Source organism: Lithobates pipiens, unplaced genomic scaffold, assembly GCF_037356315.1.
Source record: "Lithobates pipiens isolate NorthernLeopardFrog02 unplaced genomic scaffold, aLitPip1_a1.2 Scaffold_23, whole genome shotgun sequence".
NCBI lineage: Eukaryota > Metazoa > Chordata > Amphibia > Anura > Ranidae > Lithobates > Lithobates pipiens.
In genome coordinates, this window is record NW_027507785.1 from 208117656 (window position 1) to 208189744 (window position 72089).

The window sequence follows — 72089 nt, forward strand, 5'->3', positions numbered from 1 at the left end:
CACGTACAAAGGACTACACACATTTTTCGGCACCACACCACACCTACGCCAGAATAGACCACATTTTTACGAGAGCTCAGACGATCCCTTTGATTGTTAACGCAAGGATTTTGGACTCGTCCTTATCGGATCACTCCATGGTGGCTTTAGTGACTAGGAGACCTATGGGGTCCGGAAGTCGCCCATGTTGGCGCCTGCAGGAATCCATATTAAGCAACCCTGCACATTGCGCAGATTTAGAGGCATCCATATGGGAATACTTTGAGCTGAATGATACAGGAGAAGTATCACCGGTTACTCTATGGGCTGCACATAAATCTGTAATGAGAGGGAAACTAATACAGTTGTCATCTAACCTCAAAGCACAACATCAGGCCGACACTCTTAAACTCACGGAGGAGTTCCGTTCCCGTGCTAAAACACATAAGCAGCACCCCACGGCAGATTCACTTGCCAAACTAGATACAGCCAGGGCCCAACTGAACATGCCTTTGACTACAGCGGCAGCGCAACATCTTACTTGGACAGGGGCCAAATTCTATGCCCAGAGAGACAGAGTAGGTTCACGACTAGTGGTAAAACTGACTCCCAAGCCACGCTCGCAGTCATTCCCTAAAATTAGGGTTCATTCTCGGGATCTTTCTCAGAACCCTACTAAAGTAATGGAAACTTTTCTGCGGTTTTACTCAGACTTATATAAACAAGGGCCCATTCCCCCAAAAACGTTCGCGAGACACTCCTGAACGCTCTCCCATTGCCCACTCTAGCCAAGGAACACAGTGATCTTTTGGAGGACCCATTCACCCAAGCAGAAGTCCTTGCCACTATTAAATCTCTTTCTTTGGGATCTGCACCGGGCCCAGATGGATTCTCCAATGGGTACTATAAAAAGTTTGGTCCTTGTCTTACCCCCTATCTGGTGAAACTGTTCAATTCTCTCAGGAATGGAGCCACCATGCACACGGATATGAACTCGGCATATATTTCAGTTATTCCGAAACCCGGAAAAGATGCCAGTGAGGTAGGCAACTACCGCCCCATATCTCTTATCAACAACGACATTAAGATAATGACGAAAATATTGGAGAACAGACTTTCGAGCTTTATCTCACGGTATATACACAAAGACCAGGTGGGTTTTATCCCTGGGAGACAAGGACCAGACCAGATTAGGCGAGCGGTTGACATTATTTCACTTCTCAAGGCACAATGGGACGGGGGTCCCCCGCAAAAGGGGTTCCTGTTATCAATTGACCTGCATAAGGCCTTTGATTCCATTGATTGGACATATCTAACTGATATCCTGGGGAGATGGGGATGCGGGCAGAATTTTCTTAATCTCATCTCATCACTCTATTCTAATCCTACGGCTCAGGTGCGTCTGTTGGGCAGATATTCTAACTCCTTCCGCATTGGTAGGGGGAACAGGCAGGGATGCCCCCTATCACCGCTCCTTTTTGCCATAGCCATAGAGACTTTAGCCATTGCCTTACGTTCCGATCCTGACATTAAGGGGGTCATGTGCGGGTCATGCGAACACAAATGCGCTCTCTATGCGGACGACCTCCTCCTTTTTGTCACCTCACCCTTAACCTCCATGCCCAAAATTAACCGGACTCTTTTGGACTTTAGTAGGATCTCGGGACTTCGGTTAATATGGATAAATCTTTAGCTCTGAATGTTATGATCCCCACGGACACGCTCTCACAACTTTCGAATAATTTTACCTTCTCGTGGACGCACTCTCAGCTTCCATACCTAGGAATCAAACTCACTTCGGACATGCACACACTATTCCAAGTCAACTACCCCAACATGGTGAACAAATGCAGAATGGATATGGTTCGCTGGTCCGGTTGCAGCATTTCCTGGCTGGGTAGGATTAATGCGGTGAAAATGACACTCCTACCGCGGTTGTTATATTTATTTTGTTCACTCCCAATCCTGGTCCCCAAAACATTCCTGAACAAAATGCAATCGGACATTTTAAGATTTGTTTGGGGGAAAAACGGTTACAGATGCTCCTCAGACACACTTTATCGTTTGAAATCTCAAGGGGGGTTGGGCCTACCCAACCTATGGGGTTATTATCGAGCGGCACAAATGGCTCAAATCTCAATGGCTTTCTCTGGTTTTGTGAAGCCGGATTGGTTATTGATGGAAAGGCAGTCTATTCCCCACCACACAATAGATTTCCTGATGGGTTGCGACCCCAAACGTAGACCGGCGATTATGGCTCTCACCCTTTCACACTCAATGGCGCTAAGCTCCACCCTTTTTAAATGATCAGAAAAAGCCCGATCGGATTTTGTTGTCGGAAAATTTTATATCCAGCTCTCAAACTTTGTTGGTCGGACATTCCGACGGAAAAAGTCAGATGGAGCCCACACACGGTCGGATTATCTGAAAACACGGTCCGATCGGACATTTTCCGTCGGAATTTCCTACCGTGTGTACAAGGGCTTATGCATGATCCCAGGGAGAGTTTCAGATCAACTAATGTGGGAAGAGGACATAAATTATGTCAATGTTCTGTTAAGCTCAATGTAAGAATACATGATAAGTGGAAAAACAACTCTTCGTTTTGTTTCTGTGTGGACAAATACAAAAGAGCGAAGGTTAAACCTAGGTGGCTAAACTTTAGCATAAAAAGACATATAAAAGACAAAAATGGCCTTTAAATATAAGGCCAAAGGGTTTTCATTGGCATTACAACATTACAAAAAATACAATAAGAAATGTAAAAGCACAATCAGGGTAGCTAAAATAAACCATGAGAGACATAGCAGGGGAGAGCAAAAAAAAAAAAAAAATCACCCAAACATTCTTAAATACACTATATTACCAAAAGTATTTGGACGTCTGCCTTTACATGCACATGAACTTTAATGACATCCCAGTCTTAGTCTGTAGAGTTCAATATTGAGTTGACCCACCCTTTGCAGCTGTAACAGCTTCAACTGTTCTGGGAAGGCTGTCCACAAGGTTTAGGAGTGTTTGAGCTGTCTTCCAGAAGCGCATTTGTGAGGTTAGGCACTAATGTGGTTGAAAAGGCCTGGCTCGTAGTTTCCGCTCTAATATATCCCAAAGGTGTTTTATTGGGTTGAGGTTCTTCCAAACTCACTCATCCATGTCTTTGTGGACCTTGCTTTGTGCAGTCATGTTGGAACAGGAAGGAGCTATCCCCAAACTGTTCCCACAAAGTTGGGAGCATGAAATTGTTCAAAATGTCTTGGTTTGGGGTGTCTGGGGTGGAAGAACTTGACTGGCCTGCACAGAGTCTTGAACTTAACCCGATAGGACACCTTTGAGATGAATTAGAGCGGAGGCTGTGAGCAAGGCCTTTATGTCAGGACCTGACATCACAAATGGAAAAATGGTCAAACATTCTCATAGACACACTTGTCCAAGAAGAGTTAAAGCTGTCCTAGCTGCAAAGGGTGAGCCAACTTAATACTAAACCCTACTGAGTAAGACCGGGTTGCCATTAAAGTTCATGTGCTTGTAAAGGTAGGTGTCCCAATACTTTTGGTAATATAGTGTATATTAATAGTAAGAAAGTAGGGGAAGTTGATTACAAAGGACAAAGAGAAGCCAACTGTACTAAATGCATTTTTCTCCTCAGTTTTTACAAAGAAAAAGGGGTGGGGGGGTATAATAATCATGGCTATCTTGTTAGGAACACAACATGGAATGTACTATTGTGGCTAACAGAAGCTATTAGTATGGGAAGTTCTAGCGCTGTCTGTGCTCAGTATATAGAATCATAAAAAATAGTCTACAATATCTATCATAAAATCAACAATGTCTGCTATAACAAATGACAAAAAATAGCAATAAAAATTTATATAGTGCTGTGATTCTTCAATATTGCGATGATTCCTTTAAAGTGCCCTTCATGTGCAGAAAAAGTTATTTAAAAAGTGCAATTTGTGCAGAAATAAATGGCAAAGGTGATGAACGTGCTGTGCTTTCCTTCCTCCTGTACCCTTACCAGCTATTAATGTAAAGATTGCCTGTACTGGTGAAATACATCTTTCATAGATGTGTCTTTATCCTCTTCCACGCATCTCCAATAGTTAGATGGACTCCTAGGAGAGCATACGTGGCATGATATTGTTCAAAAAGGTTTTATTGTAAAATTATCAATATCCACTCCCAAGTTAGGCTTAGTATAAACGGGTCGTTTCTCAACCTCTCCTGAACGCTGGAGCATCACAGGTAGTAATCCATGTTTAAAAACGTGTTTTGCAGTGTTTACAAGTTGCGTTTAGTCGCATTTGCGTTCAGAAGCGCTTACTAAAGATAACCTCATGAGACCCTCCCAAATGATTAGAAAGCATTTAGATCCCATGATGAGCGTGTGTGAGGGAATGCTCCTGATGTTGCTTTTGCTGAGGCTTCAAAGATGTATAAAATTGTGTGAGAGGACCAGAGTTCTGTGCTACTGGACACATCCATTGATGGCTCAACGCATTTCCACAGGATACTTTTCTAATATGTATGTTTAGCTGCATGCCCAGAGACCCAGAGAATTTTTTTAATTTTACACGCATGTCAATTGCCAGCTTTGAAATTCTTTTGGAAAAGGTTAGCCCCCATCTAGTTTGCATGGACACCAAAATGGGGAAAAGCGAGCCACCAGAGGAACGTCTGTTGGTGACTCTCAACTTCAGCGTCAAGTAATGCAAGTCGTGTATTGTACAGCATAATTGGCTGATGAGGGGAATATCACATGGTATATCAAGCTTGCAGGCAGTGATAATTGAGTTTTTGGTGTGATTTTAGCATTTTCCAGGCTCAAAAGTAATAAATAAAATGTTTCCCTTTTAAAAATGCTTCTAGATGAAAACATACCTAAAAACGGGTAGCGCTTGAAATCTCTCTAAACACAGCTTCTGAACGCATTTTTTTGGGGTTCCAAAAAAAGCCCCTGAACTCAACTGCCTAGAAACGACTATAAACAAGCCTGTGTACATGTACTGATAAGCTAACAGAGGAGAGTTCAGGAGCAGTTGAAAAAATGCCCAACTACTCCTAATGCTGCGTACACATGTAGCAGACTATCCAGCGGACTTAGTCTGGCGGACTTTCCGCCGGACTGTCCGCCGGACTTTCCGAACGAGCTACTTGCCCACACACGGCACTTTTTCAGCGGACTAATATGGCGTACTAAGTCCACCGGACTATCCGCCATACTTTTGAAATGAATGGACTCGCCCACACACGTGGGTGAAAGTCCGCTCATTTTGAGCGCGTCCCCAGGTAGCCGGGGCCAGTGAAGGAGGCATCGCTAGCCCCGTCACCTGGTATGGACTTAAAGGGGAACCCCTACGCCAAAAAATCGGCGTGGGGGTCCCCCCCAGGTCCATATCAGACCCTTATCCGAGCACGCTACCCGGCTGGCCAGGAAAGGAGGTAGGGACGAGCGAGCACCCCCCCTCCTGAGCCGTACCAGGCCACGTGCCCTCAACATGGGGGGTGCCTTGGGAAAGGGGGGCCGCGCGCCCCCCCCCACCCCAAAGCACCTTGTCCCCATGCTCTTTCACTAGCGGAGGAGCACGGCTTTCTTCTTCCCCGCCGCCCTCTTCTTCTGACTTCGGGGGTCTTGTACCCCTCTTTGGGGGTCTTATCCCCCTCTTCGGTTCTTCTTGCCGGGCCACCACGCCTTCTTCTAGCTCTTTTACAGGCGGCAGCCCGGTCTTCTGTCGCCACTGTCGCCATCTTCTGTTCTTCTCTTCTTCTCTTCAGATGTTGCCTCGTCGCTGTCTCTGCTCACAATGACAGGGACGCGGTGCGCGGCGACTTATATAGGGACATCGCCGGATGATGTCCCCGCCCATCATGATGTCACAGTCCCAGAGGATGCTGGGACTGTGACATCATAATGGGCGGGGACATCATCCGGCGATGTTTCCACCGGATTGTTTGATCGTGTGTACGAGGCCTAAGGCTCCATGCACACTGAAGCTCAAAAAAACTTTTTCTGGACGCCAGATTGCTGGCAGAAAACGATGGTTGAAAAACGTGCTTTTAACAGTGTTTTGTACTAGCGTTTATAAGCGTTTATTAGCTTTAGCGTTTATGGGCGTTTTCAATAAAAATACACAGAGGACACTCCAAAAATCCCACAGTGCATTCCAAACTCCCACAATGCATTGAAAAAAATTGAATAATTAACGCGTATTTATGAACGTTTATGAGCGTTTATCGGCGTTTGTCGTTTTTTGCCGGTGAAAAACGTCACTTTGAATGCAAATTTCTGGCATTCAGAAAAAAGCCCATAAACTCCACTGCTCATTAAAGCTAAAAAACGTCCATGTGTGCATGGACACATAGGCTAACACAGAGTGGAGTTTATGGGCTTTTAACCACTTGCCGACCGCCGCACGACGATGTACGTCCTATTTTTGAAGAGGGATATCTCGGTAACGGCAGCAGCTGCTGCCACAACCGAGATATCCATCTCTTCAGGCGGCGGTCGGCTGTACAATAACGGTGGTCTCCGCGGTGGATTCGCCGCGAGATCACCGCTATCGGCTGCGGGAGAGGTGCCACCCCCCCTCCCGCTGCCCTCCCGCACCTTCCGCCGCTTACCGGAGCCGTCGGTAGCGGCGGAGGCGATCGGGTCCTTTCGTCTGCTGGGCATAGAGACAAGTGAGGCTGAGATGGCCCCCACTCGTCTCTATACCATAGGAGGGCGGAAGCGACGTCAAAACGTCACTTCCGCCCATACCTCTTAAAGGTATATTTTTTTTAGATGTCAGATTTTCTTTTTTTTTTTTTTTAGCCCAAATATGAGATCTGAGGACTTTTTGACCCCAGATCTCATATTTAAGAGGACCTGTCATGCTTTTTTCTATTACAAGGGATGTTTACATTCCTTGTAATAGGAATAAAAGTGATCCATTTTTTTTTTTTTTAACAGTGTAAAAATAAATAAAATCAATTAAAATAAATAAGAAATTTTTTTTTTTTTTAAAAACACCCCGTCACGACGAGCTTGTGCACAGAAGCGAGCGCATAAGTGAGTAGCACCCGCATATGAAAACGTTGGTCAAACCACATATGTGAGGTATTCGCCGCGATCGGTAGAGCGAGAGCAATAATTCTAGCCCTAGACCTCCTCTGTAACACAAAAAATGCAACCTGTAGAATTTTTTAAATGTCACTTATGGAGATTTTTGAGGCTAAAAGTTTGATGCCATTCCACGAGCGGGCGCAATTTTGAAGCGTGACATGTTGGGTATCAATTTACTCGGCGTACCATTATCTTTCACAATATAAAAAAAAATTGGGCTAATTTTACTGTTGTCTTATTTTTTTATTCAAAAAAGTGATTTTTTTCCAAAAAAAAGTGCGCTTGTAAGACCGCTGCGCAAATACGGTGTGAAAAAAAGTATTTCAATGACCGCCATTTTATTCTCTAGGGTGTTAGAAAAAAAACAATATAAAATGTTTGGGGGTTCTAAATAATTTTCTAGCAAACAAAACTGTATTAAACATGTAAACACCAAGTCTGAAAAAGAGGCCTGGTCTTTAAGTGGTTAAAAAAAAACGCCCAAACTCCAATAAACTGCTGTTTATGAGCTCCAGTGTGCATGGAGCCTAAATGTCCGTTTACCAGCAGCAGTGTACATGAGGCTTTAGTCTTTCATGATAAGCATATAAAACGCTGTGCAATCCATGGTTTGCTTTCCAAAATCCAAGAAATTATGTCACTGGAAGTCAGTCTCTGATGATCTGTTCTCTACGCAAAAGATTATTTATTTTTTTATTCTTTTCATTACTTTGCGGTTTCTAACAAGAAATATAAAATGTTATATTTAGGCAATTTCTATTACTATTAACACAGTGGAGGTTTACTAAAGTGGGTGCATGCAGAATCTGGTGCAGCTATACACAGTCACCAATCAGATTTTAACTTCAGCTTGTTCAATTAAGCTATGATAATAAAACCTAGACGCTGATTGGTTACCATGCACAGCTGTACCAGATTCCGAGAGTGCTAGTTTTAGTAAATCTTCCTCAGTGTGTGGTTGGTTTCAGCTTGACTAGAGCCATCTATATGCTAACATGTCTGTGCTGAATATGTTTGTTTTCTTTAGCCCTTGTTCACACTGAGGGCAAGTTTGAAATTGTGCGAGTTCAGTGACTTCAGGGGTGATCTGACAGACATCTGTGAAGGGGTCGTGCTCAGATGTCTTTTGAAATCACCCCCGAAGTCATCAAAATTAGTGCAGAAACTACTTTTGGGAATCTGTGCGGTGCTACAAAGTCGGCGTCGCATTGATTCAGATGGTGCCATTGCCGACAACAGGCTCCAATTTGGCATGCAATGTGACATGACAAATCACATGCCAAATTGGCCCAATGTGAACGTGGGCTAAAAATATATAGGCACTGTTCAATCACATGCTCTAAATATATACAAGTTTATAATGAACTGACATACCGTAGATAGATATAGGTTCCAACTATATTTACTAAATGCTTATATAAATGTTAACACCTAGTAAAAACAAACAACAGAAAACTAAAAGATCTGCCACAACTGTCACTTCACTTTGTGTTAAGAGCGGCAATAATGTATGATGTTTTAATCATTAACTGTTTCATATTGATCCAACTTAAGGCCAACCGTTATCTGTGTTGACAAGGTTAAAACATTAACAGTAGATGAACCTAAATTACATTAATCCAAGGCTTTATAATGATCCATTTAGAAGGTGGTCTGTAAAAAATATTTTCTCCACAGCCTCAGAAAGACTTCATTAGGCAGGGGCTCATTTACGAGTGGCACAGCCGTAGTAAAAGCTCTGAGGGAAATACATCTACAAAGCCAAGGTATCTGAACAAATTCTTTAAATTATACATATAAATCAAGGGGAGTCTGTAACTATTAATAATCCTAAAGATTTCTAGATTGTGGGCTTTGCCTCAAAAATGGGGACCCCTCCCTCTCCCAGGCCCCATAGCAGTCAAATTGGCTGCTTTGTCTATAGTTGTACCAATGAATGTAAACAAATTAAAATTATCATTTTAATATAAGTATAGTATATATACTAATAGAAATGGGACATGTATTATCTATAATTATATGTTAAATGTGCCTAATCAGTAGGGATGAGCCGAACACCCCCCCGGTTCGGTTCGCACCAGAACTTGCGAACGACCCCCGCGTTCGGTACGAACGTTAGAACCCCATTGAAGTCTATGGGACTCGAACGTTCGAATTGGAAAGTGCTAATTTTAACGGCTAATATGCAAGATAGTGTCCTAAAAAGGGTTTGGGGACCTGCCTCCTGCCTCAGGGGACATGGGTCACTGCAAAAAAAAGTTTTAAAAACTGCCGTTTTGGCGGGAGCACTGATTTTAATGACGATTAAAGTGAAAAAAAAAGTGAAATATTCCTTTAAATATGGTGCCTGGGGGGTGTCTGTAGTATGCCTGTGAAGTGCCACGTGTTTCCCGTGTTTAGAACAGTCCCTGCACAAAATGACATTAAACGGAAATAACACCATTTAAAACTGCTTGCGGTTTTAATGTTATATCTGGTTCCTGCAATATGGTTGAAAATCATTGAGAAACATGGCATGGGTAGCCCTCCCTGCCCATTACCAGCCTATTTGGGTCTTGTACGCATATTAAGGGGAACCCCGTACCCATATTAAAAAAAGGAAATGCGTGTGGCCCCCAGGCCCTATATACTCAGAACAGCAGTATACAGGCGGTGCAAACAAGACAGGGACTGTGTAGGTTTGTTGTGTTAAGTTATATCTGTTTGTCATTTTCAACTGGTACATTTTTAAAGTGTAGCTCCAGTCAAAAAAACTATCTTTAAGCTTTTTGGAAAACATAGGGAAGGGTTATCACCCCTGTATAATTTGTTTTGTCGTCCATCTTTTTTCATCTCACTTGCTGCTGTCTCCTTGCGTTTGCAAGTAGGAGATGTTTGTAAGTTGGATGTTTGAAAGTAGGGGCCTGCCCTATATTATAGCGGTATGTACTGGGTACAGAGCACGCAGACAGCACGCACTCCTAACACTACTGACTGCAAGCTCTATTATTAACCACTTGTTAGCCCAATGTTTGCATAAAGTGAAAGATGAAGTTATGCTGAGTAAATAGATATCAAACATGTCACTCTTCAAAATTGCACATGCCCGTGGAATGGCGCCAAACGTCGCTACTTAAAAAATCCCCATAGGCGACGCTTTAATTTTTTTTTTTTTGGTTACATGTTTTGAGTTGCAGGACTAGGATGGAGGTCTAGGACTAGAATTATTGCTCTCGCTCTAACATTCTCGGCGATACCTCACATGTGTGGCACATGCGAGCACATGGGGACATGGGCGCTTTAATTTTTATTTTATTTTTTTATTGTTCATTTTACTTTATTTATGTTAGTTTGACATTTTTTTCCCCAAAAATATATTTTTGATCACTTTTATTCCTCTTACAAGAAATGTAAACATCCCTTGTAATAGGAATATGGGGTGACAGGTCCTCTTTACAGTGAAATCTGGGGGGTCAATATGACCCCACATCTCACCTCTAGGCTGGGAAGCCTGAAATAAAAAATAAAAAAAAGATTCTGGCTTTGATCGTACTGGCGAGTTGGTAGAAGCACCGGAGGGCGGTGAGGGGTGGGGGGCGTCTATGGCTGGGTATTTCAGGGTATCACCGAGTATGGCTGGGTATCTCTGAGTATGGCTGGGTATGGCAATTTATGGCAGGGTATTACAGAGTATTGGCGGGGTATTGGCGGGGTTCTACAGAGTAATAGCAGGGTACTGCAGAGTATTGGGGGTACTACAGAGTAATGGCAGGGTACTGCAGAGTATTGGGGGTACTGCAGAGTAATGGCGGGTACTGCAGAGTAATGGCGGGTACTGCAGAGTATTGGGGGGTACTGCAGAGTAATGGGGGTTACTGCAGAGTAATGGGGGGTACTGCAGAGTAATGGCAGGGTACTGCACTGCAGAGTAATGGCAGGGTACTGCAGAGTATTGGGGGTACTGCGGAGTAATGGCGGGTACTGCAGAGTAATGGCGGGTACTGCAGAGTATTGGGGGGTACTGCAGAGTAATGGGGGTTACTGCAGAGTAATGGGGGGTACTGCAGAGTAATGGGGGGTACTACAGAGTAATGGCAGGGTATTGCACTGCAGAGTAATGGCAGGGTACTGCACTGCAGAGTAATGGCGGGTACTGCAGAGTAATGGCGGGTACTGCAGAGTATTGGGGGTACTGCAGAGTAATGGGGGTTACTGCAGAGTAATGGGGGGTACTGCAGAGTAATGGCAGGGTACTGCACTGCAGAGTAATGGCGGGGTACTGCAGAGTAATGGCAGGGTACTGCAGAGTATGCACTGGTATTGCAGAGTATTGGCAGGGAATTGAGGGGTTAAATTCGGTGAGCAGCGATGTGGGCACTGCAGATGCAGCCCACATTGCTGCTGACACCGATCTCTTTCCCCTCCGCTGTACCGATCGGTACAGAGAGGGGAGGGAGGAACAGGCGTCATAACATGACGCCGGTTTGTTTCCAAGTGATCACTCCGTCATTTGACGGAGCAATCACGTGGTAAACGGCCGCTATGAGCGGCCGATTACCGTGATCCGTGATGCGACCCGGCGGTCACGGATGCTCTCGAGTGCGTACACCTCGGGGCACGCGAGAGCAGAATTCTGGGAGGCCGTTAATTAACGGCCTCTCAGAGTTAAACAACCCCCCTGAAGCCGTTAATCGGCAAAGTGGTTAAAGCTAGATCACTAGCTATATAGGTGAGGTGAATATAGTGGTGTATACTGCAGTCAGGGCACAGACAACAACCACTACACAGCAGCAAGATAGGAAATCAGCCAAAAACGATTGGTGTGTACTGTGTTGAAGGTACACAGAACACCCACTGCTTCAGATGCTAAGTAACACACTACACGAAGCCGCCTCAAAGGCGGCCTTATATAGTGTGGGGCGTGCACTACACAGCCTGAGCTATGATTGGCCACAGGCAGGATGCCTGTGGCCAATCATGGCTCTCCTCGCTGCCGGCGCTGCGATTGGCCAAGCATGCGGGGTCACAGTGCATGCTTGGCCAATCATGGGGCAGCAATGCACTGCGCCACCGCAGTGCATTGTGGTCCGCGCGCGCGTCACTCGAATTTTGACGCGAACGGCCCAAACGTTCGGAATTCGCCGAACGGCCGAACAGCCAATGTTCGAGTCGAACGTACGTTCGACTCGAACTCGAAGCTCATCCCTACTAATCAGTTATTAACCTAATTGTTTTGATTTAAAACTATTGTGTATTTTTTTTCCCCACCGTGTAATGTCATTTGTAATGTTTTGAACATTTTTTTTTTTCTCAATAGATTTTTATTGAAAATTTTTCATGTTAAACATAGTTGTACATAACTTTTCATGACAGGTTGTACATACATTATAGTCAAGTAAACAGACGGAACATTAATGCATGTGATAGCACCATCCTATTTGGACTGTGGATTGGTGAACACTTAGTAATAAGTATACAATATGACATATTAGTTATTTGTATTAGTACTCATTGCGATCAGTGTCCTAACTTGGAACAGATACAACAAATTAAATTTTATTCCTATTCTGAGGCTGAATATAGAGGAGTAGACTGGGAGGGCCTTTTCACCCAGACACCCCTCATGGGGATCACATCTGTGTTCTGGTGGAGAGGACCCCCCCCCCCCCATCAGCAGAAACATAGGTATTAGGAAATTACAACATTAACATTAACCAAAGATCTTTATTATATTTGGGGATTCGGTCCACTCTATCCATTGTTTCCACATGAGGATAGCCTGTGGTGTATTCTTGTGATTTAGCGCCAGAATCGACTCATGTGTAAAGTGCACCTGCATGGTGTGAACTACTTCTTTCAGTGTGGGAGGAAGTGGGTCTTTCCATTTTCTGGTTATGCTGAGTCACGCTGCTAATAAAATATGTGAGATTTTATTTCTCGTCGGGTTGGGGAATCTATCTATGGACAAAGATAGTAAGGCGAGAGATGGTTTCTTTGGGATGAATGTGAGCGTCACTTCTGCTATTAATTTGAACAGAGTTCCAAAATTCTAGGAGTTTGGGGCAGTTCCAAAGTGTGTGCAGCGAGCTACCTTTCATTCCGCATTTCCTCCAACAGGTGTCTGATAGAGAGGGATCAAATTTTGAGATCCTTACTGGGGTCAGATACCAATGGTAGGTTATCTTGTATGGAAGTTCCCACAGAGTGCAACAACTAGTAGCCTTGTATGTGGATTTGCATGCTTTTTCCCAATCTTCACTGGAGAAGGAATGTCCTAGCTCCCTTTCCCATTGGAGTAATGGGGCTAATTTGACAAATTATGTTTTTTGGTTGAATAATTTATAGAATAAGGAGATGCCTTTGCTGTGTTTCGGGGGAAGGGGTAAGGAATATCCACGCTAACTGGGGAATTGTTATTATCCATTTCTTTAGGGAGGTGATACAGTGTTTGGTACGTAGGTATAGAAAAACGTCGGAGCTGGGGAGGTGGTATGTTTCTTGAAGTAAGGGGAATGGTTTTATCTCTTTGTCAGCTATCAGGTCAGATAGGGAGTTAATGCCAAGTGTCTTCCATCCTTTGAGGGATGTTGAGTCCATCAAAAAGTGTAGAGTTTAAATGGGGATGGGTACCTTAGAGTAATTGGGATTAGTAGATAAAATTTGAGTTTGGCCCAGGTTTGGGATGTAGCTATAATTGTAGGAGATAGGTGGTGCAAGGGTTGTGTCCCCAAGGAAAGTGCCAGCAGCCAAGGTAAGAGACCGTTGCCAGGGACTGATGTGAATTCTATGTTCCTCCATAGTGTTGGATTTAGGGTGTTGGAGAACCATTCTTTGGTTTGGGTCAGAATGGATGCCCAGTAATAGTCTTGGAAATCGATATATCCTAACCCCCCCCACCATACAGTGTTTGGTTAATTGAGAATGGGCGCATTTGGGCTTTTTGCCTTGCCACACAAATTTTAAGAGGAGTGATTGGAAAGAGTTGAAGTATTTGGTAGGTATAGGAATGGGGACGGTCCTAATCAAGTACAGTATTTGGGGGAGGTGAAGCATTTTAAATGTCGCCAGGCGTCCTAACCATGAGAATTCAACCGATGCCAGTCTGGTTAGATCTTCCTGGAGTTTAGTGCGGAAAGGAATATAGTTTGCAGCGAGTAGAGATTTTGTCGTGGGAGTGAGCCGTATACCAAGATAGGTTATGCTATTTTTTGCCCAGATGTATGGGTTTTTATGTCGGCCACTGTAAGCTTCACTTACCCCTAGGTCTAGTATATATTAGTTTCATTGACTTTATAGTATGAGATAGCGTTGAACCAGGCTAGCATCTTTTGGATCTCTGGTAATGATCGTTCCAGTTCTGTGATTAGGAGAATCACATCATCTGCAAATAAGCTAATCTTGTGCTTGGTATCCACTATGGGGATGCCTTTAATATTGGTGTTGGATCTGATGCTCTCTGCTAGGGGTTCCATAACTACTGTAGATTAAATATTAGGGGTGAAAGTGGGCACCCTTGTCTAGTACCATTAGAAAATTGGAAGGGGTTTCATAGAGTATCTGCTGCTAGTACCCGGGCGGATGGATTAGAGTAAAGAGCCATTATAGAGTTATGAATTGGACCCGTGAACTCGAACTTATGGAAAACCGCGGAAATGTAGCCCCAGTATACTCTATCAAAGGCCTTTTTGGCATCAAGGGAGAGGAGGTGGGTGTCGCGGTACTACTTACAGCAAACCCTCAGGGCGAGCAGGTGACACGGGATCCCCCGGGGCGTGGAATCTAAGAGTAAGCCGGTGTTCCGCCAGTGACCCTCTCACGAAGGTTTGGACTTAGCTGCGTGCTGACCCCAGGTCACGACCCCCGAGTTCACCCTGCTCGCTAGGGAAGTACCCGAAGACACTGTAGACAAGGACGGATGGATGAAGCAAGGAAAGCCAGGTAGTGAACCAAGGTCAGGGCGGGCTGCAGACAACGTAATCAGAACAAGCCGGGTCGGTACACAGAAGATCAGATCACGAGAAGACAGGTAAACAGGTTACACAGGGGAGCTAGGAACAAACGTTGCTCAAGCAACCAGTAGCAGGTTTGAAAGGGGTTTAAATAGAGAAGCACACGAGGGCTGGACAGGAAGTAGCAGGAAGGAATCATATATTAGGCAACAGGTGAAGGGCGTCGACGCCCATAGCTGGAGAGTGCACAGAGCTGAACACCAGACAGTGGACAACAGATGCCAGCCAACCCACTGCAGTAAAGGTGAGACACAGATCAGCTCCGCAGCTGATCTGTGATAGTACCCCCCCCCCCCCTCTTACGAGGCCTCCCTACATATCTGGGGGCTGGCTTGGAGGGAAATTTCTGATGGAAACTGGTCACCAGACGTGGGGCCCAGACATCAGTGGCAGGGACCCAAGACCTCTCCTCTGGACCATAGCCCTTCCAATCAATGAGATAGAATAACTTCCCCCGGGAGTACTTGGAGTCCAATATTACTTTAATCTCATACTGATCTCATACTGATCCGAGGTATCAGCCACAGGAGCAGGTTGAGAAGAAGGGCAAGAGAAGCGATTGAGGACCAGTGGCCTGAGCAGGGAGACATGGAAGGTGTTGGGTATCCTGAGATGAGAGGGTAGACGGAGCTTGAAAGCCACTGGATTGATCTGGCGGAGAATAGGAAATGGACCAATGAAACGAGGGCAAATTTCATCGAGGGTACCCGGAGTCGGATGTGCTTGGTAGAGAACTCTATCGCCAGGCAGGAACTTAGGAGCTGGACGGTGATGACAATCTGCCGCCATTTTATGCCTGGAAGCAGCTAGATGAAGATTCCCAGAGACTTCTTTCCAGATAGAGTTGAAGGACCTTTGGGCCTCGGCTGCTGCTGGTATCACAGGAGAAATGGGAACAGGAAAGGGAACAGATGGATGCTGCCCATAAACTGTGAAGAAAGGAGATTTCCCAGAACTGGCATTGGCATGATGGTTTAAGGCAAACTCTGCCCAGGGCAAAAGGTCCACCCAGTCATCTTGGTGAGCAGAAATGAAGGCACGGAGAAAACGCTCTACATTTTGATTGATACGTTCCGTTTGCCCATTGGAATGAGGATGAAAGGCAGATGAAAAATCCAATTTAATCCCAAAAGAGCTGGCCAAGGCTCTCCAAAACCGAGCAGTAAATTGAACTCCTCTGTCAGAGACAATATGGGAAGGCATCCCATGAAGACGAAAGATCTCCTTTATGAAAGTTGTGGCAAGACTGGGAGCAGAAGGCAGGCCTGGGAGAGGAATCAAGTGACATATTTTGGAGAACCGATCCACCACTACCCAGATGACTGTAGAACCTGTTGAGGGAGGCAGATCAGAGATAAAGTCCATGGCAATACAACGCCAAGGTACATCGGGCACTGGTAATGGCAAATGCAACCCAGCAGGGGCGGACGTGGAAGATTTGGAAAGTACACAAACCGAACAAGCTTGAACGTATTCCTTGACATCCTTACGAAGAGAAGGCCACCAAAATAATGACGCTGAAGAAGGTCACAAGTATGAGGAATGCCAGGATGTCCAGAGAACTTGGAGTCATGTGCACAAGCAAGGAGTTTGGATCGAAGTGCAGGGGCTACAAACGTTTTACCAGGAGGAGGCTGCGTAGACTGGAGCTGAGTGATGTCTAGAATACGATGCGGAAGAATGATGGGACCAGGATCTAGGTGATTCTCAGAATCATTGACATCAAACGACCTGGACAAGGCATCAGCTCAAAGGTTCTTGGCACCTGGACGGAAAGTAATGTTAAAATTGAAGCGGGCAAAAAAGAGGGCCCAGCGAGCTTGACGTGGGTTCAAGCGTTTCGTGGATTGTAAATACTGCAGATTTTTATGATCAGTATAGATGGTAATACAATGGGGAGAACCCTCTAGAAGACGTCGCCATTCTTGAAGAGCTAGTTTAATGGCAAGTAGCTCACGATCCCCAATGGTATAGTTTTTCTCAGCATCAGAAAACTTCTTGGAAAAGAATCCGCAAGGTTGAGACTTGCCCTGCTGAGCTTGGAGTAGGATGGCCCCGACTCCTACAGAAGAGGCATCTACCTCCAAAGAAAAGGGTTTAGTAATGTCCAGGCGTAGAAGAATAGGGGCAGAGAGGAAGGCTGCCTTGAGTTTGCGGAAAGCTTCAATGGCTTCAGGGGACCAGAGCCGAGCATTTGCACCTTTGCGGGTGAGCGATGTAATAGGAGCCACCAAGGTGGAGTAGTTGCGAATGAATTGGCGGTAGAAATTGGTGAAGCCCAAAAAGCGTTGGGTGGCTTTAAGACCAGAGGGCTGAGGCCACTCGGAGATGGCCCGAAGTTTGGCTGAGTCCATGAAGAGACCTTGTGATGAGATTATATAGCCCAGGAATGGAACATGTGTTTGTTCAAATAGACACTTCTCCAATTTTGCATATAGACAATTGTCCCGTAGATGCTGTAGCACAGTTTTTACATGAAGACGATGGGTAGGTAAGTGACGAGAAAATTAGAATATCATCGAGATATACGATAACACAGACATACAGATGGTCACGAAAGATCTCGTTAACAAAATTTTGGAAGACCGCTGGGGCATTGCATAAGCCGAAGGGCATCACAAGATACTCATAATGCCCATCCCTGGTGTTAAAGGCGGTCATCCATTCGTCTCCTTCTCGGATTCTTATTAAATTGTAGGCCCCTCTAAGATCCAATTTAGTAAAGATATGAGAACCTCGCAGTCTGTCAAACAGTTCGGAAATTAAAGGAAGAGGGTATCGGTTCTTCGCGGTGATGGCGTTAAGACCCCTGTAGTCGTGTTCATCCGATCCCCCATAGGGGAGAGCAGAGATGTGTGCAGGGAACGCTCTGTCATCCGCCGGTTCAGCGGGGATAAACTGAGCGATCCCCGCTGAGCAAGCAGATATTCACGGGGCGGTCATCACGGATCCGTCCTGTGGGAAATGAGAAATTAAAAAAAAAAAAAAAAAAAAGACCCCTGTAGTCGATGCATGGACGGAGTGAACCATCTTTTTTCGCTACAAAGAAGAACCCGGCTCCGGCAGGTGAGTTAGACTTCCTGATGAAACCCCTTTGCAGGTTTTCCCGAATGTATTCAGACATGGCTTGCGTCTCGGGGATAGATAGAGGGTAGACTCGGCCACAGGGAGGAGCGGTCCCAGGTAAAAGCTCAATGGAGCAGTCAAAGTCTCTATGAGGAGGAAGGCGATCGGCTGCCTTTTTGCAGAAAACATCTTGGAAGGATTGATATTGGGCAGGCAACATGGGAGTTGTGGAGGTCTCAGCAAGAGGAATGGAGGGCTCCAAGCCAATACTTGTCCAGAATTCCAGTCCAGATGTGGGAAGTGTTTCTGCAACCATGGGAGGCCCAGGATGATGGGACTGGAAGATTTAGGCAATATTAGGAAAGAGATCTCCTCTCTATGCAAAGCCCCAATGCGTAACTCTATAGGAGAGGTTTTAAAACGGATTGGAGTCATAGGCAAGAAGGAGCCATCTACTGCGGTCACGGAGAGAGGCATAGCTAAGGCAACAAAGGTGATGCCCAACTCGGAAGCTACAGATTTTTCAATTAAATTCCCGGCAGCACCAGAATCCCCGTATTCAGAAAGTTGATAAGCATTCTGAGCCCAGCGGATAGCTACGGGAAGGGTGAAATGAGGGAAACGAGGAAAATTAACGGATCGGTCTAGATCGCCTCCCTCTGAGTGAGCTAGACCCTGGAGTTTCCCGGACGGAGTGGCCAGGAGTTCAAAAGATGTCTTTTATCGCCACAATAAAGGCACAAGCCCAGTCCCATGCGTCGGCCATGCTCCTCGGGAGTGAGGCGGGTTCGCCCAAGCTGCATAGGTTCTTCCAACACGTGAGAGGTCGAAGACGGAGAGGATTGTGCCGATCTTTGGATTACCTGTGCTGGACAGCCAGCAGGGGGATGACTGGATCTGGATTTCTCCAGAGCCCGCTCCTGGAAGCGAATGTCAATTTGAATGCTCAATGCTAATAAGTCATCCAATGTGGTGGGAATGTCACGTCCAGCGAGTTCATCCTTGACAGGGTCAGATAGGCCTTGCCAGAAGGTAGCAGTAAGAGCCTCATTATTCCGTTTGAGTTCAGCGGCCAGCGTACGGAATCGAACTGCGTATTGGCCGACTGTCATTTCTTGCTGACGAAGACGAAGGAGGGCCCCAGCAGACGAAGACGCTCTGCCAGGCTCATCAAAAGTTTTCCGAAATGCATCCAAAAAGAGCTGGAGGTCACAGGTGATAGGAGCGTGTGATTCACAGAGTGGAGAGGCCCAAGCTAAAGCATCATCGGAGAGGAGAGAGATGATGTATGCGACTTTGGTGCGATCAGTAGGAAAATGGTGGCTAGAAAGTTTGAAGTGGATGGAACACTGATTAATGAAGCCCTGACGAGCCTTAGGATCACCAGAGAACCGAGGTGGTGACGGCAGATGCAGGCAGGGATTGCCAGGTGCAGCAGGTAAGACCGGAGCAACTGAAGCGGGAGCAGGAACAGGAGGAGCTGAAGTTGCAGCGAGTTGCAGACGATCCAGACGAGAGGCCAGATCCTGGAGAACCAGCATTATTTGCTCTTGATTGCTGGGAGTTAAGTCTCTGAACTAGATGTTGAACTTGGTCAATGGCCGATTCTCAGAGATGCTCATGGCTTGAGTAAACTGTCACGGTACTACTTACAGTGAACCCTCAGGGCGAGCAGGTGACACGGGATCCCCCAGGGCGTGGAATCTAAGAGTCAGCCGGTGTTCCGCCACGACCCCCGGGTTCACCCTGCTCGCTAGGGAAGTACCCGAAGACACTGTAGACAAGGATAGATGGATGAAGCAAGGAAAGCCAGGTAGTGAGCCAAGGTCAGGGCGGGCTGCAGACAACGTAATCAGAACAAGCCGGGTCGGTACACAGAAGATCAGATCACGAGAAGACAGGTAAACAGGTTACACAGGGGAGCTAGGAACAAATGTTGCTCAAGCAACCAGTAGCAGGTTTGAAAGGGGTTTAAATAGAGAAGCACACGAGGGCTGGACAGGAAGTAGCAGGAAGGAATCATATATTAGGCAACAGGTGAAGGGCGTTGACACCCATAGCTGGAGAGTGCACAGAGCTGAACACCAGACAGTGGACAACAGATGCCAGCCGACCCACTGCAGTAAAGGTGAGACACAGATCAGCTCCGCAGCTGATCTGTGACAGTGGGAAGGGATTTGTTTAGTTTCTACATGATGGATAAGGTTGATCATTCTTCTGGTGGCATCGGACGCCTGGTGACCTTTGGTAAAGCCGAATTGGTCTTGATGGATTAGGGAGGGAAGGATGTTTTCTAATCTATTGGCGAGAAGTTTGGCGTATATATTCACATCTAGGTTGAGCAGCGATATGGGACTGAAATTTTTAGGGGTGGTGGGCTCCTTTCCGGGTTTAGGGAGGGTAACTACCCTAGCACATAGCATTTCAGTGGGAAATTTTGCGGATCTGGCGGCTGCGTTAAAGGTTTGGCACAAGGAGGGGGCCAGAATGTTCTGGAATAGTTTGTAATATTCCCCAGTGAACCCATCTGGGCCAGGGGATTTTGCGGAGGGAAGTTTATTTATTACTTGTAGAATTTCATCTATCGTAAAAGGACTGTTGAGGGAAGAGAGTTGACCTGGATATACCTTGGGAAGCTGGATCTTTTCAAGAAAGGATTAAATATTGTCTGGGGAAGGTTGTATGGTGGAAGGATCTTTCTTAAGGTTATAAAGATCTTCATAGAATGTGCTAAAGGCGTTTGAAATATCGTGGGGTTTGAGAAGTTTTTCATGAGTGGGGGTGATGAATAAAAGGGATTTTAGTTTTGCTCCTGTATCCTTTGATTTTTAGAGACATTGCTTTACCATCTTTGTTTCCTGTAGTGTAACATCTAGCCTTGAGCAATCTGTAAGCTTTTTCGTGTTTTTCTAAAAGGTGGGATCTCAGCTTGTGGCATAATGTGAACATTTTTACTTGTAGGGTGGGGGAAGGTGCTATTTAATTATGGGACTCAGCTTCGGCTATATCATTTGTCACTTTGTCTAGTTTGCGTTCTGGCTTTCTTTGCCCTGGCACCCATTTGTAAGAAGACCCCCCCCAATTACCGCTTTATGAGCATTCCACACCACCACCAGGTCTGATACCGCTTCTTGGTTGATTGTAAAATATTCTTCTAGATGTTTTTTAATATAGGAGGAGAAGCTAGGAGTGCGGAGGAGGTAGTCTAGGTGTGTAATGTGTGCTGCTTTTTACTACTGATTGATTTGTTTCTTTTCCGTGCTTTGCGCGGAAAAGCAAAAAAGGTGATTGTTCCCTCTGTACAGAGCGCATTGTTGATTCTCAAGACAGAGCTCTCGTCTGTGATTGGACACAGCCGATCAGCAGCTCCCAGCCATGAATACTTGTCTGGGATCTGCTGATAGACTCTCTGTGTACAATCACAGGGAAGTAGGTGGGAGGAGCATGCACCTGAAACAGGCTGCGACGTGTGAGTACGCTTCGGTGCCTGTAGCTGCCACCTGCGGAGGGTTAGCAAGTGGTTAATTAGCAATGGCATTGATATTATGCAGCAGGAAGAGGGTAATGCACTATCACTGATGCATTAGTAACCAGTGGCAGTTAATTACCCCCTTTGTGCTGCATTAGTGGACCCAGTGTCAGTGTTAATTACCCCACTGTTGCCACTACTGCATTAGCACCTGCTGCATATTACCAATACCATTGCTAATTAAGAAAACTTCCTCTTAACTGTCATCACCATCCTCATCCTTATCACATTTTTTACTCTTCTTCCATAATTATCATCCTCATCACTTCTCTTTATCATTTTCATCTTCTTTACTCTTCATAATCCTCACCATTATTTTTATCACTTCCCCCATTACTATACATGATCCCTGATATAAGGTAATAAAGGAACCATTTTGTTAAGAGACATCCATTTTGGGTAATGGAAAATTACTGTTAGCGTGACCCCGTGGAAACCTATTGCTTAAGGTCATATGTGTTTTTTAGAATTATCACAAGGTTAGTTGTTTGTACAGAACAGATGGATGCGGTTAAGCTACTTCCCTTTCCAAGAGCAGAAGTAACTTCATGGCGTTAGACCACAGGCCTATCTTGCATCACGCCTAAAGGACATTCTAAACCATATATATATATATTTAGCTTTTGCTGCTAGGCAGAAATATTGCTTGTGCAAAGAACCATGATGACGTAGTAAAATATACCATCTTGCATATTTTGTGTGGCGATCCCTGATTGGCTCAAACCACAGGGCTGTTCTTTAGCTCAAACTGCATAAAACTACTGTGTGTGCTCCAATAAACTCACAATCATTGTTCACGTACAATTGTGTGTATGTGTGGTGATTGTCCACCGGTGACCGGGACCTCCACTCCTCCATCCTAGCCTAGGCTACCAGGGTATATACACGGAAGACGAGCACCTAACAGAGCTGGTACCAGGAGTGGGGTCATCCTTGTGATAGGTAAGTCATTTTGCTCCTTCTTTGGTGTAGATGCTTACTCTGTCCAGATGACTACCATACAAATAGATTAGTTTAAAAAGCTACTGTGCCTTCGCGGCGGACTAGGCTGGTCCCTCGGAAGGTTAAAAGGGCTCGCAAGGAATTTATAGGTTTAGGAAAAAGTCCGACTAGGTGGGTCTGACTATAAACTATTGGTGATAGTTTTATTAACATGGGAAGTAAAAGAATACGCCCATGACAAAGGGATTGGTCGAGCGGACGCCCACTTGAGAACTTTTAAAGTGCACTATAAATAATGAAATGCATCATGATGTGATTACTTGATAATGTACATGTAAAGTTTTAAAACTGAAATCCTAAACCATAAAAATATGTCTGTTTCTCTTTAGGTGCAAGCGTAAGTATATAGAGTATTAACGTTGTATAAGATATTATTATATAGAGTGGATATCTGTTTGAATAAACCCAACTGTTGATAAATGAATACAGAGTATGAAGAACCAGATTGTAGTGAGGTAGCACCCGCCTGTTCACGCTGCACGCTAGGTTTACTTTTTCTTAGCATTGACGAAAGGTGGATTCTTTTGACCACTAGACCTACAGGCTTCTCTTGCAGACTTGGTGTAAGAGGGGTATATCCCGCCACCAGGAAAGGTACCCTTCATCATATATTAAGGGTAAATCTTCACAGTTTTATTAGTCCATCTGACCTGGAAGATCAGGGAACTTACCCCCGCATTAGGGAACAAATTATTGACCAAACAGGCTGTTATCACCTCTGCCCACATACCAGGCATACTTTGCCCAAATTACTAGATGGGGAATTCTGCAGGCACCCAGCCCCAGAGTCCGGGAACTCCCACCCCGTATGAGTATGTTCAACATAACTTGCCGGGTCCCAAGGTGGAACGTTTCTGGGCACAAGTCCGGGAAAGGTGTCACCAATTGGGAATCCATGACCCAGGACCCCAAGGTCCTTGTTCAGAGGAAGACTGGCAAGAAGTCAGTAAAATTTGTCAGGTACATAAGCATTCTTATCCTCCCTGGTCCAGCTGCTGTTTATCCCCCGGACCAAAGTTGTTTCAATTGTGGACAGCAAGGACACTGGAAATCCCAGTGCCCTTATAGGACTGGACAGATTAGAGCAAGAGGCAGAGGCAGGGGATTTAACCCCCAGACCCGCCCACAGTATCCCCGTTATCCGCCATACCAGAACCCTCGTCAACCACTACCCCAATATCCTACACAGCCACAAATAATGCACCCTCAGGCCCCCAATAGACCACCACCCAGAATTCCTATGCAGTGGCCATCCAATCGGCAGCCACCACCCCAATAGGGATGCCTAGAGTATGTCCCTTCCCTCAGCCTAGTGTGTTACAATCCCTCATGGAGAAGTCTTCCCCAAGTTGTATTACATGTAGATGGACAACGTGTCTGCTTTTTGATAGACACTGGCGCCACCTCTAGTTCAGTGAACGATGAGATTTTTAACACACCACAATGCACCGAGGGAAACTCTATTGGTATTAATGGGACACCTGTCACCCATCCCATCACTCCACCACTGACTGTAGCCACTCCAGAAGGACAGAAATTATGTACCCAAACTTTTGCCGTCTTGTCCTCATGCCCTGTGCCCCTTATGGGACGGGACCTCTTGGCACAACTGTGTATTACCATTAAGTTTAATAGAGAAGGTTCCCTTACCGCTAGTTCACCATTATGTGACTTACATGGCCCTAAGCGACATGCACACAGAGGCTTCTTTATGCTACTCCCCGCCTCTCTCGAAACACATGCCATCTGGGCGGAAAACAAAGGTAGCGTAGTTTTCATTAACTGTACGCCTTACTCGCCTCAGATGCGCTCTGACGCAGAAGCACAATATCACAAACAATACCCCCTGCCCCCCGAAAAGACCCAAGGCATTGCCCCCCAGATCAATGACTACATATCTAAAGGTATCCTAAAACTAATCATTAGCCCCTGGAACACACCCATTTACCCTGTAAAGAAGGCCAGTGGCGAGTGGAGACTCGTCCAAGACCTCAGAGCAGTAAACAAACAAGTGATTCCCCTCCCACCCCTAGTCTCAGACATCACTTTTATTTTCTCATGCATACCGGCAGACTTTCTATGCTACACAGTAATTGATTTAGCGAATGATTTCTTTAGCATTCCCATTGCAGAGGAAGCCCAACCTATGTTTGCTTTCTCCTGGGCCGGGGGCCAACTAACCTGGACACGCCTACCGCAAGGGTATGTAGACAGTCCAGCCGCCTTCTCTATGGTACTCAACGAGACTGTCAAGTCTTGGACTTCTGAGCGTGGGTCGGTACTAATACAGTATGTGGACGACTTGCTCCTGTGCAGTCGAACTGCTGAAGATTGTGCGGTCGATTCGACATCACTGTTACAACACCTAGCTCACGCCGGGCATCTGGCCTCAAGGAAGAAAATACAATGGTGCCAGCCACAGTTAGAATACCTAGGGTGCATTCTAAAGGAAGGGACAAGGCTAGTGTCCCCCAAACGTGCCGCAGCCCTTCGAGCTCTCAGTCCCCCAAAAGACAAAGCTGCCCTACTCTCGTTCTTGGGTGCAATGGTATATTGCCGCCAATGGATTCCTGACTGTTCTCATTATGATAGTATTCTAAGAGAGGCTACTGGCTCGACAGCCCCTAAATTAATAGATTGGACTGAAGACAGACTACAAGCTTTTCAAGCTCTATTAAACAGTCTGTCATATGCACCCGCCCTGGGATTGGTAGACTATGGTAAAGCTTTTCAGCTGTACTGTGTGGTTTCAGGGAACTCTTTTGCCGCGGTTCTCACACAACAACATGGAAAAGGATACCGCCCGGTTTCTTACCTATCCAAGAAACTCCCTGTCCAGGTTCAAGGCATGCCGTCATGTCTCCAGAATTTAGCAGCCTGTGCTATGGCAGTACAGGACGCTAACAAACTGGTCTTGGGCCACCCAATGACACTTTTCACCACCCATTCTGTCACCCACCTCATACAGAACATGAACACCCAACACATGACCTCACAAAGGCTCAGCGGTTATGAGATTACCCTTATGAACACTGACAATCTATCTCTTAAATATGTTCCCACTAGCAACCCTGCTGTCCGCCTCCTGCACTCCATGCTGCGTCTACCACAAGACCCAGACCAGCTTCATGACTGTGTGGAAAAAGTGGAATCCATCACATCCCCTAGACCTGATCTCACGGATACACCTATTATAGATGCGGAAGATGTTTTCGTTGACGGTAGTTGCTCCCGCCCCTCTGATTCCACTTTCCTAACAGGTTACGCGATAGTCCAATTACCAGACAAGGTGCTAGAAGCCAAGCCGCTACCTCCCTCTTCGGCCCAAGTAGCAGAATTAGAAGCTCTCACTAGAGCCTGCATTCTATTCACTGATAAAAAGGTGAACATTTACACCGACAGTAGATATGCTTTCGGAGTGGTGCATGACTTTGGTGTGATATGGGCTAATAGAGGTTTCAAAACCGCAGACAATAGACTAATTGCCAATTACACACATATTATGGCTCTTCTCCAGGCCATCCTCCTTCCAAAGGAAGTGGCTATTATCAAGGTAAAAGCCCATTCCTCGGACAACAGCAAATTATCCAAGGGTAACGCCCTAGCCGATAGAACTGCAAAGCAAGCTGCCGCCTCCTCCCCTAACACCCCTGCCCCCACAACAGTTTTCTTTAAAGAACATTTCACTTCATCCAACTTCAAAACAATTGTAGCACAAATACAAACAATGGCCACAGACCAGGACGTTCATTTCTGGGTCGCTGCAGGATTGACCAAAGACCCCGAGGGTCTTTGGACAAAAGAGGGGAAGGTACTGGGAATACCTGAAGCAAGTTGCATTCTCATACTCTCATACCTCCATGGCCCAGGACACATAGGAGCTGCCCCTTTAACCAACCTGTATAACAAATCTTTTTGTACAAACAATTTGAATAAACAAATCCAACTTCTGACTAAAAGCTGCCTGACCTGTGCACAGAAAACTCTGACATTAACATTTATTCCCAACAGGAAATGTACGTGAAAAATCTGGTAAGTATGCTCCACGAAATAAACAAACAAGTTTCTGTCACCTTTTCTCCTCTTCCCACAGAACCAACGCATCCCTTCATCCCTGGGGATAAAGTGCTGATCAAACAATTAGCACAAAGAAAGAGTATCGGACCGGCTTTCTCAGGACCATGGAAGGTGGAAAAGGTATCGAGAACGGCAGTACTGACGGATATGGGGAACACCTGGATCCATGCCAGTCATCTTAAAAGGTGCCCGCAGCCCCCCTCGACTCCGGACCCTCCAACCGAGACGTCAACATCCAACCGCCTTGTCCCTATCTCATCAGCCCGGGAGGAAGACAGCTTGTTCGAAGAAAGTGCATCCTTACTCCCTCAAACCCAAGAACAGCTCCAACTTACCTTGGATCAGAAGTTGCGAGAAGCCCAAAAAGGGATAGAACAAATATCTCTGACAGACTCTGATCCCTTCCAAAAAGACAAAACGGAACTGGACACCCCGACAGGAAACGACGAAGAAGGACAAGACCTTAGATAGCCGGACACAATGATTCCCCTGTCAATGTCCATGAAGGCCTTGTGCCTCTTATCTTGTACAGCTTTAATTGTGTTCTTACCCACCTGGTTGATATCTAACTGTATCTATCACCCTGAAGATTTGGGACCCCTTTGCCAGCCTAAGCTTTGGCCAGGGAATACTTGCATGGTTAAAAAACACCGCCATGACTATAATAATGATACTCCTTTTTATTTTGTTCCTATATGTCTGTTATAGGTTTATAATGTGTATAATTGTTAAAGCATCACATACCAGAAATGAAACTATTAAATTAGACGCATTTTCCCATGATCCTAAGGTATGGTACCAGGAAGAATGCGACAAATGGGATAGATGATATGTGATCTTCCTGTTTTCAACAGGATGATCAAAGGGAGGATTATAAGGTAATAAAGGAACCATTTTGTTAAGAGACATCCATTTTGGGTAATGGAAAATTACTGTTAGCGTGACCCCGTGGAAACCTATTGCTTAAGGTCATATGTGTTTTTTAGAATTATCACAAGGTTAGTTGTTTGTACAGAACAGATGGATGCGGTTAAGCTACTTCCCTTTCCAAGAGCAGAAGTAACTTCATGGCGTTAGACCACAGGCCTATCTTGCATCACGCCTAAAGGACATTCTAAACCATATATATATATATATATATATTTAGCTTTTGCTGCTAGGCAGAAATATTGCTTGTGCAAAGAACCATGATGACGTAGTAAAATATACCATCTTGCATATTTTGTGTGGCGATCCCTGATTGGCTCAAACCACAGGGCTGTGCTTTAGCTCAAACTGCATAAAACTACTGTGTGTGCTCCAATAAACTCACAATCATTGTTCACGTACAATTGTGTGTATGTGTGGTGATTGTCCACCGGTGACCGGGACCTCCGCTCCTCCATCCTAGCCTAGGCTACCAGGGTATATACACGGAAGACGAGCACCTAACACCTGACACCTGACATCTCTGTCCTCAGCCTCCATTATCATTCCCTTCCTTATCATCCTCACCATAACTTTTCTACTCTCCTATAATCTCCATTATTCTTTATACTGTCATCATCTGCCTTCTCTTTATGATGATTTTTCTCTCCATTACTTTACAGTGTCTTCACCCTCTTATTCCCTTCCCCCAAGCCCTGGACTCACATGGAGTGATGTGATGAAGTAGCACTCACCTGCTGGGGCCCAGGGCAGGTAGGAGAAGCCACTGGGTGGGCATTCAGTTTAGGAAGAGGAGCATGATGATGGCACCCCACATTGCTGATTGCCCTGTTGGGTTACTCTGTGCCCATCTCTCAGACTGGAAAGGGTCAGGGGCTGTGACACTTTTCAGGGGACGGAGCCAGCATGGATAGAGAGGGCGTCACCTTTCTGGGAATTGGCTCACTCTGGGGTGATGAGGAACAGGATGGAACACAGGAGAGTGGGTTTGGAGAGGGCCCCGCCCCCTCCTCTACTTCACCCTCCCCTAGCTGTTCCCACGGTGGAGAAGGCAGGCAGAGGGAGAGAGCGCACAGCAGAGAAAGCTGCATCCAGCAGGATTAATTATCACTGTATTTAAGGATATACCCCCCATGGAGTTCCCACACTGGCATCAGTCATACATCCCTAGGCTAGGGAAGATAGCTGAGGGTTGGGACTGGAGGTATGCTGCTGTGTCCTGCCTATTAGGGAAGTGAGAGCTGGTCTCAGGCTTGTGCCGGGAGGGTTTATCCCCAGCTTGACCAGAGCATTTTTTGCGATTCGGCACTGCTTTGCTTTAGCTGACAATTGTGTGACCGTTCGACAGTGTACCCAAACAAAATTGACATAATTTTTTTCTTACAAATAGAGCTTTCTTTTGATGATATTTGATCACCTCTGAGGTTTTAATTTTTTGCGCTATAAACAAAAAAAAAGCGACAATTTTGAAAAAAAAAGCAATATTTTTAACTTTTTGCTATAATAAATATTCCCAAAAAATATATAAAAAAACTAATGTTTTCCTCAGTTTAGGCTGATATGTATTCTTCTACATATTTTTGGTAAAAAAAAAATAAAAAAATCGCAATAAGCGTATATTGATTGGTTTGTGCAAAAGTTATAGCTTCTAAAAAATTGGGGATAGATTTGGCAATTTTATACATTTTTTTTTTTTTTTTACTAGTAATGGCGGCGATCTACAATTTTTATCATGTCTGCAACTTTATGGTGGACACTTTTGACACTATTTTGGGACCATTGTCATTTATACAGCGATCAATGCTATAAATAGACTGTATAAATGACACTGCCAGGGAAGGGGTTAAACACTAGGGGGAAATCAAGGGGTTAAGTATGTCCTAGGAACTGATTCTAACTGTGGGGGGATGGGCTACCACTGACAGGGACAGGGAGTAGAGCAGTAGATCCCTGTCATGTCACTAGGCAGAACAGGGAAATGCCCGTTCTGCCTCTCCATCTCACGACTGCGGGCTGTTGGTGAACACCGAGTTTGCGGGACCCGCGGCCACGCTCCCGTGGTGTGCGGTGGGCACTTGCATCCGCAAATTCAAAGCGCCGCACAGGTACGCCCATTTGCCTGTACGAGCCATTCTGCCAACTAGGGATGAGCCGAACACCCCCCCTGTTCGGTTCGCACCAGAACCTGCGAACAGACCTAAACTTCGTGTGAACTTTAGAACCTTATTAAAGTCTATGGGACTCGAACATTCACAATCTAAAGTGCTAATTTTAAAGGGTAATATGCAGGTTACTGTCCTAAAAAGTGTTTGGGGACCCGGGTCCTGCCCCAGGGGACATGGATTAATGCAAAAAAAAGTTTTAAAAACGGCAGTTTTTTCAGGAGCAGTGATTTTAATAATGATTAAAGTGAAACAATAAAAGTGTAATATTCCTTTAAATTTCGTAGCTGGGGGGTATCTATAGTATGCCTGTGAAGGGGCGCATGTTTCTGGTGCTTAGAACTGTCCCTGCACAAAGTGTCATTTGTGCAGGAAAAAAAGTCTTTTAAAATCACTTGCGGCTAAATTGTCGGCTCCCCGTAATACAGAGAACACTCAATGAGTGTTCTCTGTTTTAGCCGACAATTCATTCATTCATTGATAAAAAAAATAAAAAAAATAAAGCGTGGGGGTTCCCCTAAATTCAATTACCAGGCCCTTCAGGTCTGACATGGATATTAAGGGGAACCCCGTGTCAAATTAAAAAAAAAAAATTGACGTGGAGGTCCCCCTGAATATCCATACCAGACCCTTCAGGTCTGATATGGATATTAAGGGGAACCCCGCATCAAATTTAAAAAATAATTGACGTGGGGGTCCCCCTAAAAATCCATATCAGACCCTTTATCCGAGCACGCAACCTGGCAGGCCCCAGGAAAAGAGGGGGGACAAGAGAGCGGCCCCCCCCTCCCTCCTGAACCGTACCAGGCCACATACCCTCAACATTGGGAGGATGCTTTGGGGGTCTGTGACCCCTCAAAGCACCTTGTCCCCATGTTGATGAGGACAAGGGCCTCATCCTCACAACCCTGGCCGGTGGTTGTGAGGGTCTGCGGGCAGGGGGCTTATCAGAATCTGGAAGCCCCCTTTAACAAGGGGACCCCCAGATCCCGGCCCCCCCTGTTTGAAATGGTAAGGGGGTACAAAAGTACCCCTACCATTTCACAAAGAAAGTGTAAAATGGTTAAATAAGACAAACACACTTTTGAAAAATTCCTTTATTAAAAATAAAAAAAATAAAAAAAGATTCCAGCGGTGCTAATCCACTCTTGCTATCCAGCAACGAATCTCCGGGGTCCAGCGATGGATGATCATATCCAGCGACGGGGATCTCTCAGTCCAGCGCTGTCCATACATCCGTCTTCTGTCTCCATTGCGGAGACAGTGCGGAGATCCCAGCGCTGACGTTTCTTATATTAGGAGGGCGGGGCCACCCGTCTCCTGCCCCCGTCCCCTCTGACGCTGGAGAGGGAAGCCAGGGGTTCCCCAGTGACGTGTGGGTGACCCCGCCCCCTCTGATGTAACGCAGGTTTCCGTTACATCAGAGGGGGCGGGGTCACCCACACGTCACTGGGGAACCCCTGGCTCCCTTCACCATCGTCAGAGGGGGCGGGGTCAGGTGACGAGTGGCCCCGCCCTCCTAATATAAGAAACGTCAGCGCTGGGATCTCCGCAGTCTCTGCAGTGGAGACAGAAGAAGGATGTATGGACAGCGCTGGACTGAGATCCCCCGTCGCTGGATATGATCATCCATCGCTGGACCCCGGAGATCCGTCGCTGGATAGCAAGAGTGGATTAGCACCGCTGGAATCTTTTTTTATTTTTTTTATTTTTAATAAAGGAATTTTTCAAAAGTGTGTTTGTCTTATTTAACCATTTTTACACTTTCTTTGTGAAATGGTAGGGGTACTTTTGTACCCCCTTACCATTTCAAACAGGGGGGGGCCGGGATCTGGGGGTCCCCTTGTTAAAGGGGGCTTCCAGATTCTGATAAGCCCCCCGCCCGCAGACCCTCACAACCACCGGCCAGGGTTGTGAGGATGAGGCCCTTGTCCTCATCAACATGGGGACAAGGTGCTTTGAGGGGTCACAGACCCCAAAAGCATCCTCCCAATGTTGAGGGTATGTGGCCTGGTACGGTTCAGGAGGGAGGGGGGCCGCTCTCTCGCCCCCCCCCCCCTCTTTTCCTGCGGCCTGCCAGGTTGCGTGCTCGGATAAAGGGTCTGATATGGATTTTTAGGGGGACCCCCACATCAATTTTTTTTTTAATTTGATGCGGGGTTCCCCTTAATATTCATATCAAACCTGAAGGGTCTGGTATGGATATTTAGGGGGACCCCCACGTCAATTTTTTTTAAAAATTTGACACGGGGTTCCCCTTAATATCCATGTCAGACCTGAAGGGCCTGGTAATTGAATTTAGGGGAACCCCCACGCTTTTTTTTTTATCAATGAATGAATGAATGAATTGTCGGCTAATACAGAGAACACTCATTGAGTGTTCTCAGTATTACGGGACCCGACAATATAGCCGCAAGTGATTTTAAAAGACTTTTTTTCCTGCACAAATGACACTTTGTGCAGGGACAGTTCTAAGCACCAGAAACATGCGCCCCTTCACAGGCATACTATAGATACCCCCCAGCTACGAAATTTAAAGGAATATTACACTTTTATTGTTTCACTTTAATCATTATTAAAATCACTGCTCCTGAAAAAACGGCCGTTTTTAAAACTTTTTTTTGCATTGATCCATGTCCCCTGGGGCAGGACCCGGGTCCCCAAACACTTTTTAGGACAGTAACTTGCACATTAGCCTTTAAAATTAGCACTTTAGATTTCTCCCATAGACTTGTATAGGGTGTTCCGGCTTTTCGAATTTGCTACGAACAGCCCAAATTGTTCACTGTTCGCTGAACAGGCGAACAGGCAATGTTCGAGTCGAACATGAGTTTGACTCGAACTCGAAGCTCATCCCTACTGCCAACATATATGTGTGTGCAGCAATTGGTAAATGATTAAAAGGAAATGTTTTTTGTTTTTTGTTTAAATAAGCTTTATTGGATTTTCTTTTCTTTTTTAGACAAATGGTAAATGCACCCACAGTGTAACACATTCCAATATGATATCATAAAAACACCTTGGCTTGTTGAAGTGCAGTATCTTGTGTCTGTGGGGATTAAGCGGAGAAGTGAGATATCAGACATTCTGGTCTCTCCACCCAGTAGCCAGGGTTACTGGGTGGTGTGTAGGGGCTGTGGGAGAAGGAGGGGGGGGGGGGGCCTGTAGCCTGTTGTCGAGTATGAGGGTGTCAGGGTATGAGAAAGGAAGACAAATGTTTGTCAGTTATGGTTATACGTTTGAGTAGGCAAAGGAAAAATGGGGCTAAGGTTACATAGGAAGCAAAACAAGAATACTGTACAGCAAGGCTTGACAAATTTGCTTGGAATCTAGGAGCCAGCTAAAAAAGTTAGGCGCCAGGTCCATAACGGCGATCTGAACCTGTCCCTGGCCTGAAATGGAGACGAGTGAGGGGAAGAGAGCCCCCCCCCCCATTTGTCTACCTGTCTCCAAGTCATTGCCCGTAGCTCTTAGCCCTTGTACACATGATCGGAGATTCCGACAACCAAATCCGTTGGATTTTGTCCGACGGATTTTGTCCGACGGATTTTGTCCGAAACTGTTGTATACACACGGTCGGACGAAGTTCTCGGAAAATCTGATAGTTCAGAGCGTGATGACATTATTTCGTTACGACGGGACTATGTTCAGGCTAGTAGCCAATAGCTTTGATGTAGGAATTTGATCTGAGCATGCGTGGCACTTTGTCCGATTGGAATTCTCTACACATGAGTATGTCCGATCGGAGCATTTTGTCGGAAAATATTTCCGGCAAGTTGGAAAATTTCGTCCGACGGATATTCCGACGGAAACAGTCCGATGCAGACCACACACAGTCGGAATATCTGACAAAATGCTCCGATCGGACACATTCCGTCGGAATCTCCGATCGTGTGTACAAGGGCTTAGAGGGATATTTTATTTATTTATTTTTTTTCAAATGACATTTTTTTTATTGCATTTTGGTGTAAATATGAGATCTGGGGTCTCTGACCCCAGCTCTCATATTTAAGAGGACCTGTCATGCTTTTTCTATTACAAGGGATTTTTACATTCCTTGTAATAGGAATAAAAGTGACACAATTTTTTTTTTAAAAGAACAGTGAAAAAAATAAAAATAAAAGTTAAAATAAGAAAAAAAAATTTTTAAATGCACCCTGTCCCGCCAAGCTTGCATGCAGAAGAGAACACATACGTGAGTAGCGCTCGCATATGAAAGCGGGGTTCAAACCACACATGTGAGGTATTGCCATGATCGGTAGAGCGAGAGCAATAATTCCCCATAGACCTCCTTTGTAACTTAAAACATGCAACCTGTATAATTTTTTAAATGTCGCCTATGGAGATTTTAAAGGGTAAAAGTTTGTCGCCATTCCATGAGTGGGCGCAATTTTGAAGCATGGCATGTTGGGTATCAATTTACTCTGCGTAACATTACTTTTCACAATATAAAAAAATGGGCTAACTTTACTGTTGTCTTATTTTTTAATTAAATTAATTATTTTTCCCCAAAAAAGTGTGCTTCTAAGTCCACTGCGCAAATACTGTGTCACAGACAGTATTTCAACGACCACAATTTTATTCTCTAGGGTGTTAGAATAAAAAATATATATAATGTTTAGGGATTCTAAGTAAAGGGAAGGAGATGGGCGAGCATTGAAAACAGGCAGGGGAAGCTCCATTAGCATTGCTGGTTGTCATACCAACGGCCACCACAAGAGGGTGCCATATTCCAGAAGGAAGTATAGGACCGCAAAAGGCCTCAAAGCCACGGCCTCAATTACCGGCCAGCGGCGGAGCGGTCCGACGCGATCACGCCGTGGGAGGGGGTGCACGGAGACAGGATACCCCCAGCTGTGCTGCCTGTAATGGAAATTTGTAGGTTCTGTATATAATTGTATTCTATTTTATATGTATTGCACAATGCCCTCACTGTGCACACGGCACTAATAATGTTTTCATTACATGTTTTGCATTCTTTCGAGTTCTGATTAGAATAAGCCTGCCTATGTAACGCCCCTTGTTACCATAAATGTACAATTGTAATATTAATGTGATACCTACGTAATCATGTGTATAAAAACCTTCAAATGCGTCATAATAAAGGAGAACGGTTATTTGGAAAGATGCTGAGCGTATCTTTTGTGTCTGTTCCCTACTGCAGTAGTTATTAATTTGGAACCACTAATCAATATGAGGATAGGAGTTGCCTATCATCACAATATCCATTTCAGGTGGCGAGCCAGCCAGGAGGGGTTATCAGGTGACCCTGAGTATCCGAAACGAGGAGCTTGAGACGATCCGGGAATTTCTGATAATCAGCCGTCTGAGGTAAGCCTTTTGCTTACATTTTAAGTTATCAGACTTCCTTGATCGGTAAGGCATTTTCGGGACAAAGGGTACCTATTTTACTCCCCTTGATCGAACTGTATTGATTAGTGGTTATATGTTATGTTGTCACTGTCTACTGTCCATCAGAGTGTTATAGAGAAAGGGAAGAATAGTGCTGTTTACAGGTATATGTAGTACATCTGCTAGATAAAGTAGTTTAGAGACAAAAGGGTATAGGCACACGTAGAGAAGACTGGCCAGTCATTATGGGCATTAAATTAAGTAAGGGAATGATGGGTAAGAGACCCTCAAAAATGCCCAGCGCAAGAGGAGCACTATATATGAACCGAAGGTGCGGTTCCGCCTATACTGAGCCCCTAGTTTAATGGTTAAAGTGGACAGGGATCCACAAAGGGTAACTGGGTTACCACCAAAGTCCACAGGGACAAAGAATCATGCAGAGTATACAGCTAGAGAAACGGCTATTTATGTGAGCAGGATGGATCAAGAGTGACATTAACACTAGAGAGAAAGAGACTTTTTGATGTTAAGTTGTGGGATGAATTTGGGGTCAGGCACTACAACTAGTAAAGTCAAGAAACAGTAACGAGAGTTAAAACAGAATGCTTTATATGTTGACAGAGAGGGAAGATGGGATGAGCACTATAGCTGCCCGTCTGATCATAGAAGGTACAGTATGTGAAGTATGGAATTACAATACATTGGATGCAAAGGATATCAGAACAAAATAAAGAAAGCAGAAGTTTAAGCAAGGAAGTATTAAAAAAGCGTTAAAAGAAAGTGAGAGAATGATATGCATGTGTTGTGTACAAATGGGAATAATGTAAGCAATTTTAGAGATATATTTGAGTATGTTTGTGAATGCTGGAACCTTTAGTTCGCTCGCTTGTGTCATGTACGCAGATGTGACCCCCTCCTTTGTGCTCTCCTGAAAGAATGTGGCTGACATGAGAGATTGGTGATAAGCTGCAAGGACACCATGCCAATTTCAGTTTTTTAGACAAAACATTTATAACAAAATGTGCCGGGTTAACGAATCTAATGATAAACAATGTGATCACAATTATTTTTGAATCTGTTTTCCAAACATGGTAAATTGAAGGTTACAAATTAACCATGTCTTACACAATTTGAATATCCTGTGATAGTGGAAACAGTGCATTAAAAAAAAAAAGAGAGAGAAATTGAGTAAAATTAAGTAATATGTTCCCCATTTATCTGTGTATATATATTAGTGTGTGATATTGAAATTATCATATGAGTATTAATTTCTAATATGAGTTTAACAATTTTATTAATAAATATAGATATATTGAAACTGGTTTAGACAACCTTTGGATGGAAATGAAATCCAGGTTAATGGGGGAATTGGTAAAAATGGAATTAGTTTAGTTTAAGATAACAATTTTGTAATTTTACCATTATTGAGTGGAAAGAAAGAAAAAATTAAGATGAGGTTGTTAATTTGAATACAGCTGCAATAATGTTTAACAAAGCCAAGATGGGTGGGATACATAAGGAAGTTTTTCTACAGAAATTAAATCTTAAAGTCTGATAATAACTTAATGTGTGGTCCATGATGTGAGAGTAATAATAAAATTTAAATATAACAGACCCATCACATCAAGTCCACACACCCTGTTAGGATAGCTGCTGCCTGCAGCCAGTTGGTTTATAGTTTTTGATGGCCAAGTGCTTTCTGGTCCGTCATACATATTGTTGGTCCTTTTGTTTTTATGCATTTTTATTTTTGAAATCCAAAGCAGAAGGTGTGGATTGTGAAATGATGTGCCCCTTTTCCTTGTAAGTGCAGTGGGTATAAGTAGAAGAATATTTTGGATTTATGGACATCTCTGCATGACTGCAGGGTATTCTTATCATTTATTATAATATTGTCAGGAAAAAGTTGTCTTTTTGAAACATGAAACTGGAGTTCTTACACAAACAGCATGATAGAAAACAAGCCATTGTTATATTTATGCAAGCTGGACCCAGTAATGAAGGGTTCACCCCGATAGATCAGAGCTGTAGCTTTATGCAAAGTTGCTATTAGACAAAGTTACAGATATTATTTTGGTTGAATATTTCATTTTTAATGGTCCGACATTCTGTACAGCAAATATATAGCTAACTAAGTGTTTGTCTAATGAAAGGTTCAAAATATGAATTTGTTTTGTTTATGTACAAATCTAACAATGAAAAATGTGTACATTTGAATCCAGCCACCTTATTGCCTCTATTGGAGGAGGCTGGAGACAAAGAAAAAGCACATGTGTTAAATTGATGACGTGGGAATCAGCTGCTGTGAGCCCAGTGCAGGACACACTCCCAGAAGACCCGAGTATTTACTTTTTTGTAGTGTTATTCCTGGTTTTATACTGAGGATGAAGTTTATCACCCAGAAGGATTCCCTGTATTCAGAGTCATTGGATCCTTTTTCCCCATCTCAAGAAGCAGAGCTCTATGTTTTAGAAAAGCCTGTGAGCTATAAAAAGAGTATATATTTATATAGATAGTCGAGATATAGAGAGCTTTTGGTTCCGTTTGAAGGGCCAGAAGTTTTTTACTTCAGCAGGTAAACCAATCAAGCATGCTAAGTTAATTTGATCGGCTGTTTTCAGCCTTCCAGGTTCTTGCTGAGGTAGCCATACTAACAGTTAAACTCACATATGGAAGCAAACCAGGCGACTCTAAGGATGCTGCATTTACACTTGCTGGGTCTGTGCAACTCACAGATTCCACCCTAGTTCTGGCCCAGTATAGCTGGGATTAATAATTCAACTTTAAGGACCCCAGAACGAGAAGCACAAGTGGTCCACAGAGGGCAACTTCTTACGAAACAAGACTTTGGAAAAGGTGATCATTTATGTCTGCCAGACACTCTTTTCCCTTCAGCTTGACACATGGACCGTGTCATCAGTCACAAGTAGTTATGGCTGCCTTAGTAAATGAGCGTGGGATAGAGCCAGGGTTCAACACAGTTGTTTTTATAACATACCACTTCTTGTTTTACCTGTTACCAAACGTGTTACCAAAAGCTGAACATCCCTTCCAGAGATAGCAAAAAGATATATCCAGATGCCCAAGTCAGGATCTTACGAGTATGTATTTTGTTTGTATGGACATGTTTTATGGATGTCCAGTGGCAAATGCTACTGCAAAGGCCACAGTAAAAAAGTGTTATCAGAAGTAGTTTGTAAGTACAGAGTGCAGAATCTACAGAGAGTAACAGAGGAAATCATTTTTATAGGAGAGTCCTTACTAGAAGTTTTGAGGTTTTATTTTTTACACCCCCTACTGTCTACAATGTAGTGGACAAAGTAGAGTAAGACACTAGAAAACTTTTGCCTGAATGTTTTATTATATTTTATCAAGCCCGTAAGGGGATGTTGGACTCTCTCCCTATGGGATTTGGTTTGGGAGTGTGTTGCTCACTTGCTTATATTTTGTCTCAGCAGCTGAAGTCCTCCATTCGGATCTCACAGAGAATGTTGCTGATTTTTTAAGGTTTTTGACAAACTCATTTATGTGTTTTCTCCCCAATTCCAGATCCTAAAAGTTTGGAAGGATCTAAAACTAAAGCCAGGTGACATGTGGATTGTTAAGAGACATTTATATATAAGGAAATGTTTGGAGACTAAATACAGCATCTATTTAATGTACAGTTTTGCAAAACTTGAAAGAAAAGTCACCTGGATCCACACCAGACACTGCAAAAATGTCTAAATTAAAGAAATCTCTGTGTTTGATTTGTTTCCCTCTTGCGATAACAGTCTAGGGTATTTTTTGACTCAGTTACTTTAATTGTAAGGGATACATATATTTGAAAAGTAGTTTAGCCATGTTGAAATCATATTTGTCTTTTGTACCTCTTCCATTTTATGTAGAATTGTATGTGTTTACATATGCTGATAAGTCAGCATACCAGCAATTAAGCTAGAAGGCCATTCTGGCCACAGGAGTGTACAGCCAGTACTCTGTAAATATGTCTTATCAATCATTTGTTTTTCACAATGAAAAGTCGTTTTGTAATGAAAAAAGCTGCTCAGCTATTATTTTCTCCACAATGGAGTTTTTGCCTCTTTGACCAGGACTACCTCCACCTAATCGTGTGGAGGTTCCAGGTTAAAGATGATAGCAGGTATGGTTAGTGATCAAAATATTGATCAAAAGAGAGGAGACTGTAATGGAAATTTGTAGGTTCTGTATATAATTGTATTCTATTTTATATGTATTGCACAATGCCCTCACTGTGCACACGGCACTAATAATGTTTTCATTACATGTTTTGCATTCTTTCGAGTTCTGATTAGAATAAGCCTGCCTATGTAACGCCCCTTGTTACCATAAATGTACAATTGTAATATTAATGTGATACCTACGTAATCATGTGTATAAAAACCTTCAAATGCGTCATAATAAAGGAGAACGGTTATTTGGAAAGATGCTGAGCGTATCTTTTGTGTCTGTTCCCTACTGCAGTAGTTATTAATTTGGAACCACTAATCAATATGAGGATAGGAGTTGCCTATCATCACAATATCCATTTCACTGCCCCAGGCACCAGGTCGCTAATTCTAGTCGCAATTGCGACCTGACGCCCGGGGTTTGTCGAGCCCTGCCTTACAGAATATTAGCCACTGGAGGTGTGGATGCAGGAATCAGAGGGAAAGAGGGGAAGTAGCCAATCAGAGGAGAGAACCCCCCCATCGTAGAGGGGAGGAGGCGGAGGTCCCCAAACAACACCTCTCGGGGTGAAACCAAGGCTGCCGAGGAGAGGGTCTCCTGAGGTGTTGGTTTTATAGACATCAAAACCTTATGCAGTATATATATCATATGTAGTACATTTGTTCGGTTGAGCAGATTCAAAAGGTATACCCATAGAGGAGAGTACAGCAAGGGGAAAAACCCGATAGGAGTAGGAGTTGAAAGGGGAGAAGAGAAGAGTCATAGAAAGCTTGAGCAGTCAGGGCGCATGCGTGGTAGCTTCCAAGATGGCCACGTAAGCAGGGAGCTCCACAATGCCTCAGCCATTCAACAACCCTAACGCTGGATTGTGACCAGCGGGACCTCTGCTAACAGTGGGAGCCGATCAGGGAAACCCCCAGGAGCACCTACATGCCAGGCAGCACCGCTAGGAGAGACCTTGGCCCACAATTCTCCACCGAGAGCAAACGGGCCGAATCCAAGATGGCAGCCGCTACTCAGCCACGAGACCAGCACTCAGGAGGACAGCAAGAACACAGGGAAGTCCTGATCCCTGCCACACTGGCCTATACCCCCCTGGCCTCCACTAACATTACCCACATTGCCTCCCAAACTCCGACCTTAACAAAATCGCTTATTGAGCAATAGATGGACACATACAGGCTCTCCCCTATGGGGGAAACCCCATCCCGCATGGACAATATCACTACCCCAGGAGGCCCAGAGATGGACATCCCCCTAAATGCAGAAGACCTATACCTCAAATTATCTGAGCTGCTTGATAGGGGTCTCACTCACGCTGCCAACAAAATGACCAATGACATTCGTTCTGACTTTCAAAACATGGGTTCTAGAATGGAACACAAGCTTGACATAACAGTGTCCAGGGCCAACCAAAACACTGACCATTAGGGATGATCCGAACACCCCCCTGTTCGGTTCGCACCAGAACCTGCGAACAGACCTAAACTTCGTGTGAACTTTAGAACCCTATTAAAGTCTACGGGACGTTCACAATCTAAAGTGCTCATTTTAAAGGGTAATATGCAAGTTACTGTCCTAAAAAGTGTTTGGGGACCTGGGGCCTGCCCCAGGGGACATGGATCAATGCAAAAAAAAGTTTTAAAAACGGCCGTTTTTTCAGGAGCAGTGATTTTAATAATGATTAAAGTGAAACAATAAAAGTGTAATATTCCTTTAAATTTTGTAGCTGGGGGGTATCTATAGTATGCCTGTGAAGGGGCGCATGTTTCTGGTGCTTAGAACTGTCCCTGCACAAAGTGTCATTTGTGCAGGAAAAAAGTCTTTTAAAATCACTTGCGGCTAAATTGTCGGCTCACGTAATACAGAGAACATTCAATGAGTGTTCTCTGTATTAGCCGACAATTCATTCATTCATTGATTAAAAAAAAAAAAGCGTGGGGGTTCCCCTAAATTCAATTACCAGGCCCTTCAGGTCTGACATGGATATTAAGGGGAACCCCGTGTCAAATTTTTAAAAAAAATTGACGTGGGGGTCCCCCTAAATATCCATACCAGACCCTTCAGGTCTGATATGGATATTAAGGGGAACCCCGCATCAAATTTTAAAAAAAATTGACGTGGGGGTCCCCCTAAAAATCCATACCAGACCCTTTATCCGAGCACGCAACCTGGCAGGCCACAGGAAAAGAGGGGGGGAAGAGAGAGCGGCCCCCCCTCCCTCCTGAACCGTACCAGGCTACATACCCTCAACATTGGGAGGATGCTTTGGGGGTCTGTGACCCCTCAAAGCACCTTGTCCCCATGTTGATGAGGACAAGGGCCTCATCCTCACAACCCTGGCCGGTGGTTGTGAGGGTCTGCGGGCGGGGGGGCTTATCAGAATCTGGAAGCCCCCTTTAACAAGGGGACCCCCAGATCCCGGCCCCCCCTGTTTGAAATGGTAAGGGGGTACAAAAGTACCCCTACCATTTCACAAAGAAAGTGTCAAAATGGTTAAATAAGACAAACACACTTTTGAAAAATTCCTTTATTAAAAATAAAAAAAATAAAAAAAAAGATTCCAGCGGTGCTAATCTACTCTTGCTATCCAGCGACGGATCTCCGGGGTCCAGCGATGTATGATCATATCCAGCGACGGGGGATCTCTCAGTCCAGCGCTGTCCATACATCCTTCTTCTGTCTCCACTGCGGAGACTGTGGAGATCCCAGCGCTGACGTTTCTTATATTAGGAGGGCGGGGCCACTCGTCACCTGACCCCGCCCCCTCTGATGATGGTGAAGGGAGCCAGGGGTTCCCCAGAGACGTGTGGGTGACCCCGCCCCCTCTGATGTAACGGAAACCTGCGTTACATCAGAGGGGGCGGGTCATCCACACGTCACTGGGGAACCCCTGGCTTCCCTCTCCAGCGTCAGAGGGGCGGGGTCAGGTGACGGGTGGCCCCGCCCTCCTAATATAAGAAACGTCAGCGCTGGGATCTCCGCAGTCTCCGCAGTCTCCGCAGTGGAGACAGAAGAAGGATGTATGGACAGCGCTGGACTGAGAGATCCCCCGTCGCTGGATATGATCATCCATCGCTGGACCCTGGAGATCCGTCGCTGGATAGCAAGAGTGGATTAGCACCGCTGGAATCTTTTTTTTTTTTTTTTTTTTTTTTTTAATAAAGGAATTTTTCAAAAGTGTGTTTGTCTTATTTAACCATTTTGACACTTTCTTTGTGAAATGGTAGGGGTACTTTTGTACCCCCTTACCATTTAAAACAGGGGGGGGGGGGCGGGATCTGGGGGTCCCCTTGTTAAAGGGGGCTTCCAGATTCTGATAAGCCCCCCGCCCGCAGACCCTCACAACCACCGGCCAGGGTTGTGAGGATGAGGCCCTTGTCCTCATCAACATGGGGACAAGGTGCTTTGAGGGGTCACAGACCCCCAAAGCATCCTCCCAATGTTGAGGGTATGTGGCCTGGTACGGTTCAGGAGGGAGGGGGGGCCGCTCTCTCGTCCCCCCTCTTTTCCTGCGGCCTGCCAGGTTGCGTGCTCGGATAAAGGGTCTGGTATGGATTTTTAGGGGGACCCCCACGTCAATTTTTTTTTTAATTTGATGCGGGGTTCCCCTTAATATCCATATCAGACCTAAAGGGTCTGGTATGGATATTTGGGGGGACCCCACATCAATTTTTTTTTAAATTTGACACGGGGTTCCCCTTAATATCCATGTCAGACCTGAAGGGCCTGGTAATTGAATTTAGGGGAACCCCCACGCTTTTTTTTTTTTTTTTTTTTTTATCAATGAATGAATGAATTGTCGGCTAATACAGAGAACACTCATTGAGTGTTCTCTGTATTACGGGAGCTGACAATTTAGCCGCAAGTGATTTTAAAAGACTTTTTTTCCTGCACAAATTACACTTTGTGCAGGGACAGTTCTAAGCACCAGAAACATGCGCCCCTTCACAGGCATACTATAGATACCCCCCAGCTACGAAATTTAAAGGAATATTACACTTTTATTGTTTGACTTTAATCATTATTAAAATCACTGCTCCTGAAAAAACGGCCGTTTTTAAAACTTTTTTTTGCATTGATCCATGTCCCCTGGGGCAGGACCCGGGTCCCCAAACACTTTTTAGGACAGTAACCTGCATATTACCCTTTAAAATGAGCACTTTAGATTTCTCCCATAGACTTGTATAGGGTGTTCCGGCTTTTCAAATTTGCTGCGAACAGCCCAAATTGTTCACTGTTCGCTGAACAGGCAATGTTCGAGTAGAACATGAGTTCGACTCGAACTCGAAGCTCATCCCTACTGACCATATACAAGTCATACAGGAGCAACTGGACACAGCCCTTGCCAGGATTGACAATCTGGAAAAACATACAAGGAGGGATAATTTTAGATTTAGAGGCCTACCAGAGTCCACCACTGACATACTCAAGACAGTCCAGGAGCTCATCAAAACCCTTATTCCGTCCATAGCACCACACAAACTTGAGCTGGACAGAGCACACAGATCTCTGGGACCACCCAGGAAAGATGGAGCCCCTAGGATGTAGTGGTCAAGCCTTACAGGATGAAAGAGGATATAATGAGAACCAAACGCCAGCAATCACACATCTCCTTTCAGGGAAATAACATTCAGATTTTCGCAGACATCTCTCCCATGACCATCCAACTCCGCAGATCCCTTATCCCATCACTAACAATTCTCACGCAAAAGTAAATCAAGTACTGATGGGCCTTCCCCTTTGCCTTAAAATTTGCTTACAAAGGCAAAACCCACTCCTTCACCAGCTTTCTAGAGGGCGAACGGGTGCTCCTTCCCCTGAAATTCATCACCAAAGACTCCACAATGGATACCACAAACCTGCAATCAAAATCTACTAAACGACCCACACCCACGAGCCCAATCTCCCCTTCGTAGAAAACCACAAAAAAAAACACAGGAGAGTGAAAGAAGCAATGCCCACCTGAACAAGACAACAGGATTCTCTCATTGCCACTTGCTACAGCTTGGCATTGCCTAGCTGATTGTACCTGGGCCTACCTCCCAGAAATGGTTAAACCCCAGGAATCACATTGGAACCCCAATCCAATTTTTCTTCTCAAGTTGTTTTTTCAAGTCTCCCATCTGGATCACCTTTTTGTCCCCAACATTATGAGGACCAATCGGAGGAACACATTCTCCCCACACTTTAAGGAATCATTTATAAACTCTGACGATGCCTAGGAAGGACACCCCTACATGAACGCTCTCAGATTCATTAGGAGACAGCATGAGGGTGCATACTCCAAACACGCCCCAGATGACTTGTGGAAAGATACCAGACTTTCCCAACCCACTGTGACTTGACCAGAGGAACTCTTCTGTCAAGGTCCCTCAACTTTATCCAATCTTCTGCTTGAAAGGACTCCCCTGAATAACCAATTCCCTCTAATACCTAAATATGGCCTAACGGCCCAGTTCTCTCTGCGTCCGCTGGTTGAGATTCTTAATTCAGTTAATGTTAAAGTTTTGTACAGTTTTTATGGTTTCTTTTTTGCTAACTTGCTTCTTTTCCAGGGTTGTCTTTGGCTGAAGCAGCAGTCGTGCACCTCCACCCATCTTTTGACTATGGATAATCCATACCTGAGGGATGGGACTAAAGCCCAATTTGTTTGTACAACGGTTGGTGAAAGGGAGAGACATTTTACTCTCCCCTTTCACCATAGGTCCAATACGGGCTATCTCTCTTTATGCTTGTTATCCTCTCTGTCTCCCACTAACCTCTTTTCTATTTTTGCCAGTACACGGACATCACTATGCTTCTCAATTCCACTAGGTCCCAGGCTCTTCTTCCAGCCACATCTAGATCCTCCTTTGACTCTAAAGCTAAGGGTAATTGATGCCTGTAATGATATTGCCTTTTTCTCCATCTGCCATGCCACATAGTCCCACACCTACCCCTGCACTCGGAGTAGTCTCTCACAATGTTCAGGGCCTAAATTCAGCGGTCAAGAGAAAGAAAGTGCTCCAGGCTTATGACCCCCAAAAAGTGGATGTGGTAATGCTACAGGAGACGCACTTCCCAAGACGGTACATCCCCTCCTTCCTCCACGTTCACTTCCCACAATTCTATTTAGCGAATGCTGAGGGTAAGATGAAGGGGGTGGCCATATTATTCACAAAGAAAAATTTCACTGCAGCTCGAATATAGACACCCAGAAGGGATAAATCCTAGTAGAGGGAATATTGGATGATCAGCTCTTTTCCCTCATCTCTTCTTACACCCCCAATAATTGTCAGGCAAAGTTTTTCCAGACAATGTTCCATTCACTAGAACCAAACACAACATTTGATCAGTCCATAGATAAGCCCCAGGCCTCACAACTAATGTGCCCCACCAGAAATAGCTCTAACATTGCCAAAATAATATACCAACAAGTTCTGGCAGGCATATGGTGGGAACTTAATCCCACAAAACGTGACTACCCACCCCCAATGCATACTACAAACATTTCAATTGTTCTACTCCAAACGGTATCAAGGAGAAACCAACATGGACGAGTCTGAAATACATTTGTCAGGGGTTCAGACCATACAGGTACCTCAGCCGTGTCCCTGCGCGCATGTGTGGTGGAACGGCGCATGCGCGGTCCGGCACGCAGGCACGCGCACATGCACATTGGCGCACGTTTAGAGTCCCCCCGGCAGCCTATAAAAGCTGCTTTGGCGTGCATATCAATTGCTGGTTTGTCTTCAGCTCCTGTTACCTGAAAACCTGTTTGTGCATCTGATTACCCGTTGTGACCCGGATTGTTCTTTGACGCTGCTACTTATCTCCTGGACCTTGACCCTCGGCTTGTTATACAGATTCTGCTTCTCTCCAGTGTTTGACCCTCTGCCTGTGACCCGGACTTGCCTCTTGTCTCCTGCCCTGACCCACGGTCTGTGACCTGGACTTGCTTGTGTCTCCCTAAGATACCATACCTGAGCCTGTGCCTGCATCTAGGACTACCCGGTATTCCCATTCAAGCTTTCTCCTTTAAAATCTAGGACGGTCAGTGTTTAACCCCCAGCCGGGTGTTCTGCCTACTACAGCTACCTTCCAGCCAGTCGCTACACAAGGTTCTCACCTCTAGCAGACCTTCACGCAAGGTTCCCCCTGCCCCCTGGGTTGCCTGTGCCTCTTTGTGCCATTTGCTCCCTGTATCACCTCCAGGGGGCGAACTGCGCTTAGTCACAAGGGTGAACCGCTCTCGGCATCTCAGCCTCGGTAAGTACTTCTCTGATAACATTCCTTTTTAGATGACCTACCTATCCCCACACTAAAGAATGAACACAGGGAAATCATGGATGCCCCTATTTCAGCAGAAGTTCTCAATGTGGTCAAAAACCTGAAAGGGGGATCAACCCCAGGCCCTGATGGATTTGCTGTTCCTTATCATTAAACCTTTGCAGAAACCTTAGCCCCATGCCTAGCCAAATTCTTCAATTACAAACTAAAGGGAGACCCGGTAGACCCTCACCTCAATGCGGCATTCATTTCATTCATTCCGAAACCCGAAAGATTTAGAATTTGTTGAGAATTCCAGGCCCATGTCATTGATTAACAATGACTTGAAAATACTCACCAAAATTTTAGAGAACAGAGTAGGGTCCTTCATCAACCATTATAGTTACAAGGACCAAGTGGGATTCATTCCGGGACGACAGGGCCCAGATCAAGTAAGGCGGGCAATAGACATAATCTCAATCCTTCAGTCTGGGTGGGACAGCTATCTCTCCCAGGAGGGCTTTAGCTGTTGTTGGACCTCCAGAAGGCCTTCAATTCACTCTCCTGGCTGTATCTTTTTGCAGTCCTCAAACGTTGGGGCTTCGGAGAGAACTTTCTGGGAATCCTGAGATCCTTATATCATAACCCTGAAGCAAGGATTAGATTGCAGGGCTACTGCTCAGACCCTATCAAAATCTCTAAGGGTACCAGACAAGGTTGCCCACTATCACCCTTGATATTCGCCTTAGCTATAGAGACCCTAGCAATAGCAATCAGGACTAATCTGAGTATCAGGGGGGTCCAATGTGGCCAAACAAACCACAAATGCGCACTATTCGAAGACAATATCCTATTATTTGTCACTTCCCCAATCACCTCACTTCCCAACATCTGTAAATTACTAGACTCCTTTGAGAAGGTCTCGGGACTGCAGGTGAACCTCACCAAATCCCAAGCTCTAAATGTCTCCCTGCTCCAATCTGCAGTTGAGCATCTGAAACCAGCTTTCAAATTTAAATGGAGTGAATCTTCAATTAGATATCTTGGTATAAACCTCACCCCCAAGGTTGAACAACTATACCAGGCAAATTCCCCCCCCCCCCCCCCCATGTTCCACAAACTCGAATCTGACCTCAAAATCTGGTCCTTATTCCAACTATTTTGGCTCGGTAAAATTCACTCCATCAAGATGACTTTATTACCCAGGCTTCTCTAACTTTTCAGATCACTTCCCATAGCGATCAGAAGAGATCAACTCAAAACATTCCAAAAGAAAATAACCAAATTTAGCTGGGGGGAAAAGGGACATAGTATTGCCCAACGCATCCTATTCAGCCCCAAATCACAAGGGGGCCTGGGCCTACCCAACCTTCTGTGGTATTATAAGGCAGTTAGATTAGCTCAACTATCCATGGTCTACTCTACATTTGAGAAACCCGATTGGATTCAAATGGAAAGACAAGCGGTCACAGAATATACCCTAGACTACCTCCTGTGGTGTCCCAGAAAATAAAGACCCCCCCATAATGTCTCCCACTCTATCCCATTCCCTAGCGTTATGAGACGAATTATGCCAACTACCCTTCCTAACCTCCGAAATTCGCCCTCTAGTGCACATATTCCACAACCTACAATTCTCACCAGGCATGAACATCAAATCATTCCAATGGTGGCTAGACAATGGGATGTACTGTATTGGACTCTACTTCTTGATGGCAGGCCCACTGACCCTGAAACATTGTATAAACAAACTTGCAAATTTTACACTTTCTCTTCTCAATCTGGAAGAAAAAATCTGTACCCTTAGAGTTTACAAACTATGAACGCTAGTGCGGACAGGCAAATAAACAAAAAGGTGGGATATCAATAATCTACACAGCACTATCCAAACCCTCTTCAAGGTTTCCATATATGGAAGCAAAAGTAAATGACCTATAAGAAACCTGGGACCTGGAGGAATAGCATCAAGCGGTATCGAGAGCCTTTAAAGGTAAAATGAAGGTCTCCCTAGTCAAAGCCAATTTGAAAGTAATCACTAGATGGTACCTGGTACCCACTAGGCTGGTCATTATGTTCCCCTCAGCCTCTCCACTGTGTTTTAGGGAATGTCACACTCTTGGTTTCATGATCCACATATGGTGGGAATGCCTGAAAATTAGAGGATTTTGGAACAAATTGCTTTGAAAAAAAGTATTCACACCCCTTGAAATTTTCAAATTTTGTCATGTTACAACCAAAAACGGAAATTTATATTATTGGGATTTTATGTGATAGACCAACACAAAGCGGAACATAATTGTGAAGTAGAATGAAAATGATAAATGGTTTTAAAAATGTTTTACAAATAAATATCTGAAAAGTGTGTGGCCTGCATTTGTAGCCCTCTTTACTCTGATGCACTAGACAGGTCAGGGATAAAGCTGTGGAGAAGTTAAAAGCAGGGTTAGGTTATAAAAAAAATCTCCCGAGCTTAGAATATCTCACAGAGCACTGTTCAATCCATCATTCGAAAATGGGAAGAGTATGGCACACCTGCAAGCCTACCAAGACATGGTTGTTCACTTAAACTGATAGGTCAGACAAGGAGAGCATTATTCAGAGAAGCAGCCAAAAGTCCCTTGGTAACTCTGGGGGAGCTGCAGAGATCTACAGCTCAGGTGGGAGAATCCATCCACAGGACAACTATTAGTCGGTCACTCCACAAATCTGACCTTTATGGGAGAGTGGCAAGAAGAAAGCCATTGTTGAAATAAAGCCATGAAAGCTTGTTTGCACTTTGCGAGAAGGCATGTATAGCACATTGCATACATGTGGAAGAAGGTGCTTTGGTAAGATGAGACCAAAATTTTACTTTTTGGTGTAAAAGCAAAACGCTATGTGTGGTGGAAAACTAAACATACAGCCAGAGCTACAATGAAAAGAGAAGCCTGGCGCCGCTAGGGTTAACAACACATATGCAGAGGGCTGGCATGACTGTGTTAACATTGCAGTCAGTGGTGTATGCAGTGACTATTTGTAAAAGGGTTGGGGATTGGCTGGAAGTTAGTGCAGGGAGGGGTTTTGGTACAAAGAAGTGAAACCCCGCCCTCCCCTAGGCAGCAGTGCGCCAGAAAAGTTCCCTGGGAAGGTAGGCTATCCCCTGAGCTCCTGAAACTTTCATTAATGGCGGCCGTGGAGAATTTAATCGCCCGCCTGTGGGGGGAAGCAGCCACGAGGGGTACACTGTGGCTTGAACAGTCCCTAGAAAGCTTATTATAATGCTTATTAGGCGGTTACACCCGCGGGCGGTGGGAGGGGGCGCAACACGGCGGTCTCGGCCGCCATCTGGATTTTCCCCTGAACCCCCAGGAAGGGAGAGGACATGGCCAGATAGTCCGGGTAGGGCTCCATCGGGCCCCCCCGGCAAAGCGAGCAGCCAGGACGAGCAGGAGGAAGCAGAGGAGCCCATCACCCATGCGGCAGGGTCAGAGGAGTGGTCCAGAGGGAGCCTCAAGCAGGGCTCAGAGGCATAGCACCAGGACAGAAGGAACATAGACGGGACCCTCCCCCGGTGACCTGCCCACTGGAAAAGGGCCTCAGCGTGGGAGATTCCAGGCGACGGTGGCGGGCCCTTCTACCCCCACGGCCTGGGCACCCCAAAGTCCTCGAGTGGGTATGCAGCGTGGCGTGCAGCAAGGACGGCTGTTTTACCCTCGGCAGCCAGGGCCGTGTCCCCTGGTGGGCTGTCTGGAGTGGAGGACCCGAGGTCCGGGCAAAGGTCGGAGGGTGAGCTGTCCGGATATGTAGAAGCACCCAGGAGATGAGTCCCCACGAGGGAGCCAGTGAGGTTCGGCTGGTGGGATCGATCCCATGAAGCCTGGTGAGTACCCTTTATTTACTAATGGCAGGGGGGGCGTCCCGGATGCAGGCCCGGTAGTGGGTGCGGTGGCGAATGCTGGGTTAGAGACCGGGCAGAGGGTAAGTGCGGAAGTGCCCGCAGATGCAGGGGGGGGCTGTCCGGGTGGAGAGTGGTCTACTGGGGTTCCTGGCTGGCATCAAGGGGCTGGTGGGCAGGTTCGAGAAACAGGAAAGGTCCGCCACCAGTCCGGAAGCTGCTTGGATCCCGCAGCGGAAGGGTCAGGAAAAGTCACGGGAGACGCAGGGAAGCAGAGTCTGGGACAGCTCCGATGGCAGTGCAAGGTTTGGGGGGGCAGGAATCACAAGCACCTCCAAAGCCTTCAGGTATGTCTGAGCCTGCGAGCAGGCAGGACATTGTTTGCTTAGCAGACTCATCAAAATGCGAGGTGTACGTCTGTTTTGAAGGGCCGCTGGGGGGCGCATCTGAAGCCAGAAGTCCGGGGTAAAATTTGGAAGGGTGAGTATGCGGAGATATTTTCTCTACTCCCCCGGGCCAGTTTTTTCAAGAAGGGGCCGGTGGATCTTCTGCCCCCGGACAATCAGCCGATAAAAAAAGGGGACGTGTTGGCAGTATAACGAGGGATCTTGTAGGTTCAAACACGAGTGTTTGTTGTGGGGGAACACACCCTCTCTCCCGTTGCTTCAAACAAGGGAAAGGTAAGTCCAGAGATGCTGAACACAAGAGGGAGGACTCCGTGATGGTGGAAAGGATGCGGCTGTTTCTCGGTAGGCATCCGGATGGGAGCGCAGCTCGCCTACTAGAAAGGGGTCTTACGGAAGGCTTCAGGATACCGGGGTCATTGGAAGTAGTTCCTCCTATACTTCGGAATCTTAAGTCGGCCTTGCTACATTCGGATGTAGTTTCTGCAAAACTACGTAAGGAAGTAGAGCTGGGGCGGATGGGGGGACCATTTGCGGTCACCCCATTGCCCGATTTGGTGGTTTCTCCGTTGGGCGTAGTACCAAAGAATGAACCAAATAAATACAGGCTGATTCATCACCTGTCATTCCCCAAATAGGGGTCAGTTAACAATGCCATCAATCTGGAAGAGTGTACGGTAAGCTACATGTCCTATTATGCAGCGGTAAGATGGGTGCGCCGTTATGGGCAGGGGGCGTTGATGGCAAAGACTGACATTGAGTCAGCGTTTTGACTGCTCCCTGTTCATCCAGAAAGTTTTCATCTGTTGGGGTGTCATTGGGACAACAAATTTTACGTTGATTGATGCCTTCCCATGGGCTGCTCCATATCGTGTGCCATATTTGAGACGTTTAGCTCTTTCGTGGAATGGGTGGTTAGGGATGTAGCAGGGGTAAACTCTGTTATCCATTATTTGGACAACAGCCTCTGCGTGGGACTGCCTGATTCCAGGGTCTGTGGAGTGCTGCTAGCAACGTTGGAACACATCGCGGAGCATTTTGGCATACCTCTGGCACCGGACAAGACTGAGGGGCCCAGGAAGGTGATTACGCTCCTGGGGATAGTGTTGGACTCAGAGAACATGGAATGCAGGCTACCAGAGGACAAATTGGAGGACCTCAAAAAAGGGATACAGGACGTTCTAGGAAAATGCAAGGTTCAGCTGAGGGTTCTTCAATCACTATTGGGGAAGCTCAACTTTTCCTGCAGGATATTGCCAATGGGTATGGCTTTTTGCTGTCGGCAAGCACAGCGGGGGTTGTGTCGCCCAAGCATTTTGTGTGGCTGCACAGAGTCCATAGGGAGGATTTAAGGATTTGGCATCACTTCTTGGAATCATTTAATGGGAGAGCACTGTGGATGGGGGTCCAGTGAGCAATTTCGATCTGGAATTGTTTACGGATGCAGCTGGGGCTTCGGGGTTTGGAGCTTTCTTTCAGGGACAATGGAGCGTGGGTCTGTGGCCACAGTCCTGGATATCTGCAGGCTTCACAAAGAACTTGGTGCTGCTGGAATTGTTTCCAGTGGTTCTGGCAGTGGAGCTATGGGGTGCATCCTTTAGGGACCGGAAGGTGCGTTTTTATGGCGATAACATAGGGGGTGGTGCAGGTAATCAATAGAGTATCTGCTTCATCTCCACCGGTGATAAAGCTGCTGCAACATTTGGTGTTGCGCTGCCTGCAATCGAACGTGTTTATTCATGCAGTTCATTTGCCAGATGTCGAGAATGTGATTGCTGATGCATTATCTCGCTTTCAGTGGGACAGGTTCCGAGAGTTGGCGCCGGCAGCAGAGCAACACGGAGTTCCTTGTCCCGACTGGTTGTGGAGGATTGCATTGGATGAATCTAAGAGTGGATCAAGAAGTCGGTGGACAGCATATGGTAAAGTATGGCAGGAATGGTAGTCCTTCGCCCAAGGGATTGGGGGGGACCCACAAGGTCCGGATGTCAAGTGGTTGGTGCTTTATTTTCTAGCTAGGAATATGGAGGATGGGGCATCTGGCCCTGCCCTCAGTAAAAAGATGGCTGGGCCTGGCATTTTTATTTAAATGGCAAGGGCTGCCTGACCTTAGAAAAGATTTCTGGGTCTGTCAAGCCCTGAAGGGTTACAAGAGGACGGGGAAGAAAAAAGATGCCAGGCGACCGGTGTCGTTCCAGGTACTTGGGGGCTTGTTGGAGAAGTTGGCTGGGGTATGCTCTTCAGGCTATGAAGTTGAACTGTTCAGGGTGGCCATTTTGCTGGCCTTCTTTGGGGCCTTTAGGATCGGGGAATTGGTAAGTCCATCTAAGAAAACAACAGGGGGAATTAGGTTCCAGGATGTGCATTGTAAGGAAGACGGGGTATCCATGCTGCTACGAAAATCCAAAACAGATCAATTGGGTTGAGACAAGATGGTGCATGTTTATTCATTACAGGGATCTCCTTTGTGCCCGGTGGAGGCGGTCAAGGAATTTTCAAGTCGGCGCCCAGAAGTTCTGGGCACCTTCTTGGTACACGAAGATGGCTTTCCCCTTTCTCGTTTTCAATTTTGTGTGGTGTTTAGAAAGTGTTTGCAGGTTTTGGGTTTAGAAGATAAACATTTCTCTTCTCATTCATTTAGAATAGGGGCAGCAATGGAAACGGCTAGAAGCGGGTTGGATGATGCAGCTGTCAAGTGCATTGGGAGTCAGGCAGATTTCGGTTATATGTTCACCCACAGCTATTGTAGAACGGAGCACAAAAGGGGCAGTTAAGGGGGGTATACGGTTTATTAGAATGGCAGTTTGAGTTGTTGCTGTCATTACGGTGTGGCTTGTGTTCCTCTATTTCAGGTGCGGAACCATGCTTGATTTGAATTACGGGCAACTTGTATGTGCGCTGGGGGGCGAGAAGGGCAGATGTCAGACCAAATGGGCATCAGTTGGGCTTTCACAGATGGGAGGCTTGTGTCCGTTGGTTGGGATTCCCCGGGATGTTGTGGAGCAGGATGGTATCTGAGGTATATCGCTTTGCCAGAAGGGCAAAACAACCAACGTCCTAATTTTACACGTGGGTGGCAATGATCTAGGGGCCAGGTCAATGTTAGACATCACTTGTGATATGAAGGCTGACTTGCTGCGGTTACGTATGTCCTTTCCAGGCATGATAATAGTTTGGTCTGACATGGTGGCTCGCACATTGTGGAGGATGGCCAGATCAGTGGAGGGGGTTAACCGGGCCAGAAGAAAGATAAATAGGGCCATTAGCAAGTTTGTGGTAGACAATGGGGGAATAGGAGTGAGGCATATGGAGTTGGAGGTAAGAGACATGGCAATATCTAAAAGGGGATGGTGTTCAACTTAATGATGTGGGAACTGATCTCTGGACCCTGGGGATCTAGGATGGTGCACAGAGAGCATTTAGGGCTGCCTTTCTAAACCTTTTCAACACAGAGGAACATTTGAAATAGTTCTCCAGTCTCAGAGAACCCCCGCTAAAAATTTGAAATCTACAACTCATGATACATTAGTGTGATGGTCAGTGGGAGGAACGGTCCTTACACTTGTGGTCATTGGGAAGAATTACCTCCTTACAGATAGCTAAAAAGATCAGTGGTGTCAGTGGGAACTTACCTGAGAGGCAGAAATTGCCCAATGCTGAAGGAACCCCTAGCAACCTCTGGAGGAACCCACCCCAATATTAGGTATTAGTAGTGCAGGCTGTTCTTTCTTTGTGTGTTGTGTGTCTGTTTTTTGTTTGTTACAGGTCAAGAACGGCAAATGTTGTGGCAGTGACTGGTGTTTCGTCTTTGCGGGTGAAGGAAAAGAGTTTGGAATGCAGAGTCAGGAGCTGGCGGTGGTATGGGTCCTGAGAGTGGTAACTCAGTTAACTAAGGTTAGCTGGAAATTGGGTATGGGGGCACTGCGGCAGGTGGGTGTCTTTGAGTCAGCATGTCGGCTTGAGGCCTACTAACCCACGTCAGAGGGACCACAGTATCGATTTTGGTTACAGGTGGTTTCTGATTGGTGGACCTGCAAAAACCAACACTAGGAGGAGCTGATAATCATCAGGAATGTTGTGTGTTATTTGTTTACGTTATTTGTTTACGTTATTTGAAAGATATCTATTTTTAATATTTATACAGTTTTTGTTAATAAAAGTTAATGGCTGCTACGGCCTATTTTACTCCAAAAGTTGTATGGTTTTATATAATAGGTAATGATAAGGGGTGTAGTTTATAGGTTGTAGCACTATGCATATATGTTGTACATTAGTCATGGTTTAGATCAAAGCACATCAGTCCCCGATCACGGCCAGCCCTGCCAGTGCCCACCTGCCCCCTGCCAGTGCCACCTCATTAATAAATAAGTGCCCCCCGTCAGTGCCACCCAGCAGTGCCCATAGTGCCACCCAGCAGTGCCCACAATCTGCCTCAACAACGGTGCTGCACCCCAGTGCCACATATCCGTGCCTATCAGTGTCATCTACCAGTGCCCATCAGTCCCATCTATCAGTGGTACCTATCAGTGCCCCTTAGTGTCACCCATCCGTGCCACCCATCCGTGCCATCTTATCTGTGCCCATCTTTCCCCATCAGTGCCGCCTTATCTGTGCCCATCAGTACTGCCTTATCTGTGCCTATCGGTGCCACCTTATCTGTGGCTATTAGTGCCGCCTTAACTATGCCTATCAAGTGGCACCCAGTGCAGCCTATCAGTGCCCACCAGTGCAGCCTATCAGTGCCGCCTCATCAGCGCACTTCAATGAAGGAGAAAAATTACCTGTTTGCAAAATTTTATAACAAACTATTAAACATGATTGTTTTATTTTATTTTTTTGCATCTTTTTTTGTTTGTTTAGCAAAAAATAAAACTCCCAGCTGTAATTAAATACCACCAAAATAAGCTCTATTTGTGGGAAAAAAATGATAAAAATTTCATTTGGGTACAGTGTTGTATGGCCGCGCAATTGTCATTCAAAGTGCATCAGCGCTGAAAGCTGAAAATTGGTCTGGGCAGGAGGGGGGTTTAAGTGCCCAGTAAGCAAGTGGTTAAATACTACACTATCGGAGCCTCTTTTCCCCCTTCCCTCTGCTTCTTTTCTAATGAGAGACACAACACTGCGGAGGTAGGAACCCTATATATAGCACATCTGCTACAGGGATGGATGGTCCCCTGGTGGTCTAACATATGTGCCCACATTATCGAGCTGTAAAGTACAACAGTGGAAGACCCCCTGGTGGTGAACAATAGGACGAGCAGGAGATTTACCTTAAACTTGATGCGGTTATAACAAAGGAGTGTAGGTGACAGTTCTGAGAGCCCAGATTGGGATTTCATTCATTATTTTTCTTCTGCTTATGGGAACCAGTTTCAGTGCCTCCTGTGTGGTTTTGGATACTAAGGGACTTACTTATATGGATCTATGAAATGGTGCATACTTTCCCTAATATTTTGGACTATTATTAGTGTTTCATCCAGTCTCGCCTATTAGCACTTATCACTTTATGACTGTTATATTGGTTTATACACATTTTTTGCGCAGAATCACTACGGACTTTATTTTGATTTAGTATTATGTGAATACTAATAGACCCTGCTGCATTTTCTTAGCACCTTATTGCAATTTGCATGTGTATATGCATTTTATTATATGATTGATAGTGCACGTTCACTTTACTTGTACACTAGAACTTTATATACTAGCATTTTGATTTATTTATTTATTTGTTATCTTTTTATACCACACGTTTGATATTCATTATCTATTATTTATCATAGACTTAGGAAATTTTTAGTTATTTAGTAGCGCGAAGGCCATCTTAAACATTTAACGTTATATTGGATTTGTGTATTATTAATTAATCTCTTCTTTACATGCATCCAGTATTTAGCCACTAGCTTTCGTGCAGTAAACAGCGTAGAGTGCAAAAATGTAGTCAAATATTTATCAACAGAGGTATCAGGAAATATGCTGAGTAGGCAACTCTTAGGCCGCGTACACACGTGGGGACTGTTCGCTCAACTTTGTCCGCTGAACAGTGTTTCAGCGGACAGTCCGCTCGTGTGTGGGCTTTCAGCGGACAGTTTCAGCGAACAGTCTGCTGAACAAGGTTTTTCGGAATTTCCGAAAAACTGTCCGCTGAAACCTTGTTTCAGCGAACAGTCCCCTCGTGTGTAGGCTTGTTCGTCAAACAAAGTTCCGCGCATGCTCAGAAAGAATTTATACGCCGAAGGTTGCATTGCAGTGTATAGGACGTCGTTTTCTAGTCCCGTCGTACGTGCCGTTCACGTCATCGCGCACGGTTTCAGCAAACTGTTCGTACGTCGTGTGTGGCCATGTCCGTCCATGCTAATTTTGAGCGGACTGTCCGCTGAAACTGTTTGACGAACAAAGTTGAGCGAACAGTCCCCGCGTGTGTACGCGGCCTTAGGGTCAAGTTGAAGGGGTGAACCCATGTGGTTGTGTAGAAACTTGACAATCTGCCCCCAATACTCCTGGACCATTGGGCATTGCCAGAGAAGATGGTAGAAAGTACCAGTCTTACAAGAGCACCTGGGACACTTCGGGTCATAGTCAGGATGATACTTAGCTATCCGGACAGGGGTGTTCTTTAGGCTGTGTGTGTCCAGTAGTGGGGGGTCCAGGGGACGCCAACGGAAAAACCAGCAGGGAGCTCCAATAGAACTGACAGGCCAGCCTGCAATCACAGCCTCAAAACACGAGGAGACAATAACCAGCAACCAGCGTGGACCGCAAACAGGAAGAAAACAGGAAGCAGTCATCAAAGAGGGACGGTTTTTGGTAACATCTCATTGGTTCCTTTATCAGCCTCTTTTTTTTTTTTTTTTTTTTTTTGCTTTAGGGGTTTGGATTTTTATTTATATAGAAGTTAGAGCTAAGGAACTTTAGACTCATCAATCTGTTGATCTAAGCCCAAATCAGATCTGTTGTAATAACATGAGTCACTCATAGAATAATCAAAGTATATCTAAAGTATACAGTATCTAAACACAAACGTTTAAATCTCATATTAGCTTTAACATGTTAATGGAATTTCAAGCCTTGGTTAAAATAGTACCTGGTGATCCTACAAAAAAAGATCCTTGTTTAACCAGTTGTTTGCAAGTGCTGCTTATGTTCCCTTTTCATTTTCTTACTCCTCTAATAATTCCACCAAAGTACTGCAAACTAGCTACAAGAAGTCAGCTTAATTATTTGATCACATGATCACTGACTAGCTGCAGAAGAATTAAGTTGGTCATGCGCATTTATTTCTCCATTCAAACATGGAGGATGAGGAAGATAGCAGCATGAGGTACAGAAGAGTTTAGACACACCAGTCAAGGGACATCAGTTTAGAAGCAACTAAAGAGGGAATTATGTTTGAGCAGCTAGAGCTTAATAGGAAGTGTGCTCCAGCAAAGAGTAGGGGATAGAAGATGAGATGACAGACCATACAACCAATTGGAGAGAATGCATAGAATGCATTAAGGTGAAAAACCCTGAGGGTTTACAACCGTTTAAATGATCATCTTTATTTGTACTAAAGCCAGAAAAAGAATTTACAGAGCCACAGTTATTAGCAGTAGCTACTCTGACTAATCAGCTCAGTAATATACTTAGCTTCTCGACTGCCTTCCAAATATGGAAAACTGAAAGGAAGCTGCTGAGTTATTGCTTTAAACACTATAAGACCAATTCTCAAAATTGCTCTCTTAGGGGGACTTTATGATGATAGAGATGCTATAACTATTTAAACATAGCAGCCTGCAGTTGGAAATATCTGGCCCTCCTTGCTGAGAAATGGTCAAGGCCAGAGAAATGGTCTTCTGGTATGAGTCACAGGTCCCAGAAGATAGTCTGGCCATTCAGGGTGCACAGCGCGATTCGCATATGCTCGGTGCACATCGGCTCTGCAGCCACAAAATGTCACAGCCGAGTACCCACACTTGCAATGCTGGCGCCGCAGACAGGCAAGGGAGAAAATGGAGGCTTTGGACGGCCGCATCACTGGAATGTGGGACAGAGGAGTGTGTGTTTATTAAAAGTCAGCAGCTACACTTTTTGTAGCTGCTCACTTTTAATAAACATGGGTCCAGCTGGAACTCCACTTTAAGTTGAACAGGGCCGGGCAATTGGATATATCTTTAAGATTTAAAATAGTATAAAACAACTCTAGTTTATATATAAACAGACTGGAACTGGAGAGACTTAAAGAGGAAGTAAACCCTGATGGGTTTACTTCCTCTTTTTTTCCCTGCAAAGGTAAAGCATAATGGACTACTATGCATCGCATAGTAGCTCATTATGTGTCACTTACCTGACACAGGAGCCAGCGAAGTCGCCGCTGTCCCCTGTAGTCCGCCGCATCCATGTTGCTTGTGGCGTCTCGCAGCTCCGACGAATCACAGCGGCGCAACCGCGATGACGTCACTCCCACACATGCGCACGGGAGTCGCGCCTCGCAGCTCCGCCGCTGTCATACGGCGAAGCCGCGATGACGTCACTCCCGCGCATGCGCACGGGAGTCGACAAATTTGGCAAATCCATTCTTGGATTTGCCGCATTTAGTGCGCCTGCGCGCCGCTGTCTACGGCGCATGCGCCGTAGACAGCGGTGCCCATTTTCGGGCAAATATCTCCTAAACCATATAGGTTTAGGAGATATTGCTTGGACCTACAGGTAAGCCTTAATCTAGGCTTACCTATAGGTCCAAGTTGTTTGGAAGGGTTTACTTCCTCTTTAATACAGATCACAATGACCAACGCATAAACAAAGATGTAAAAAAAATAAAAGGGGGCTCATCAACTATGTGTAGACTTGGTAGTTGCTCCTGTTTCCATGCTGAGTTGTTTCTGAACCTTATGCCTTTGCTAGAACTACTCCAAGATCCTAATTTGAGGCGTTCCAACCACCATCTCTTGATAGCATTTCTGTCCTGACTTAAGACCTGACTTAAAAAGTGATCTAATATGAACCAAAAACTACAAGCTCTGAATAGAAAAACATGTAAATTTAAAGCTTATGTGATGCCAAAAATGAAAAAAACAAACAAAAAAAAATAATAAGTTTCTACAAAAATGCTTATTCATAAACAATTAGAAAAAATAAACAAAAACATGCTGTATAAAGTAAGTTACAGTTTGTTTATTAGAAGTAGAAAGCATTGTTATAACTTGGCATTGATGTGGATGGCAACAAAGGGATCTTCAACTAAACGTTTGATTTTGAAATTGGCCAAGCCAGTGATGTCTACACTGATTTGTTTACCCGTGCAACGGTTGTCTTCTTTTTGGCCAGAAATTATGTCACAATATGTGCCAGGTGGAAGTCCAGTGTCTAGAGAAACATTCATATCCCTGAAAAAAAATACCATATTAACTGGTTTTAATTAAAATATAAACAATTGTGGCTACATATACAAGAAACAGCTATCATAAAAATAAAAAAAAACACGTTAATACATGTAGATTTTTTTTTTCTGAAATACGTTGAAGGGTTGGGAAGAAGAGTTACTCACCAATTGTCATTGTTGAACACAATAAAGCCAGCACTCCCACGTCCAAAAGCAACTTGATTTTCTCCATTATCCCACCAGTTAATAAGAGCTTGACCATTAACCACATTACGGAAGATGACCATGTTCCTACAGAAAATCAGATTGTTAAAAAATACCACCGGGTTCTTTAAGGTTTTCAGTCCAGTGCCTTGGCATTTTTAAGACTTCTCTAAGCTGTAAGCTGCAACCCATAAAACACATATTTTCCTCTTTCTAACCACAACCAGTGGAGGCTGGTGCCCATTTTTTTTGGGGGGGGTTGCAAACAAACTGAAAAATACTGAACCCCCCACCCTTAAAATTTCAGCCTCACTATGCCCATCAAATACAGCCATTGTGCCCAACAAACGCAGCCCCTGTGCCCATCAAACACAGCCACTTGTGCCCATCAAATGCAGCCACTTGTGCCCATCAAACGCAGCCACCTGTTCCCATTATATGCAGCAAACTGTGCCCATCATATGCAGCAACCTGTGCCCATCATATGCAGCCACTGTGCCCACCGTCCCCCCCACTCACGGGGCTCATGGCTCTGGCAGCACCCCCAACCCCCCGCGCACATGGCTCTGACAGAGGGTACCTAACACAGCAGCTCCTCTCCAATGCACCAAAGCGGTGGTGACCCCCGCACCATCCGCGTGTCTCCTCCACTCCTCTTCCTAAGCGCCAGACATCCAATAGGGTGGCCTGGAGCTTTGGCCAATCACGAAACAGGTCTGATGCCCTGCCTCCTGATTGGTGGGGAGGAAGGTTAGTGTGGAAATAGCGAAAATTAATTTGCTATCGTCACACTATTGGGTGGAATCAGGGCGCACTCTCTGCGCCCTGAGCTCACCCTATTTTGAAGTCTATTAGAGCCTCTGGCTCTAATCAGGTGCTTCAAAAAGTTCCACCCCCACCATAGGAATCCATGCGTCCGACATCCTGAAAGGGGCCAGGCACATGGATGGGGGACGGACGGCACCCGTGCGCCCACAGTGCACGGGCCACCACTGACCATAACCATACCAGTTTATCAATCTCCCCATCTTTAACCCTCACTGTGCACAGAAATAGTTGCAGCTACAACCTTGGCAAACCATAAGTAACTGCGCTATCCTGCTAATCTCCACCCCACTGATATTCCAACACCGTATTGGATATCAATATATTGCCAAATAATCTCCTGCAATATTTGATAAACAAATATATAATGATCTTTGAGTAATGATAAGTGGACAAATTTATACTGGTCACTCAATAATATAAATAAATACATGCACAACTCATAATAAATATTAAAATTGTGATACGTGACAATAAATAAAAATTGTGAAAATAACCTTCAATATCGTGACTTCCTAAAAAAATATTTTTAAAACGAATCAATATTATTAAGTTCATTAGGATCGTGATGATAGTGAATAATAATAAAAAATAAAAAATAAATTAAATAATAATAAATTAAATAATAATCTTAGAGTCCAAACGTGATTGGATAAAAATGTATTAATTAATGTGACCAAGAAAGTGCTCCAAGCCAAAAAAGTGCAACAGTCTATTTAAATTAATAAAGAAAGTGACTCCTTCAATAGATTTCAGTGCCCAATGCAATCTTCCTTCACCACCGATGTGCTGGTCACCAATAACAATTACAAAACAGAAGCAATTGCAAGCTCACACTTAATGCCACTTAATCTCCCGGATGGACCATCAAAATAGGACATAAACTTCTCCCAAGGCTTTCAAATATGAGGACCGCTCATAGGGTATAGACAAAAAAGATTCCCATAGCGTAAAACTGATAGGCAACACTTTGTTCAAAAAATAAATAAGGTACTCACAAACAAGCAGTAAAATCAGCATTAAATGCCGGCCGGCAAACGAGCGCCCATGCGCTCTGGTCACGTGATAGCATCATAACGTCTAAGCCACCCAACACACATTTCATCATAGGTGACGTCGTCTGGGGTGTGGGCGACACGCTGACGCATCACGTTAATATACAAAACAAAATAAAACCAAGCCTCATTCTGAGCTGAGGGGAACAAACCGGAAATGAAAGAACCAAACATGGCGGCCGCGTTAGAACACGGGCGGCATGTTACAAAAGGGCACGTAACCAGAAACTACTGGCATAATTATAAATGTTATGAAGGAAATCAGAACCAAAGGAAATATATCAAAAGGTGGTAACCACATATGATCACGGATACCATATATATACAAATTGAGATTCGTAGCAGGTTTTATTTAAAGGGGTTCTGCACTCATAATACAACATTTGCCCATTCTGTTGCCTCTAGTTAATATATCTCATAATGCCACCTGTTTTTTTTTTTGATTCACCTACCTTTTGTAATCTTCAGTAGTTTATTTTAAACCCCTGCGGCGATGGGCGGTCTCTTGCGGGGATCAGCGTAATTTCCTGTTGAAGCCCGCACTGTCTCCTGGGATCTCGTTCGTGTAATCCCAGGAGACATTGCGGCTAATGCACCCGACATCTCGCGAGATTTCGGGTGCTACAGCCGACATCTCGCGTGATTTTGGTAATTACAGCCGAGATCTCGCGAGATCTCGGCTGTAATTACCGAAATCACGCGAGATGTCGGCTGTAGCACCCGAAATCTCGCGAGATGTCGGCTGTAGCACCCGAAATCTCGCGAGATGTCGGGTGCATTAGCCGCAATGTCTCCTGGGATTACACGAACGAGATCCCAGGAGACAGTGCGGGCTTCAACAGGAAATTACGCTGATCCCCGCAAGAGACCGCCCATCGCCGCAGGGGTTTAAAATAAACTACTGAAGATTACAAAAGGTAGGTGAATCAAAAAAAAAAAACAGGTGGCATTATGAGATATATTAACTAGAGGCAACAGAATGGGCAAATGTTGTATTATGAGTGCAGAACCCCTTTAATAAAGCCAAGGTTGTGTTTTAAACCTCCCAAGACTCTTACTATACCTACTTAAATAACTAAAAGGAAAAAAGATTTTTTTAAATTATTACTATAAAAAGAGAAACATTATTATTGTTTTTTTTTTTTTATTGCCAAAAATTCACTAATTAAATTTCTTAATAAAAAGTCTCTTGTAATCAAACATATAAGCTTAAAGCGGAGGTCCACCCTAAAGTGGACCTTCCGCTCATCGGAACCCTCCCCCCCTCCGGTGCCACAATCGGCACCTTTCAGGGGGGAGGGGGGTGCAGTTACCTGGATAATCCAGGTAACAGCACCCACTTCCGGGATAGCTGTCTGCGGAAAGGGGCGTAACTTACGCCCCTTTCCGCAACTGCCCGCCCCTTCCCGCAAGTGCCCCGCTGCCTGCTGGGAAACACACAGCTCCCAGAGGCAGCGGGGAGCGTCCTTATTGCGCCGCGCGATTCGCGCATGCGCAGTAGGGAACCGGGAAATGAAGCCGAAAGGCTCCATTTCCTGATTCCCATACCCAAGATGGCGGCGGCAGGACCCGAGAGACAACCGAGCGATCGGCTTCGGGTGCCGACATCGCGGGCGCGCTGGACAGGTAAGTGTCACTATTTTAAAAGTCAGCAGCTGCAGTATTTGTAGCTGCTGGCTTTTAAAAAAAAAAAAAATCGCGGAGTCCCGGTGGACTCCCGCTTTAACATATGTATCTATTCAATGTAGATAAAAAAAAAGAAAATTAGGAATTATCTATAAATGCATTAACATCTACATCTATGTTAAGCCCAAACGGGGCATAACACTTTAATCTATGGATCCAAGACATTTCCAATCTTGATATGCCTCTAACAAGGGAACCACCCCTCCAGGGTAAGTTAAATTTATCTATGCCTAAAAAGATGGTCTTAGCAGGGTTTTTATTGTGATGTTATAAATAATGTCTTGATACGGAATGTTTTGCCTCAGTGTAAATAGACCCATTTGATCACTCTTCAATCTATCTTTTTCTGCCAACACCCTCTCATCCACTCCATACCAACTCTTCTTCATAGTTTCATAGTTAGTAAGGTTGAATAAAAACACCAGTCCAACCTGAGTGAGTGTCTACAATTGCCCCTACCCCTGTACATTGTACACTCACATTGGTCCTTACGCTCAAGTAGCCCACAATCCAAGGTCCCCATTCATATACTAGGGCCAATTTTGGACAGAAGCCAATTAACCTACCTGCATGTCTTTGGATTGTGGGAGGAAACCAGAGTACCTGGAGGAAACACACACAGGCACATGGAGAACATGCAAACTCCAGGCAGGTAGTGTTGTGGTTGGGATTTGAACCAGTGAACCTTCTTGCTGCTAGGCGAGAGTGCTAATCACTACACCACTGTGCCACTGTGCCACCCAAACAGTGCTTTACATATATATTGAACCATCACATCACTACATGCACTCACAATCTAAGATACCCAACTCACATTTATACTTGGGCCAATTTAGAGAGAAGCCAACTAACTTAACACTATGCCGTTGGAGCTTGGGAAGAAGCCCATGCATGCACAGGGAGAACATGCTAACTCTGTGCAGATAGTGTTGTGGTTGGGATTTGAACCAGCAACTCTAGTGTTGCCAGGCAGATGTGTTACCCACTTAGCCAATGTACTCCTTCTACCTGTAGTTCTCCACTTCATCCCCATTACTTCTACCAAGTAACTCACTCACTTGAGGATGAGCTTCGTGTTCGAGTCGAACATACGTTCGACTCGAACATCGGCTGTTCGCCCGTTCGGCGAATTCCGAACATTATGGGCCGTTCGCGCCAAATTCGTGTGGCGCTCACGGCCCACAATGCACTGCGTCATCGCAGTGCATTGCTGGCTCATGATTGGCCAAGCATGCACTGTGACCCCGCATGCTTGGCCAATCACAGCGCCAGCAGCGAGGAGAGCCATGATTGGCCACAGGCAGGATGCCTGTGGCCAATCATAGCTCAGGCTGTGTAGAACACGCCCCACACTATATAAGGCCGCCAGCGCGGCGGCCTAGTGTAGTGTGTTGGCGTCTGAAGCAGTTAGTGGGTGTTCTGTGTACCTTCAACACAGTACACACTGATCGTTTTCGGCCGATTTTCGATCTTGCTGTTGTGTAGTGGTTGTTGTCTGTGTGCCCTGACCGCAGTATACACCGCTATATTCACCTCACCTATATAGCTAGTGATCTATCTTTTATAATAGAGCTTGCAGTCAGTAGTGTTAGGAGCTTGTGCGTGCTGTCTGCGTGCTCTGTGCCCAGTACACACCGCTATATCCACCTACATAGCTCTTCTCTATTTGAGCCTACTTGCCATCTGCAGAAGTTATTGGAAGTTGTGTGTGCCTCCAGCACAGCACAGTATACATCTGTATATACCCCTTCATCTCTGGTGTTCTATAAAAAAGGCATCTGCAGGAGTTAGTGGGTTTTTTGTGCCTCCAGCACAATATACACCTGTATCTACCCTTTATTGCTGTTCTCTAATAGAGCCATCTGCAGGGCTTAGTGGGTGTTGTGTGACTCAATTACAGTATACCCCTTTATCTCTGGTGTTCTATAATAAAGGCATCTGCAGGAGTTAGTGGGTGTTGTGTGACTCCAGCACAATATACACCTGTATCTACCGTTTATTGCTGTTCTCTAATAGAGCCATCTGCAGGGCTTAGTGGGTGTTGTGTGACTCCATTACACTGCTGTTTTACCCAACTCACTTCAGGCCATTACCATGTCTGGAAGGCCAGCAAGGAGAGGCAGACAGGCACGAGCCGATAAAAGAGGGCAAGCAGGCTCTGTGTCTAGAGACAACAGTGCTGGTCGTGGACGCGGTGCATTGTCATCAGCACGTGGCCATGGGACACGCTTGTCCTTCTTTTCGGCAGCTGGACATGTTCAACCGCAACATGCCAACGACTTGGTAGAGTGGATAACCAAGCCCTCTTCATCCTCCTCATCCTCTCTCACCCAGTCTCAGGGTACTAGCAAAGCAGCTGCCAACGCATAGTCTTCCCTCCTCTCAATGTCATCATCAGTGACTCCTTCCCTAGACCCACCACGTCCTCCTGAGGAGTCTCCTGAACTCTTTGAGCACAGTGTTGGGTACATGCTCCAGGAGGATGCCCAGTGTTTTGTGGGCTCTGATGATGACACTCAGCTAGAGGAAGGCAGAAGCGTGAGCGCAGAGAGAGGGGATGCTCAAGAAGGACAGCAATCTGGCAGTCATGTTCCACAAGCTGCAGCATACTGCCAGGTTTGCTACAGCGATGAAGAGGGAGGGAATGATGAGGGCACTGACTCCACGTGGGTGCCTGGAAGGAGAGAGGAGGAGGAGGAGGAGGCACATGTCCAACGAGGCAGGATGCCCTCCGGGGGCCAGCTTAGGGGCAGCACACCGACTGAATCACACCGCAGAGCTCCGCCTGTGCAGGGCGCTGCCTCTGCGCGTTATTCTAAAAGTTCTTTGGTGTGGGCCTTTTTTGAGACGAGTGCATCAGATCGCACCACTGCTATTTGCAACATATGTTTCAAGCGTATCTCGCGTGGCCAAAACATCAGCCGCTTGGGCACCACATGCTTGACCAGACATATGTTGACCTGCCATGCAGCTCGTTGGCAAGCGTACCTCAATGACCCACACCAAAGAACAAAGCGGACCTCTCCTTGCTCCTCATCAGCTGGCATCTCCAACCCCACTAGACCTTCAGTCCTCTCTGAAACCTGCTCTAGGAGGAATGAAGGTGTAGAATTAGTTGTGTCACAGCCAAGTGCTTCCGGGAACTCTGCTAGCGGTACACCCACGTCCGATTATAGCAGGCAAATGTCCCTGCCCCAGCTGCTGGACCAGCGAAAGAAGTTCACTCCCAGCCATCCACATGCCCAGCGGTTGAATGCTAGCTTGGCTAAATTGCTAGCACTTCAACTGCTGCCTTTTCAGTTGGTAGACTCGGCCCCTTTCTGTGAGTTTGTACAATGTGCGGTTCCTCAGTGGCAGGTCCCCAAACACCACTTTTTCTCACGGAAGGCGATTCCGGCTCTCTACCGGCATTTGGAAGGCATGTCCTTGCCTCGCTGGACAGGGCAGTCAGCGGTAAGGTGCATATTACCGCTGACTCATGGTCCAGCAGGCATGGACAGGGACGTTACCTGTCTTTCACGGCCCATTGGGTCACTCTTCTGGCAGCTGGGAAGGATGCAGGACAAGGTGCAGTAGTGTTGGAGGTTGTTCCGCCACCATGCCTCCGAAATGCTACTATTGGTTGTGACACACCTCTCTCCTCCACCCCCCCCTTTTCTTCTTCCTCCATGGCCTCTTCCAGTGCTCTGTCATCAGAACCAGCGGTGCTCCGTAGGCTTTCCAGGGGCTACACAAGTACGCAGGCAAAACGATGCCATGCCGTGCTTGCACTGGTTTGTTTGGGGGACAGGAGCCACACTGAGGCGGATGTTTTGTCAGCTCTGCAGGGGCAGGCCGAGAGGTGGTTGACGCCACGCCAGCTTAAGCCAGGAATGGTGGTTTGTGACAATGGCACCAATCTCCTCTCCGCCCTCCGACAGGGACAACTGACCCATGTGCCCTGTGTAGCTCACGTCCTTAACCTGGTGGTGCAGCGGTTCTTGGGCAGGTACCCCGGCTTACAGGAAGTCCTGAAGCACGCCAGGAAAGTCTGTGTGCATTTCCACCGATCATTTAATGCCTGTGCTCGGCTGGCTGAGCTCCAAAAGGAGTTGAACCTGCCCAAGAACCGCCTTATATGTGACATGCCCACCAGGTGGAACTCAACGTTGGCCATGCTGCAGCGGCTGCACACGCAGCAGACCATCAATGAGTACCTGTGCGACTATGGCACCAGGACAGGGTCAGGGGAGCTCGGTTTTTTCTCACCACGCCAGTGGGGCATGATCAGAGATGCATGCACTGTCCTGTCTCCGTTTGAGGAGGCCACAAGGATGGTGAGCAGTGACAGTGCATGCATCAGTGACACTGTACCTCTTGTCCACCTCATGGAGCATACGCTGCATGGAATAATGGACAGGGCACTTGAGGCAGAACAGAGGCAGGAAGAGGAGGACTTCCTTGCCTCTTAAGGCCCCCTTTATCCAGACAGTGTTCCTGCTGTGCCACCCATCACACAGGAAGAGGATGAGGAGGAGGAAGAGGAGGAGGAGGATGATTGTGTCAGCATGGAGGTGGAGGCTGGCACTCAGCATCAGCAGCAGCAGCAGTCTTGTAGGGATGATTTACAGTCCCAAGAAACACGTGGACTTGTACGTGGCTGGGAGGAGGTAGCTGCGGATCATGTTGTCCTTAGTGACCCAGAGGACTCCAGACCGAATGCCTCAGCTAACCTACGCTGCATGGCCTCCCTGATCCTGCAAAGCCTGCGGGAGGATCCTCGTATTCTTCGGATCAAGGAGAGGGACCATTACTGGCTGGCCACTCTCCTTGATCCACGGTACAAGGGTAAGGTTGCCGACCTTATCTTGCCATCGCAGAGGGAGCAGAGGATGAAACATCTCCGGGAGGCCTTGCAGAAAGGTCTGTGCAACGCGTTCCCAGAGACTGGGAGGTTACAAACTCCTGGTCCTGGACAATGTGTTGCTGAGGCATCGGTCAGAAGGAGCGGTGGAGAAGGTGGCCGTCTGACTGATGCTTTCAGACAATTTTTTAGTCCGCAGCCCCAAGGTATGATCGGTTCCAGCACCCATCGCCAGCGTCTGATTTACATGGTGCAGGAATACCTAGGGGCAAGGTCAGACTTGGACACCTTTCCCACCGAAAATCCTCTGGCTTACTGGGTCTTAAGGATGGATCACTGGCCAGAGCTTGCACAGTATGCAATTGAGCTACTGGCCTGTCCTGCATCCAGCGTTCTTTCGGAACGCACCTTCAGTGCTGCTGGTGGCTTTGTTACCGATCACAGGGTGCGCCTGTCCACCGAATCAGTTGATCGACTGACCTTCATTAAGATGAATCAGTCTTGGATCACCCACAGCTACTAAGCACCTGAAGCTGATGTAACAGAATAATTTTTTTTGAAATATCACATCCCTTCAAGACTGCCTATGCTGATGCTGAGTGACTGTCCTGTTATGTTGATTGTCTATCCTCTTCCTCCTCCGCTGATATGTTGGAAGAACATTTCTGGTTCTGGGTGATGCCTAATAGTGATGGACGAACTTCCACGGGACGTTTCGCGAATGCGGACCGCGGACGAGGCCGACCGTTCGCGAAACCGAACGTTCGCGGCGGGCCCCATTGACTTCAATGGGAGGCGAACTTCGCAAACCTTTAGGTCAAATTTGCAGCCATAAGATAATTATTAGCTGGGCAAACATAGTCCCACCACATGGCCAATGACATAACACATGTATGAGGTGAATTTGGGATCGATAACTACAAGCATTCTTTTTTTATATGGGAAATTGTTCTGACAATTCAGGACTGTGGAGCACATGAAGGCAATGGAGGAGAGGGAAGGTCAGGGACCAGGGTAGGCAAAGAAGAGGGTGCAGGAGATGATCACCAGCAGCGTGACATACAGCAATGACACATGCACCATGATAGAAGAATCTGACAACAGCACCGTGATAGAGGGCACTGACATCAGCAGCGTGACATAAAGCATTAACACCAGCACCGTGACATACAGCATTGACAGCAACATCGTGATAGAGAGCACTGACATCAGCAGCGTGACATAAATCACTCACACCAGCACCGTGATATACAGCACTGACAGCAGCACCGTGATAGCGAGCACTGACATGAGAAGCGTGACATAAAGTAATGACACCTGCACCGTGATAGAGTCATCTGACAACAGCACCGCGATAGAGGGCACTGACATCAGAAGCGTGACATACAGCACTGACATCAGCACCGTGATATACAGCACTGACAGCAGCACTGTGATAGAGAGCACTGACATCAGAAGCGTGACATACAGCACTGATATCAGCACCGTGATATACAGCACTGACAGCAGCACCGTGATAGAGAGTACTGACACCAGAAGCGTGACATTAAGCACTGACATCAGCACCGTGATATACAGCACTGACAGCAGCACCATGACATTAAGCACTCACACCAGCACCGTGATATACAGCACTGACAGCAGCACCGTAAGCAGCCCCAGGAGTAAGTCAGCACAGCACAGGGATGGTGTGATCCCCTCATAATAAGCAGGCCCAGGAGAAACTCAGCACAGCACAGGGATGGTGTGATCCCCTCATAATAAGCAGGCCCAGGAGAAACTCAGCACAGCACAGGGATGGTGTGATCCCCTCATAATAAGAACCCCCAGGAGGAAGTCAGCACAGCACAGGGATGGTGTGATCCCCTCATAATAAGCAGGCCCAGGAGAAACTCAGCACAGCACAGGGATGGTGCGATCCCCTCATAATAAGAACCCCCAGGAGTAAGTCAGCACAGCACAGGGATGGTGTGATCCCCTCATAATAAGAACCCCCAGGAGGAAGTCAGCACAGCACAGGGATGGTGTGATCCCCTCATAATAAGCAGACCCAGGAGAAACTCAGCACAGCACAGGGATGGTGTGATCCCCTCATAATAAGAACCTCCAGGAGGAAGTCAGCACAGCACAGGGATGGTGTGATCCCCTCATAATAAGCAGGCCCAGGAGAAACTCAGCACAGCACAGGGATGGTGTGATCCCCTCATAATAAGAACCCCCAGGAGTAAGTCAGCACAGCACAGGGATGGTGTGATCCCCTCATAATAAGAACCCCCAGGAGGAAGTCAGCACAGCACAGGGATATCATAAGCAGCCCCAGTAGAAATATGACACCGCTCAACCTCTTCAAAGAGGAGGGTAGGGGCATATAGTACGGTGTGCTTTTTTGGGACAAGGAAGTGAGCCAAATGAAGAAAGAAGGTAGTGCACCTCAACCCTATGTATTGTGGACCGATAACAGTCCTTATAGAATAGCAGACTGTACCTCACTCAACCCAATGTACTGTAGCACCCTAGACCAAGTTACCAGTCCTTAAAGGAACTTTTGTGGACCAAGCAGGTTGTGTGTTAGTGATTAGCAGACTGTACGTCAGTCCCTATACCAATGAAGGACTGCTGCAGTATAGGGCAGCGATCATCAGTAGTGCACCTCAACCCTATGCATTGTGGACCGATAACAGTCCTTATAGAATAGCAGACTGTACCTCACTCAACCCTATGTACTGTAGCACCCTAGACCAAGTTACCAGTCCTTATAAGAACTTTTGTGGACCAAGCAGGTTGTGTGTTAGTGATTAGCAGACTGTACGTCAGTCCCTATACCAATGAAGGACTGCTGCAGTATAGGGCAGCAGTCAGCAATGGTGCACCTCAACCCTATCTATTGTGGACCGATAGCGGTCCTTACAGAACAGCAGACTGTACCTCACTCAACCCTATGTACTGTAGCACCCTAGACCAAGTTACCAGTCCTTATAAGAACTTTTGTGGACCAAGCAGGTTGTGTGTTAGTGATTAGCAGACTGTACGTCAGTCCCTATACCAATGAAGGACTGCTGCAGTATAGGGCAGCAGTCAGCAGTAGTGCACCTCAACCCTATGTATTGTGGACCGATAACAGTCCTTATAGAATAGCAGACTGTACCGCACTCAACCCTATGTACTGTAGCACCCTAGACCAAGTTACCAGTCCTTATAAGAACTTTTGTGGACCAAG

General features: G+C 45.7%; 1 protein-coding gene and 1 long non-coding RNA gene across 2 annotated transcripts in view; one reads left to right on the forward strand and one right to left on the reverse strand.

The window, feature by feature from the left end:
* Window positions 1–8755: 8755 nt before the first annotated feature.
* LOC143928125 (uncharacterized) lies at window positions 8756–28074 on the forward strand. The gene is made up of 2 exons (XR_013262374.1): window positions 8756–8847; window positions 26760–28074. It is a non-coding gene; the product is annotated as an uncharacterized LOC143928125 (long non-coding RNA).
* A 31957-nt stretch (window positions 28075–60031) lies between these two features.
* Window positions 60032–72089, reverse strand: part of LOC143928126 (pancreatic alpha-amylase-like) — a 241401-nt gene continuing 229343 nt past the window's right edge. The window contains exons 9-10 of the mRNA XM_077452788.1: window positions 60425–60550; window positions 60032–60263 (exon numbers count right to left, since the gene is read on the reverse strand). Coding sequence (XP_077308914.1) covers window positions 60074–60263; window positions 60425–60550 — 316 coding nt within the window. The 3' untranslated portion in view covers window positions 60032–60073. The remainder of the gene's footprint in view (window positions 60264–60424; window positions 60551–72089) is intronic.